Source organism: Engraulis encrasicolus, unplaced genomic scaffold (genome assembly GCF_034702125.1).
Source record: "Engraulis encrasicolus isolate BLACKSEA-1 unplaced genomic scaffold, IST_EnEncr_1.0 scaffold_163_np1212, whole genome shotgun sequence".
NCBI lineage: Eukaryota > Metazoa > Chordata > Actinopteri > Clupeiformes > Engraulidae > Engraulis > Engraulis encrasicolus.
The window spans coordinates 1-72,089 of record NW_026945164.1 but is presented as its reverse complement, the minus strand read 5'-3'; the positions used below and the strand labels follow the sequence as shown (position 1 = coordinate 72,089).

The 72,089-nt window shown below is 42.6% G+C and overlaps 3 protein-coding genes across 4 annotated transcripts; 1 reads left to right on the top strand and 2 right to left on the bottom strand.

The window, feature by feature from the left end:
* Positions 1–17,265: 17,265 nt before the first annotated feature.
* LOC134442451 (microfibril-associated glycoprotein 4-like) lies at positions 17,266–55,671 on the bottom strand. Its single transcript, XM_063192620.1, has 5 exons — positions 55,602–55,671; positions 29,512–29,733; positions 28,943–29,039; positions 17,739–17,906; positions 17,266–17,519 (listed from the first exon to the last, which is right to left on the bottom strand). Exons 2-5 carry the CDS (start codon positions 29,692–29,694, stop codon positions 17,266–17,268), a joined length of 702 nt encoding a protein of 233 aa, XP_063048690.1. The 5' UTR covers positions 29,695–29,733; positions 55,602–55,671.
* LOC134442450 (uncharacterized) lies at positions 22,097–25,221 on the top strand. Of its 2 annotated transcripts, XM_063192619.1 has the most exons (3): positions 22,097–22,662; positions 24,749–24,873; positions 24,984–25,221. In XM_063192619.1, the coding sequence occupies exons 1-3, from the start codon at positions 22,144–22,146 to the stop codon at positions 24,994–24,996; spliced, it is 657 nt and encodes a 218-aa protein (XP_063048689.1). In that variant the 5' UTR covers positions 22,097–22,143; the 3' UTR covers positions 24,997–25,221. The 2 variants fall into 2 exon arrangements, with proteins under 2 accessions (XP_063048689.1, XP_063048688.1); XM_063192618.1 differs by having other exon boundaries at positions 24,749–25,221.
* On the bottom strand, positions 37,772–44,187 carry LOC134442449 (rho GTPase-activating protein gacV-like). The gene is made up of 4 exons (XM_063192617.1): positions 44,148–44,187; positions 43,084–43,387; positions 39,327–39,333; positions 37,772–37,777 (listed from the first exon to the last, which is right to left on the bottom strand). The coding sequence occupies exons 1-4, from the start codon at positions 44,164–44,166 to the stop codon at positions 37,772–37,774; spliced, it is 336 nt and encodes a 111-aa protein (XP_063048687.1). The 5' UTR covers positions 44,167–44,187.
* Positions 55,672–72,089: the final 16,418 nt, after the last annotated feature.

The following is a 72,089-nucleotide window of genomic DNA, read 5'->3' as shown; positions in this document are numbered from 1 at the left end:
ATGAGTTTTATCAAATGCCTGTTACAGTACAAATGCATTATTTATAATAGAGAAGAAGAAAAGGTTTTTTTTTGCCTGGGGCCATCAGATTGATTAGAACCAGCCCTGGGAACAAGAGGAATTTGAATTGCATCTGTTGGTTGTACCGAACCACCATGATGGGCAAAGTGGATTAGTTTATTACAATCTAGGACTGTGTATTTCAGTTAACCTTGTTTTACCTGTCCAATTCAATAATGTGATATATTCAGCTGTCTTTATCCAAAGCAGCCTACAGTTATTTACAAGGTGATGGTTACAATCCTAGGACAGTGTGTGTGTGTGTGTGTGTGTGTGTGTGTGTGTGTGTGTGTGTGTGTGTGTGTGTGTGTGTGTGTGCGTGTGTGTGTGTATGTGTGTGTGTTTGCCTATGCCCCTAGGTTGTTGCGAGGCTCAGTCTATTAAAGTTGATTTACAGACTCTGTGAGATGGTACAAAATATGAGGAAGGAAGAAATAATCTGCATTAGAAAAACCCCACACTTGAAATGGTAATGAGAGGTATGTACATGTGTGGGAGTCTCCTTCTCACTGTGTGTGTGTGTGTGTGTGTGTGTGTGTGTGTGTGTGTGTGTGTGTGTGTGTGTGTGTGTGTGTGTGTGTGTGTGTGTGTGTGTGTGTGTGTGTGTGTGTGTGCGTGTGTGCGTGTGTGCCAGTATGTTATCTTGCCCCACTGATTTTTTTTTATAAATTTTGATTGACAGACTCTATGAGGAGTATGAGGAAGAAATAATCCTCAATATTCTTCAGTGGAAATCCCCTCGCTTTAAATGACAACAGAGCTGTCAAAAGTAAAAGTTAAAGTAGATTCATGGTGTGAGTACAACACTAGTATACAGGGGCGGAGTGGGAGGACTTTTCCCACAGGGACAATTTTCCCCTTGGCAGCCCTTTTTAAAAAAAAAACAAAGCGAACAACATGGTTTCCTAACCAAAAAGACAAAAACCACGAAATCTGCAGTCGTACTACATGTGGACATTAGTGTTGTCAAAATATTAACCTGAAGTGGAGAACTTTCAGGGATTACAGTATACCCACTAAAAATTGATTGATCCATTATTTAGAATAGCACAAATATACAGTACACCTACATAAAAAAATGCTCAAATATACAGTATACCCACTTCAAAAAGTAAACTACACCACTGCAACCATCATCACCGTCCAAAGCATTCATCGAACCAGTTGCAGGTTAGGCTACATCACGCTACTGTTCCAGGCAAATGTGCACTCCACTGTCATTTTGACAGTTTGTAGGCCTATTGAAATATAGTTTAAGGAAGACAGGATGAGCACAGGCACAAAGTTTTGAGTGTGGGGATTTTTAGAAGAGTAGGCTAGCTTACACAAACCCACCATGCAGCAAATAAGCCAAACCTTGCTACTTCAAAGCACAACCACAAGTCAACAAAATGTATAACGAAACGGTGTAGGCCTACCTTTAAACGCTGTCTTCGTCGCAGCAAATGTCTTTGTTTCTTGCAATCACTCCACTTTAATCCACAGTTTAGCCTAGTCACCCAGCACTGGTCACATCAGAATCTTGTGTGGTAATTATTTTGTTGCATTTCTTCACACAATACATAGGCTACATCCTAAATGTGCCACATGTAAACATATGTATGATAATAATATTTTTTAGACTATAAGGAGATATACCGGTAGTTCTAAACTAGAGGTCTGCGCGGGACAGATTTTCCAGTCCCGCGCCCGCCCGCTCCCGCAGTGTTCAGTCCCGCTCCCGCAAAGAATTATGATTTTCAGTCCCGCTCCCGTCCGCACCTGTAGTAGTTTGTCCCGCTCCCGCCCGCGATCCCCACATGATTCCGACGTTGGCCTACTGCTCAAGGCAATTTGTGTCATTAGTTTGAGAAATTAAACACGCTGTGCTTAGCTGAGCACATTACTGGCCGATTCTTAACCGTATAGTGCATGACGCACGTTAGGTGGCACGAGCTGCAATAGGCTACAGCTCCATCATAGCAATACCCAACTAACCTACCAAAATCTACTGACGATATCAAGAATAATACATTGTGCATAATCTTATATGCCACTCATCATCACGTTCACATATGAAATAAAAATATAATACATTAAAATTAATCATTTTAAACACCGTATGATGGAGCCCCACCCCACGAGTGCATTTGACCATAATAGCAATCGACAGCTCACGTTACAATTGATTTAAATGCAAACAAGTGAAATGGAAAAAATATTAGCCTGCCTTTTCTGAATCCAGAATATTGAAAATGTAACATGTAATCCTAATAAGTATTGTTATTTAAGTGGGCTAGCCATGGCCTGTCCCCCGTGGTGCATCTCCTGAATAAAAGGAGCGATGGATTGCGCTACTGAACCTTTTCCGTCGTTTTAAGCGGTATGAGAAAGTGGTTGTTGCCTTTGCTACTGTTTATAATAATAACAATATGATATAATTGAATAATAATACTAGTAGCAGTAGTAGTAGTAGCCTACTAGTAATATTAATTATAATGATGAGATAACCATTTGAAGGAGAAAACAGTAGACAAGTATTTAAGTCCAAGTGGAAATTTTATATTTATTTTTCAGCAAAATATTTGGCTAACCCAGCATTATGTCATAACAAAACACGGTCCTGAATGCCGTTGACGGACGCTCCTCATATAACAAAAAAAATCAACAGTTGGCTACATAGCCATCACCATTTGAACATCTGCATATTTCGAAACTAGTTGGGCTTGAGCCCCCAGCACGCGCGACTTTGTATGAGGAAAAAGAGAACATTGCCTAAAACGTGGGCAGCCTTGCATGTCAAATAGAAAACTAGAATATTACTAGAAATACTAGTAATATTAATGATAATGATGAGATAACCATTTGAAGGAGAAAACAGTAGACAAGCATTTAAGTCCAAGTGGAAATTTTATATTTATTGTTCAGCAAAACATTTGGCTAACCCAGCATTATGTTACAAAAAAACACAGTCCCTGAATGGCGTTGACGGATGCTCATCATATAACAATAGCAAAAAATCAACAGTTGACTACATAGCAGTCACTATTTAAAACATCTGCACATTTCGAAACTAGTTGGGCGTGAATCTCCAGCACGCACGGTTTTGTATGAATAAGAAAAAAACGGAAAGTGACCTTTTTAGGTGGAGGTGGCTCCGCACTTTCATCAGCTTGGACATCAAACCCCAAGTCTGCGCTCATCTCTTTGACAGCTTCCATCACGGGCTGTCTTTCACTTGCATCGATCATCCTAAAGCCGGGCATAAACTGTGCGATATTTTCACTCGTGGGTCTTAAGCTTCTGCTCACAATGCACGATGGAATTTCACTGTTTAAAAGTTCACAACTCACGACTCACGTCCTCACACTACACGAGCCGACAGTCGGATGCGAGCGAAATGCTTCCACTGTACGACGCGACAGGCATGTTTCCCCGGTCTGCAGAGGAGGGAATATGCGCACCTGAGGTGGAGATGAGGTCGCGCTCAACAGCGAATCGCACGGCCCTATTAATTTGTGCATGTGAAGTGTCAAATCGGGTCGTAGCACTGGTTTAACTGTGCGATTTACGCACGAGCCACGACCAGAATTTCCAACCGTTTTGATTTTCTGGCGACCCTGCGATTGTACGATCGTGAGGCGAAATCGCTTGTCGTTACCACATGTACACTGCACGATGCGAGACTCACGATTGACCTGCGATTGAGTAAGAAATCGGCCCGACTCTCAAAAAGTCGTGCGAGTGCCAAATCGGGGCAGAATCGGGGCAAAAGTCGCACAGTGTAAGCCCAGCTTTAGATGACGCCGCTTTGGAGTAAGGAAAGTCGCTACTTTATAGAGCATGTCAATTCCGTTTGGGACAAGGTGACTTGGAGACAGCAGATGCGATGGCACTGAGTAGGGCGTCAGCCTTGGACACTTCACAGTGGTCCCTTAACTTCACGGACCATGGCAGAACAAACGCAGCACTTAATGCCGTATTGTCAGACTCCAGGTCGTTCGTTGAATGGTTTGAGAAATGCCACCAGGGATGTAAGGGTCTGTTGATTAATGCAGCTTATTTTGTCGTATTGGTTATTTTTGAGTAGAACTGCTGTGACCTCGCCATACTGCTGTGAGATAGAATCCAGCATATCCACAGTTGAATTCCATTTCGTATCCACTGACTGTATGAGCGACTTTGTCAGCTTGACTTGCAACCCCGAGTGTTTAAAATAGCTGACGAGCTTCTTCGCGTTGCTGATCAGCTGACTTGCATCAGGGACTTCACTCATCACAGCAGGGGACAGTGCATGCGAGAGGACTGAATTCAGTACATGGGCACTGCAGCTTAGCCTTTTGAATCCTCGTAAGGAGGCCACCATATTCGCACCTCTGTCTGTCACGAACACAATCTTTCCTCCCAAGACTGTGCAGTCAATTCCAAAGGCTCTTAAATTCAGGAATAAAAGAGAACAGATATTTTCTCCCGTCTTGGAGGTTCCCACATCAAACGGAGCAGAAAATAACACCCTGGACTGTAGTTTGTAGTCTGAATTGATGTAATGCAGAGTGGCCGAGAGGAAAGATGTTTTTGTATAGGCTACGTTTCAGTCCAAACATTTGAACAGTTGAAACAGCACACCCGTATTTCCCAATGGTCTCTTTTATGTCATCTACGACAGCTCTCCTAAATTTGAGTGCCCTTTCTTCAACATGGCGTGACACAGTGGTTGGATGGGGCAATATGTCTCGCACGTCAAATTTGCCTATGCTGGCTGATGTGTCAACTAAAGCTGGGCTTACACTGTGCGACTTTTGCCCCGATTTTGCCCCGATTTGGCACTCACACAACTTTTTGAGAGTCAGGCCGATTTCTTGCTCAATCGCAGGTCAATCGTGAGTCTCGCATCGTGCAGTGTACATGGGGTAACGACAAGCGATTTCGCCTCACGATTGTGCAATCGCAGGGTCGCACGAAAATCAAAACGGTTTGAAATTCTGGTCGTGGCTCGTGGGTAAATCGCACAGTTAAAGCAGTGCTACGACCCAATTTGACACTTCACATGCACAAATGAATAGGGCCGTGCGATTCGCTGTTGAGCGCGACCTCATCTCCACTTCAGGTGCGCATGTTCCCTCCTCTGCAGACCGGGGAAACATGCCTGTCGCGTCGTACGGTGGAAGCATTTCGCTCGCATCCGACTGTCGGCTCGTGTAGTGTAAGGACGTGAGTCGTGAGCTGTGAACTGTAAACAGTGAAATTCCATCGTGCAGTGTGAGCAGAAGCATAAGACCCACGAGTGAAAATATCGCACAGTGTATGCCCGGCTTAAGTGTTGCGCTAACTTAACTAGTCCACGACCAGCGATGCTGTCATATGGACGGAGGTCCGCGGCAACGAAATCAACGCATTTCTCCACCGTCTTTTCCTTCAAAGCCTCTGACACTTTTGCTTTGTTCCCTCTGAATTCCAACAATTGTTGTCCTTTTAAAACATTACAGACATGACGATTCAGGCCCGATGTACCTGATTTGTGCCCGCTGTATGTGAGAACCTTTTTGCACAACAGGCAAAGGGCAGCTGATTTCCTTCTGTGTCATACAGGAGTGAGAATGACTTCCAAATATCTGATTTCAAAACTTTTGATTTTTTCACTGTGAATGTTCCTCTCTTTAGACCAGCACTTACTTCTGAAGCATTATGTGTTGTTTCACTAGAGGAGCTCTGCTCTTCTGCCATGATCGGAGAGCAGAGCGGAAGAGCCAGAACACGGAAGAGCAGAACAGAATCGGATATGCGAGATTACACATCCGCAAATATATTCCAAAATGTTTTTATTAATAGAAAGGCTACTAAACACAATATCCAGCACATTGTTATATATATAAATGATAGACATAGGAGTGATTCTCTAATTCGCCTACACTTTTAAGTCCGTGGATTTTATTTGGCAATTCCACTAACTATTAACTGCATCCAATGATGTTTTGGACATTAGAAAACATTTATCTTTCATATAATACAGAAAGTGTAGATATAGCATTATTTCCCTCAGCAAGAATGAATATTTAATACTGGTTTTGGGCGTTTTCATGCCGTCCTGTTTTCCAAATGTCAGATTCAGTCTTCATATTAGCATGTAAAGAAACTTGTTTTGCCCAAGACGATTGCAAATGTTGATTCACAGTAATCATCACAATATCACAAAACTGTCAGAAAGACCACTGTCCTTTCCATTATACATGAAATTTGCCATTTTGTGTGTGTCCACGAAAACTGTGTTAACCGTGTCACGGTCTGAAACCTCCTCCATAAATCAGTAATGGTTTGGTCTTAGGCCATACGAATAACATCACGTGATGTCATAACCTCTTTGGCAGGATACGGGAAGACTTTTTGGTAAATTTTGAGCTCCATCCTTCCATAATTTGATCCATTCTTTTTCATGTTCTCATAGCGGGAAAATTGCCTGTCAACTGTGTTATCAACATATTCATAAGAATCTGAATTAGAAATCACATGTAGAAAAACACAGATAAAGCATACAGATACATGAATTGATTAAAGTGTTGTGGTGGAACTTCTGAGGTCCTCAGTTAGCACAACACCATAAAAATGGCTGAAATGTCAACGTGTTACCGTCAATGGTGTTACAATTAAGTATGACAGTCAGGGTTGCCAGATGAGGCTGATGATTTCCAGCCCAAAAAATAATCAAAATCCGCCCTAAAAACCCGCCCAATTCTATTGATTTATATGGCAGTTTATCTGATAGATGCCATTTTTACCCGCACACGGCCATCCTAAGCAGCCCAATTGGGCGGGAACCAGCTCAATCTGGCAACACTGATGACAGTTGAGGAGGAGTATGTTTTTGCCAATTTATATCCAAATTGACAGACAAACAAACAAAATAATTTGTGTTCTAGGGAGATGGGTTTGTCTGCTCTGTTTTTTCTCCTAAAAAAGTGCCGACTTGTTCCCCTGCACTGTTGACCGTAACACATTGAGTAACACGGTTGACTGTTTTGAAAGTGTTTTTGCGCTATTGATCCCTTATGTGTTGGAAAAATCCTATGAACATACACTAGGGATTATCTCTGGAGAAGGAAGTCTTGTGTAAGGAGGGTGACTATATTCAAATCAGACGTTACAGGGATTTATGATGAAAAATGTGTCAGTCTGTATCACAGTGACTCATAAAATCCTACTTATGAAGCTCAACAATCACATTTTCTATATCAGTTGCACAGATTAATGACAACATTACTGCTAAGGGACATAAGCACTTTCAAACATATATTGTTTCAACTCTGTAGTATTTTTATATATGTTTGAAATGACATAGTATTTGTCCGTAACACTGTTGACAAAATAATTAAGCAAATGTTCGCTTTCATTAGAGTATTTATCAAATGATTTAAGATTAAGCTTGGCAATTTGTTTGTTTGGAAACTTAAATATATACACTATGTAAACATCTAGGTCATTTAGTTGAAAAAAAATACTGATAATTGACATTTTGCTTTTGCCAAAAGTGTAGGGGAATCATAGAATCACTCATAGACTGATAATTTATGACTTTATTTTACATTTTAAAACACGTTTTTAGTTCGCGGGACTGCCGCTTATCACCGCTCCCGCCCACACCCGCACTGTGCGCTCTCCCTGCAGCCCGCACCCGCAATGAGCTTTCAAAATTTGTCCCGCGCCGCACTGCTTTGCTTTGGGTCCCTCGAGTGCAGGTCTCTATTCTAAACAAAACCCACTGCTTCTGTTAGCAGCAGTTCTCTTCCTTACCACTTGGTGGAGTCTGTTCGTAACCCAAGTCAACAGAGCAAGTGAATCTGGACAGGCAGATTGTAATCTGTAACAGTCATGTGGAAATTGGAAGATTGATAAACCTTAACTTATTAATATTTCCATCCTTTGGTAACCAATCTAAATATCACAGGTTCTTCAAATACTGAAAACGAAACTAAGATATAGTAAACTTCCGTGATCTACGGTGTATGAAAATTATCAGTAGAGAAGGGGTGTGGCCAATTTACTGTTTGACACCATCAGTGAGGTATTGCCGTCTAGTACACGGAATAAATACTCGCTAGTAAGTAGGTATGGATTAAAATGATTTTTAAAGTAGAAAGTCTTCGCTACATTGTATACTTTCAAGACTTCAGGACCAGCTGAGAAATCTAAGTGGCCTCAATATTTAATTTCACGGCCGTGGCCCACAGGGACACTAGCACATGATATTCCATAACTGTAACCACAATTGACAAATAATAATAATAACAATAATAATAATAATAATAATAATAATAACAATACCTTCGTTTTATATAGCACCTTTCAAAACCCAAGGTCAAAGTGTGTGTGTGTGTGTGTGTGTGTGTGTGTGTGTGTGTGTGTGTGTGTGTGTGTGTGTGTGTGTGTGTGTGTGTGTGTGTGTGTGTGTGTGTGTGTGTATGCACATGCATGCCTTTACATCTTTGTGTGTGGTGTGTGTGTGTGTGTGTGTGTGTGTGTGTGTGTGTGTGTGTGTGTGTGTGTGTGGATGGGTGTGGGTGTGTGCATTTGTGCACGACCTTTCTCATCTAAAGAAGAAAGCATTCTCTTCCTCCTGGAATGAGGCTTCATATTGACCTTTTTGCTTTTGATTGACAGCTTCATGACTCAATAATGACCCACTTGGCATGTTGATTTTGAAAAGTGCATGATATATGAGCTGAACAGGAACTCAATATAGGCTATAACATGAACTTAAGGAAATCTCCCTTGTGGAACAAGTTCTACCTGCAGAATCACAGGTATGTGTGTGTGTGTGTGCGTGTGTGCGTGTGTGCGTGTGTGTGTGTGTGTCTGTGTGTGTGTGTGTGTGTGTGCACGTGTGCGTGTGTGTGTGCGCGCGTGTGTGTGTGTGTATTTAGTCAGCCAGATCTCTTCAGTATCCAGCATAATTTGGAGCCTCTTCATTCATTGAGTGTCATGGCACATTCAGGCCATCTGAGAACCATCCTGGCCGTCTGAGAACGATTCTGGTGCCAAATTTTGTCTACTCACCATGTGTGTGTGTGTGTGTGTGTGTGTGTGTGTGTGCACGCGTGCGTGCGTGAGCATATGCATGCCTGTGCATCTTTGTGTGTGTGTGTGTGTGTGTGTGTGTGTGTGAGTGTGTGTGCACACGCGTGTGCGTGTTTTTGTGCACGCATGTGTGTGTGTGTATTTAGTCAGCCAGATCTGTTCAGTATCCAGCATAATTTGGAGCCTCTTCATTCACTGAGTGTCATGGCACATTCAGGCCGTCTGAGAACCATTCAGGCCGTCTGAGAACCATTCTGGTGCCACAGATTTTGTCTACGCACCATGTGTGTGTGTGTGTGTGTGTGTGTGTGTGTATGTGTGTGTGTGTGTGTGCACGCCTGCATGCGTGCGTGAGCACATGCGTGTCTGTGCATCTTTGTTTATGTGTGTGTGTGTGTGTGTGTGTGTGTGTGAGTGTGTGTGCACACGCGTGTGCGTGTTTTTGTGCACGCATGTGTGTGTATTTAGTCAGCCAGATCTGTTCAGTATCCAGCATAATTTGGAGCCTCTTCATTCATTGAGTGTCATGGCGCATTCAGGCCATCTGAGAACCATTCAGGCCATCTGAGAACCATTCTGGCCGTCTGAGAACCATTCAGGCCGTCTGAGAACCATTCAGGCCGTCTGAGAACCATTCAGGCCGTCTGAGAACCATTCTGGTGCCACAGATGTCTACGCACCGTGTGTGTGTGTGTGTGTGTGCGCATGCATGCGTGTGCACATGCGTTCCTGTGCATCTTTGTGTGTGTGTGTGTGTGTGTGTGTGTGTGTGTGTGTGTGTGTGTGTGTGTGTGTGTGTGTGTGTGTGTGCCTCTGCATTTCATGAGTGTGTGTGTGTGTGTGTGTGTGTGTGTGTGTGTGTATGTGTGTGTGCACATGCGTTCCTGTGCATCTTTATGTGTGTGTGTGTGTGTGTGTGTGTGTGTGTGTGTGTGTGTGTGTGTGCCTCTGCATCTTTGTGTGTGTGTGTGTGTGTGTGTGTGTGTGTGTGTGTGTGTGTGTGTGTGTGTGTGTGTGTGTGTGTGTGTGTGTGTGTGTGCACGTGCGTGCCTCTGCATCTTTGTGTGTGTGTGTGTGTGTGTGTGTGTGTGTGTGTGTGTGTGTGTGTGTGTGTGTGTGTATGTGTATGTGTGTGTGCACGTGCGTGCCTCTGCATCTTTGTGTGTGTGTGTGTGTGTGTGTGTGTGTGTGTGTGTGCCAGTATGTTATCTTGCACCACTGTTTTTTTTTTTAATATCGAGTGACTCTACTCAAATTGACAGATTCTATGAGGAGTATGAGGAACAAATCATCCTCAATATTCTACAGTGGAAATCCCCTCACTTTAAATGACAACAGAGGTGTCAAAAGTAAAAGTGAAAGTAGATTCATGGTGTGCATGAAAAACATTGCTATTAACGTCTTCCCAATGCATGGTCATTGTGAAATGATAATCAGGCTAAGGTAAGATGGCCTTGAAGGACTTTTTTTTTTTAAGAAACACAGATGGTTTGTTCCATTTAACTCTTGGCATTGTTTGAGGCTATCACATTCTCAACATTGCCCCTTGCAGCCAGTCATGTCAATAATGAACCGTGACCATACGTCTGTGTGCCTTGTGGCAGGTTTACTACTATGAGTAAAATTGACATTAAAATTCACATGACAAACATATCCCAGGCCGTATCCTTATCGTGTCTATTCATGGGACAGAGAGAAACGTACATATGATTCCTTCGTGAAGAATATGGCAATGAAGCCACAAGTGATGAGATTCCAATGAAACTCAATGTTGTGACTTCTGGAACAATGTCAACTTTCTATTGACCCATTGATGTCATCACTGACTGCGTGTGCATTGTTCACTCAAACACACCGGAGAGGTTTTAAGGGTATTACGAGAGACCCCACTCTTCTGGGTGGTACTGCACTCTAGGTGCGCCAACGGAGGAGCGCAGACACCATTCAGAATCATAGACCCTTTTACTGGTTGTAAACAGATATGACGTAATTTAGCTGCGCTCGAATTGTTGGAGCAGAATCAACCATTCACCGTTCACTTGTACAGAAACTTGACAGGACAGGTGTTTTTTCCTAAATAAGATAACGGATGGTCTCGCTAACTTCAGATATGCAGTGGGCACCACAGACATGGAGATTCCTGATGATGTCCTCAGTCCTGTCAGTAGTTTAATGTAACAACAAACATCTCCTATGGTTCTGGAACACCCTCTTCCCTCTCAAAATAGCATAACAAGTGTACTTTTCAGAATCTATATTTTGTATCAACGTATACGCTTCAGGACGGCAGGTTTTCTCTCTTTAGGGACTGCAGCACTGTCTGTTCGTGTGTGTGTGTTCACATTCAGTTTTACATACAGCCTCTCCACTTTCTATCTTACCCTTGCCTGCAGTTCACCTAGGGGCCGATGTCAGCCCATTCAACACGAATGCAGTCTGCACTCCTCCGTTGGCGCGACCAAAGAAAATGGAATCTTGTACAAGAACGACAACTAGCTGGTGTGGCCAGGAGTGGCACTGCAGCTATGTTATCGCAGCCAAGTAAATAATGAATGGGTGCCAATGGGGCTGTACGCTTCTCTTAGAACTATCTGCCCGTGTGATTTTTTCCCTGGAAACAATGAAGTCGCGTTCGATAGATATGAGTAAGTGAAAGCATTTGCCGACACGTTTGCATCTTGTCAAGTGTTAGATTCGTGAAAATTACCCTTATTTCAACTATAGCAATGACATAACACGTGACAATCGACTTTACGGCACTACGCCATTTGTTTTGTAGTTTTAAGTCTGACTTCAGATGTCGATGTGTTTAAAGTTATGTTAGGATTGTTGCGGACACCTGTTATTTATTGCATTTAAGGTGGTGGAAAAGCGGCATGTGTACATGGGGTAAAGGAAATGACTGCGCTCATCCTTAAGAATTTGGGCACCTTCAATTAACATGTTGGACGGTGGTGGGGGTTGAGGTGTGTGACCGTAGTTGTCTCTGCTAGGAGGATCAGTCAGAGTACGTCTCTCGTCAGCTCTGGTCGTGAATAGTCGCAGAGATTCCTCAGCCAGCAGGTATTAGCCGAATGCTAGCGTGTTGCAGGACAAAACTAACACGTCTTTGGGAGAACAAAGCCATGTCAGGAACCTTTAACTTCACTTCTAATACAACTTCCATGATAAGGTACAGAATGTGCACACATCTTTACAAACCAGAGAACAGAATCGTCACAAATCCCTGCTGAGCCATTTAGCCCAATAGGCTCCCATTCATCTTTTACTTGGCTGCGTGCGCCAACGGGGCTATAATGGGAGCCAATGACAGACGCCTATCTCATAGCTTAGAACATTTCTGGCGCGACCTAGAGTGCAGTACCACCCGAAAGAGTGGAATACCACAGTGGGTTTACATACAGTGTCAAATCTCGCCCTCCAACCCGTGCCTGCAGTTCACCTACAGTAGGGAGCGCTGTCGAGACAGCAGAGCCCATAAGGCTGGCGCTAATAACTGACAATTGTGCTCGCTGTCGGCTGAAACTTGACAATATTACTGTAAGTTCTGAGAAACCAATGTGGATTTAAATGAAATGTACAATAACCTGGGAGTTATGTCCTTCTGATTTCTTACAGCTTTGGCATTTATGAGTCAGGCTCCGCTAGCATCTTGCTAACAAAATTGCTTTACGGTCGTCGTGATCACAGCAATGCAGCCGGACGACCAATCCAAATGCAGTGTGTGAAGCCAATCGGGACGTCATATTGACAATTAAGACGTATTTTACAAAGATCCAGCGAGTTTAAACATTCAAACTAAGTGCTGTTTGAAAGGATAATTTATCCTGCCTTTGGGAAAAATAAAATGAAACGATGATACCAATTCTCTCCCAAAGCAATGGCAGCATCTGTGGTTGAGCTCCATGGGACCCCATTCATTCTAACAGCCTCTGTGCTCCTTGGCACTCATCTGTGCTGTCTGGATGGTGCCACTTGGTGGACAGTACCACTGGGAAAAAGTCGCCAGATTCCTCTCTCGTAGGCCTACTCCCCATAGATCCTCTCTGGGAATACCCTTAAAATATATCTGGTGTGTTTGAGTCAACGATGCGCAGGCATTCAGTAAGGACGTCGATTCTGAACGGGTCAATGTTCAGCGCCCCTAAGTTAACTGCAGGCATGGGTAAAATAGGGAGTGCGGAGGTTGTATGTACAATGCCTGTGAACACACACACACAGACAGTGCCGACCCTAAAGAGAGAAGACCTGCTGACCTGAAGCGTGTACGTTGATAAAAATAGAGATTCCAAAAAGTACACTTTTTATTCTATTTTGAGAGGGAAGAGGCTGTTCCAGAAGCATAGGGTATGTTTTGCTGTTAGAAGAAATGAATCATACAGACTAGACTGAGGACATCATCAGGAATGCCTATCTGAAGTTATTATGACCATCTGTTTTCTTGTGTCAAAAAAAACACCTGGTTCGTTTCTTTACAAATGTGCAGTGCATGGTCCATTCTGCTCCAATGACATGCGCACAGCCAAATTACGTCATAACTGTGTACAAACAGTGGAGGGGTCTATTGGTGGAGAAGAGCAGAAGGCTTTACTCGGGAGAAAAAGAAAGGCTGCAGATTGCCATCTAGTGGAATTAGAGTGAACTTTGTTTGAACTTTATTTGACAGGACAGTTGAGAGAGGGACAGGAAGTGAGACAAAGAGTCAGGGAAGCATGGCAAATGATCCGGGCAGGAATCGAACTCGAGTTGCCAGCGCAGTGGCCCACTGCCCTACCGTTAGGCCATGGAAAGGCCAATAAAATATAATTTAACAATACATCTGTAAGTACTAATAATAACTTAAAACGGGAATAAGGGTGTTTATATGTTTGCTTAGTGTGTAAGACGCGTATTTGCTTGAGAACCAAATGGAGTTCCCTCACCTCTGCAGAAGGCAGTAACACACACATCTTATGCAACTTGCCACTAAACATAAAAAGAAGAAGGAGGGGATCACACCCCGGACCAGGCTTGAGCACACTCCTTTGCATTGGTGTGGCATGGCCTGATTTTTCTTGGTGTGCAATATTGACGTTCTTTACACAGGCAATGGAGAAGTCAAAAATTAAGGTCAAAGTTCTTTATTTGCCTTATAGACCAGATGCAAGGCCTACTATTAATTGAGCCAATACAGAGAATGCATAAAACACAACATAAAATGTACACAAGTAAGATGAAACTACAAGAAACATTATAACAGTGTTCTGTATATAATGGCTGCCGTCTGGCATTGGGGTCATTCCACGCCAAATCACAGAATCACCCCGCAGGACCATATACGCAGATAAAACATTGAGAAAAATCACGCACACATGCAGGCACGCACGCATACACACAATCACTCACAGGAGCAGAAATATAATGAGTTGTACACACAATCACTCACAGCAGCAGAAATATAATGAGTGGACATACAGTAGGCCTACAGGTTATGTAGGGTATGAAGAATGATCCAGCTGAATGTTCTTCAGTGTCCTTGAAATGTTCATGGAGTTTTATTCAAACACAAACAGAGTGCACCCTTCTCAATTAAATAATTTTTCAATGTCATGACCAAATGTTAGTGATACGATAAAATAGGATCAAATTTCAACAGGGTTCACCCCTCTCTCCAGTAAATGTTTCCTTAATTGACATGTACTGTTCCTATACGTGTTCAGGGATGAAAAGACCTTTGGTAGGGTCCACCTGCTTACAGCATCACAATAGGGCAGTATAATCCCCTTTCCCTATCAGCCTACTCTACTATAGGTGCACAACGTTAGGGTCCAAATATTAACAGCATCAAGATAGAGTCACAAAGCAAATGTTGATATCAGTGGACAAATGAATGTGGAAGGGTGTCTGGCCTGATCCAAGAGCCCCATTTTCTGCCATCTGAAGTCTGGACCTTTTTGTCCCTCAGAGCTTCTCTTGTAGGCCATGTCAGACCCATCTGCCCCCATCTCTGGACCTTTTTGTCCCCTCAGGGTTTCTCTTGTTCTATTTCAATGTTGGTGTAGTTACTGTTCTTTGCCTTTGTAGGGCAGTATAGTCTTCTCTTCCTGTAGGCCTACTCTCTCTATTAGGTGCACACGGATGAAAACACTTGGGGGGAATTTCTTGAAACCATAGTAGTTGGTTCCAATGCAATTTCCCATAACTACCCACGTCACTGATTGGTTAATATGCTTTCGAGAAACGTAACTCTGGCTAGGGTCCATTTTCAAGCTTCACATAAAGAAATTATAGCCGGAGACAAGATGAAGTGGTGCTTTGTTTATTTATTGCATGATATCACGTATCAATACAGTCTAGTACATTTCAGAAAAAAAGACCCTCAACATAGGAAAATAGAGTACAATCAAATCAACTCCTAGTGAGCTATGTTCCTTATGGTAATCTATATGCCTATAGCAACCAAGTCACACATTATTTGAGTAACAGCTTAGCCTAGTATTATAAAAAAGTCATTGGGTTTGTTACATTGACTGCACACCTACATATCAATACAGTCAAGTATATTTGTTCAGAAGACCCACAACATATAAGTAAATAGTAAATAGTAATAATACCTCCCAGTGTTTCCCGCGGAATTTTTGTTAGTCAAGTTGGTGGGACGTTAAAAGTATATATTTTTTGGTTAAGCAACTTCAGGAATTACATCCACAATATGAAATCTTTATCTTTTCAGGGGACCTAGTCAAGGTGGTAGTTGTTTCTTGTTAAGGTGGCCACCTTAGGAATCAAGTGCTAGCTAGGGGAAACCCTGCCTCCACTGAACCAAGATCTGCAACCAGTGGTATAAATCTCAAAACTGTTCCGGACGGCTATTGTCTTTATTTGGATGACTAGATTGTCATAGCAAAAATGTGACAGGGCATTTCACAGTTGCAGCAAGCAGTGGTACATCTCACAGTGGTTACTGAAAGCTATTGCCTGAAAAGAGTAGAGTGGATTAGAAAAATGTGAGGTGGCATTTGACAGTGGCAGCATATTGACTAAATGAATAGCCATCCCTAACCAGCTGATGGGGCTGTTTTATTATTTATATAACAAATAGCCTAACTCAAGTGGAACATGTGAAAACAGTGTATCAAGCAGTGGTACATCTCACAGTGGTTACTGAAAGCCATTGCTTGAAATTAGAGTATAGGGTTTTATATCAAAATGTGAGGAATTCTCACAGTGGCCGCATATTGACTGCATAGCCATTACTAACCAAGTGAGGGAGGGCACAGTATTATTATTTATATTCCATATATACCTCAAGTGCAAGACTGAAAGACTGAAAGCTATTGATTGAAAGTTAAGTATAGCCATCAAAGCATTTTGACTACATCATGGTCCCCAATCATTTTCTGCAACAACAAATTTCGATTTTCATGATCTTCATCTAAACGGCATTGTTGTTTTGCTGCTGCTAAATTATCATTTTGATTCATAGCAAAAGTTAATATATGTATTAATCATACAAATGATCCAAATTACTAACCAATTTAAGGAACTGTTTTAGCTGTTAAAATTCCCCACTGTTAAACCTCTGCTACTCCCCTAGGAGTGTGTGTGTGTGTGTGTCCCCTACATGAAGCCATCACTAACCATCACTAACCACTTGCTCTGTACTGCTATGGTATTGTCTACATCAAGTAGATGCTGTACATAGTCTGTCAGGAATGGTACATCTCTAAGCGGTTAATTATGTAATTACATTATCGATAGTAATTCGGTTACTGCTTACTATGGGTGTAAATAACAGCTTCCATGACGAAATGATTCGATATCGATTTCGTAAGGCAATGATTCGATTATTTTCGATACTTAAGAATGCCCCACGATACGATACAATTCGGTTCGACTCGACTCTTTTCCAGTTACTTTCCAATTTTATAATGTTACACAATTAACAGCTATGAAATTGGGCAGGGGCCAGCGATTCCATATTTTCAATACTTCAGAATGCCCCACGATACGATAGGATATGATTCAATCGTCGGCCGTAGGATCGATCCATCAATACAAATCAATTATTATTTACACCCCTGCTTATTGATTACTGTTTTCTGATTACTGTTAGCCATGCAAAAAGGAAAACTTTGAAAGGTGAGAAAAAGGAAGCAAGCGCAAGGCTTCTGATCATTACTCCGGTGGAGTCACTCTCCTAATTTTCATTGTCATGGACTTCAGGGAGATGTATCCACTCTTCCAGTGGTACCAATTGATCCCCTGGTTAGAACTTAGCCCCTTTTGGTGCAAACCAGTAGGGTTGGCATAGTGGCAGTTGTAAAACCAAAAGCCACCCTTATGGGCATCTGCACAGTTGCCCGAGGCTCCGTCTTGGTCTTTGTCGTAGGTTGAGAATCTATAGCCATTCACATAGGCCAGAGAATCACCTGTGAATCACATGAACCAGGTATTATTTCAAACCAGGATTATTTGAAACCAGATGTTATTTCAAACCAGATACTGTATTATTTATGTGTTTTGTTAGGATAGGCTATATTTAGTGGCATTTTAAATTGTATAGGAATTTAACAAGGAAAACATTATACAAATACAAAAACACATACAAACAGTGTGCATTTCTTGGGGAATAAAGTGATTCAACTCACCTGCTCCCCCATCGACATAGTTCCCCAAGCGAAGCTTGTAGCCATCGTCCTCAGACTCCACGGAGAAGGAGGTGTACTGGGCAAAGACACTGCCACCCTGCCAGTCCTCCATGTCCACCCTCAGCTCATACTTTGAAGGCCATGTCAGTCTATACATCGTCTCCAGACCTGCACACACATCAAGTAACAGCACGTCACCATAAACATCATCTCCAGACCTGCACACACATCAAGTAACAACATGTCACCATAAACATCGTCTCCAGACCTGCACAAACATCAAGTAACAGCATGTCATCATAAACATCATCTCCAGACCTGCACACACATCAGGTAACAACATGTCAGCCTAAACACGATCTCTAGGAGTGCACACATATCTGGCACCAACATGTCAGCCTAAACACGATCTCTAGCGGTGCACACACATCAGGTAACAACAGGGGTGGGCGTGTTCTCCATTGACTTGCATTGCCTGAAGTAGCCTACACTACCTACGGAAGTTGGGAAGCTCCAGCTGCCATTTCCCAGTGCTGTCGCAAATTGCCGTGTCCTCTCTAGTGTTATTTTCTACCTCTATGAGCATAGGCTATTAAGTCCAACCATTTCAGAGCACGAGGCACAAACGCACAGGCTCGCCAGATTTCTATAGGCTACACTGTACTGTCATGCGACTCAAAGCGCAAAATAGACATGGCCTACTCCATGCGACAACCTTCACGTGAATGTTAAATGAATATGGATTTATCATCCCACGGCAAAGGTCAATTAAGCACCTACACCAAACGCCTGCAGACGGCAAATGCGACAAGTTAACCATCAAATCTTCAACCTCCGCTGAGAACTATGAATTCATATTGTAAGCAACTGAAACATGCGTGGTGAAAAGCAGCAAGCCAAAATCCGGTTTAACATCAGGGTGGACAATGACAAGAAACCAAAAGCGATAAAAAAATTTAAAAAACGGCGTGCGAGACATTTAAAGCGACCAGATGGGAAGCCCGAGACAATGTTATAGGCATAAGCCACTGAAGTAGTAACTTCTGCTAACAAATTGAAAGCATTGACATGCAGACTAAGCACAGAACATGGTATTGGCCAAACAGCTCTGCGCATCATCACCAGTTGCAGCTGTAAACTGATAGAATGTTTGCAATATTCAAATCAGCGAAAGCTAAAAGCATGGGAAATTGTACAGCCAGCAAAATAAATAAACTGGGGTAGGCTATCCACAAAATTCAGTTTTAACGCCCTAAAGGACGGCACCGCACGGAGAAAACAATCAACCATCCAAATTGAAGTGCGTAAAATTTGAAATCATAGGTGGACTCCCTGTCGGAACGGAGGCAGACTAACGAGGCAACTCAAAGAAAAATGTGCAGCCTACCAGAGATGAAACCCTATCGACAAAGGCGTAAAGAATGCTAAATAACATGTTCAGAACTAAGAAAACAAGCAAACAGCAACACCAACTCCAGCAAAAACCGAGCAGCATACAGTTGAGAGGAAGTGGATAGAATTTAAAAGGTGTGCTGAAGCTGTGTGGCCAATCGCTAGGTAAGAAAGATTATCAGCTGCGGGAATGCACCTGGATCAATTAGGAATGAATTAGATGAAGGGGAGGGCGGCAAGCTTCTTGACTACCATGGCCTGGCCAGAACTGACGTTGGTACTTTAATATAGTTAAGGTTGGTTGAAGGAAATAGAACTGAGACAGAGCTGTGTTTACCAGTATGCACGTTTGTGTATGTACAGTATGTGCATGTGTGTGTATCTGAATGTGTATGTGTATGTGCATGTGTGTATTTTGCTTGTGTTTGTATGCGTATGTAATGTGTGTGTGTTATATGTGCATGTGCAAACGTAAGTCATAGAGCTGAAATGACAACAGACTTACTCTAAGTGCATTATGCACATGCACATCTTCGAGAGTGTGTGTGTGTGTGTGTGTGTGTGTGTGTGTGTGTGTGTGTGTGTGTGTGTGTGTGTGTGTGTGTGTGTGTGTGTGTGTGTGTGTGTGTGTGTGTGTGTGTGCACTGTAAATAGTGAACATGGGCAACCATTGATGTAAGGAGGGATATCTCTTTGAACTGACCTATTATCGCTGTGATTCTGTCGTTTGTTTGGTTTAATGTATTATATTACTTTCATTCAATATAAATCAAGGCATCATTGCTTCAAAGTAATTGGCAGACTTACAATCAAATATCAATTTCCCATTCAAGTGAAAACGTAGTATGTCACGTGATGTCCGTACGTACTGACGTCACGTCACTACCAGACTTGAACTTGATTTTGGATCATGCAACGAAGAGCGCCACGCCAACGCGAAGAAATCGGTAAGAAATGTTCATGACTGATGATTATGTGCATACATTTGTACACCACTCTTGTATAAGGCGACATTATGCTGTATTTTACCACATGATGTCGACGATAAGCCATGCCTGGTGTGCATTATGTCGTCGTTGTTTATTAGCTAGCTCGTTTCAGGTGATATTGGCTTAGCAGACTCCATTTTGAGGCGAGTCTGCTAAGCCTGGAACTCGTCGTACGTGTAATGTGTAGGGTGACCAAACATCGTTTTCTCCCCGAGACGTTTACCTTTTGAAATGCCCGGGTGGAATTTCAGAAGCGCATGGAATGTCCGTTGCATTTATGCCGAATTCCCACTACATTTATGTCGTAGCCAGGCTGTCTAGCTCGGCTACGACGACAGCCACCCACCCTCTCCTCCCGACAGTGAAAGTGCTAGCTAGGTATTGGGACGGGGCCTTGGGCCATGTGATGTACAATTGTGCCACGAACTTATTTAGCACATAATTACTTCTCCACATTGTTTGATCACTCATTGTTTCCCGCTAATGAATAAGCTAAATGTTAGAATTTAAATGATCCAGATAGCCCAGCTAGTAGCCGGAGAAAGGCTTCCTTGTCTGATGTCCTGCTGGGAACCTCGGTTAGCTTCTCTGGAGCTTAGCAAGCCCGCCCCCCTGGCTAACCAAAGCGCTCTCTGGTGATACTCAGACATTTATTCGGTATGAAATAAAAGAGCATTGTAAATACGAGGCACCCCCCGGCGCATTTTTCTTACGTTTTACAGTAAAGGCTACCGTGGATTTGTCGTTTTTTAATGCATACATACGCAGTAAGTTACCAAATATTTGCGAGGAGCCCTACTATTGTGCCCAGGCGGGTATATCACCGGGTGCATTTAGTCAAATAACATTGTCGGTAGTGTAGGAGGAATGGTGTGCATTTACTGTTCATTAGCCCCCGCGTGCCACACACACACACACAGGTTTTTGGTGAAATGTTACATGTCGGTTATGTGGGGAGGAAAGGGATGTTATTACAGTAGTGAAAATGGAGGACTTTAAAAATCTGCACTTAGCCTGACCGTTTCTACAATTGTGGTTTTCATTGACTTAAATCTGTAAACAAAAGGTGAAATGCAGTGTTTCAGTATGTTCCAATTGAGAAAAAAGGTCTTGTTTGTCACTTTGCTCCCATTAACCAGCGTGTCTTTCTTCTAGACCTGAAATCAATTGAAGAAAAAGCAGCAACGATTAATGGGTAAGTGTTCATATTTGAATGCCATTTGATGCAGCTGAGGGAGGTGGGAAAGGAGATTTTTTTGGGGGGGTTGAAAGTGGAGTGGCAGAAGGTGAGTAGAGGAGGGAGATGGATGGAGGGGAAGGAGGACGAAGGCGCAGCATGGGGTAGGGGGGAGGTATGTAGAGGGGATGGAATGAATGTTTTTGGGGGGGGGGGGTGACCTCAAAAGGAGGAGGGGGGGAAATTTCATTCGTTGCTCTTTGATAACTGCTTAAATGATGTGTCCACTTAACATTCAAAGCCAGCTTCACATGAATAATCTTATTCTCTCTCCCTGTCTTTCAGGCTCTTAAGCATGGCTGTGAAGAGGGCTGCAAAGCTGCTGGTTTTTCTTAGTGAAGATGACAAAAGGAAAATGTTACTGCCAAATGGGATTCCAGAGTCCGTGGACCAGCTTGTTGATGATGTGAGGGAAGCTTGTGGATTAAGGGGAAACTTTAGGATCCAGTACCAGGACAAAGACTTTGTATTTGTTAATTTAACATCTACTACCGAACTTGAGGATCTGTGTACAATCAAAGTGATCCCTTTGCCTGATGATGCACCTCCTGAACAGACAGCCGTCAATGTTAGCTGCTGTAGTGATGATGCCGTTTCCGGTTCCATTTCCGGCGATACTGATGACACATTAATTCTCTCGTCACCCACCTCTGGTCATTCTTCAAGGGCAGGGCAATGGCCAAAGGAGTTCCCCGTTCCAAGCTTCTCTTATGACACTGAAGTCCAATTAGAGAGAGGAAACGCTGCCTTTAAGGCAAAGGGAACAAGATTGACTGTCGGTCCGAGGATGAAGTCAGACATTTTGGAAAAGTTGTCTGATCAAATCTATAAGTATAAAGCTTACCCAAACAATGCAGACGTTTGTGAGGTTTCAGAGGCACTGATCAAGAAGCATCCCTGTTTGGCAGAGCCAGGATCCTGGAATGGCTGCTATGGGTGGACACAGAGACTTAAAACCAAGATGGGAAACCTTCGTACCCACCTGAAGGGACTTGGATGCCCTGAGCTAGCAGTCAATTCCCTAAAGACCAAAGCTACAGCTGACGCCTATCCAGCAAAAAATGTGAAGCGACCTAAACGTGGTGAGGCCAACCATGTGCCGTCCTACCCAGTTGGCGAGACTGCAGATAATCTTGAAATGGAGCGACAGGTACTTCTGAAGGAGGTGAAGAAACGGAACAATGAGAAGATCGTACGTGAGAAAATGGCCAAGACATTTGCGCTCCGTCGCCAAGAAATTGTGGAAAAACAGCCCAGGGTGGAAGAACTCCAGGAGCGGTGGCCAGCGATGTTTCAAGAAGATGAGGTAGGCTCACTGTCAAAATCTGTTAACTCTATTCCAGGGTCAAGTCAACAAACAGCCAGCACTGTTTTCCTATGTGTGTATGTGTATGTACATGTAGGAAGAGTTTGCTTCAAAAACACACTAAAAGCCATTTTAATACATTTTTCTATTTTTATTTTTTAAATCCAATTTTATGATGGCATCAGGAAAATTGGAACTGGGATAATGTTGTGTTATTTTTAGAACAAATGTAAACATTATAAAGCAGATCTCTGATATTAACAATGGACAATAAAAACACTTAGGGCCTAATTAGAGATGCACCGAAAAAATTTGTCCGAAAACGCAAAAAATGACACATTCGGTTGGGGCCAAATATCAATTGAGTGGCTGAATCAGAGGCCGAATAGTAGAAAAATTATAATTAAGAATTAAAATGGGTATTACTGAAACTAATTTCACTTGCACTGCAACATTTGAAGATTTCAATTCAAATAAATGTTTATTTTCTTTGAAAAATATGTCTTAAAGGGGTATGCCACTATTTTGGGGCTTAATACAGTTAAAATCGTTGGCTGGGGTTTATAAAGGTGGTAAAGTGTCTTATTTTTCATCTTAACCCTCTGAGGTCTAAGGCCTTTCAGAGGCTTTTAGGCTGCTTGCACCACCCTGACATTTTCAAGTATTTTCAGCTAACAGTAAGCATCTATGCAAAAGTGGAATATATGGTTGTATTGTGAAAAGCCTGACAAGAAATAATCTGAAAAAAAAATTGGATGTCATACAAACATGTTTTATTTAAATTGAGTATAAACACAACTGTACAAAAAAACAGGGTTCAGACGTCTTCAAAAAGTTCAAGAAAACACACAATAAATATATCTAGCCAAGACTTTTGAAGTTTGAATCTTGTAAACAAATGTGTTGGCAGCATAAAAGTGAAAAGGGCATTTAGAAATGTTTTGTTGTTTTCATACAAAATACAAAAAAGAATGACTTTGTCACTGCCACTGCCTGTCTCATTTGAATACTAATGAGATAGGTGTGAAAAACCTCTAATGGCCCACACCCCCCTGTCAATCCCCATGTGCTCTGATAGCCCCAACCCCCCTGTCACTCTACGTCTGCTGTGTTTACCCTACCTGAAAGGGGCGTGTTGTCACCTCTGAATAGCCACTCAAGCACTGGTACTTTACATGTGAATAGCTATAGGTGTGGCTGCTACAGGCAGAGAGTACAGAATATGCAAAGATTTCTTTTCACTTTCTTTAAATTGGGCCAGCTATATAATTTATTTAATATATATATTTGAAATCTGGAAGGTCTGAGGTTTCTAATGGTGTAACTTATGTGTTTCAATGACAAAAACTCACAGAGTTACAGATTTGTTTTTAGAGACATGTCAAATTGCCCTCTCAAGGGCACTTAGACCTCAATGGGTTAAGCGTTGTCTTGCTTTAAGAGAAGTTAAAAGAGGAAATATGTCGCTAAGCTAGTGAAAGTAAATGCATCCGTGTAGCATGCTACAATGCTACACGGATGCATTGACTTTCACTAGCTTAGTGACATGCTCCCTCTTTTAACTTGTCTTAAAGCAAGACAACGGCTTACATGAAAAATAAGACACTTTACCACCTTTATAACCCCCAGCCAACGATTTTAACTGTATTAAGCCCCAAAATAGTGGCATACCCCTTTAACATTTATTGAAGGCTGTCAATTTCAGTGAAAAACCTAACATTTGATACATTTTAATTGAGCTTTGATATTCGGTTTCGGTATTCGGCCTAGCAATTAATTACTGTTCGATTTCGGCCACAAATTTTCATTTCGGTGCATCTCTACACTTAATTTTTGAATATTTGTTTTGGAAACAAACTCTTCATATGTATGTGTATGTGTGTACATTTTTGTGCATGTATGATATATATTTTTTAGCTTTTTATGCCTTAATTTGTGACCGGACAGTGAGCGAGACGGGAAGCAAGTGGGGAGAGAGATGGGGAAGGATCGGCACCAGCCACCACACCGCCCATTGTCCTGATCTTTTTCAACTTTGCCAATTGTATCGCTTAACATGAAATGTGTTGTCTAATCTGTGTTTCAGATCAATGCGGAATTTCTAAGGATCACAACAGTACCACTACAAGCACGGTTCTTTGCTGGTTTGGATGGGGAAAAGGTGGCGCCATCGGGGAGAAAATCAGAGACGTCCTTAAGCCTTTGGATCAGGTATGAATTACAGATGTATTGCATTGGAGCTCCTCTTTTATCAGTTCAGTTCTCTAGTGAGTTGAAAGCTGATCTGTATTTTATCTTTTGATATGGCTTTGTTGCTACAGGGTGTCGACTTGAACAGAAGAAGAGAGTGCATCCTGAAGTCACTTGTGATCTACCTGGGTGAAGAAGTTGGGCATCTGATCAAAGAGTACCAGGTAAGTGACTGCTCTGAGATCAGGGTGTATTCTGGCAGAGTGGGCGTTGTAGACGGGAGGAGAACCAGTCTCATTCTCTGACATAAAATTGGACAAAAGCTCTCCAGTTTGTGACGTCACAAGAGGCTGCGTCCTAGAGGGGCGATTTATTTATTTATTTATTTATTTATTTTTTTCTAGAGGGGCGATATATTCCACGTAAATGGCTCCAACTGCAAGCAGCTTTGGCTCCATCTGGTGGTGAAGTTGGGAACCTCACCCCCCAGCACACCATGCAGCAGCACAGCTGAGGCCGATGAGGGCCTAATGAGCCACAGGGCTTTTTGTGAGCTAGAGCCTCTCAGTATGAGGGTCGCATTGGGGAGAACTCATTGTTGCACGCTCTCTCCCAAGAAGAGCATTCCTTGGGAGGATTGACCTGGGAACATATGTACGGAATACTTACCTTCGGATACTTACCCTTCCACCTGTTGCTCACTGCACTAACAGTAAGGTTGAACATTTCAGTTTCTTTGAAGAGGACACTTTTGAAGAGGATTCATTTGAAGAGGATACTTTGATGAACACTTGCCAGAAATTGTGACTGTGAAAGAGCCAGAGGCCATTGTTTATGTTTGACATTTGAAGAAAAGCCTTATTTGAACATTTCATTCTTGAACAGAACTTTTTGTTAAATCCTCAATTCAACATTAAAATCTTGATTTATTTGAAACCTGTGTCTTTGCACTGATTGAAATGTCCCGCTTTAAGCCAGTCAACCTCTCATGACATCACAAGTTGTACATGACAAACGATTTATACATTTATTTCCAAATTCCAAGTATTTTTAAAAGGACATTGCCAAAAGTACTTGCTCACCTGCCTTAACTCACATGCTGTCCCAGTCCTAACCCATAGGGTTCAATATGATGCCAGTCCACCTTTTGTAGTTATTACAGCTTCAACTCTTTTGTGAAGGTTGTACATATGATTGGTCAGTGTCTTTCAAGGAATGTTGGATCGGAAGTCCTCCGCTCTAGATTGATCCACAAAGGTATTATAGTCAGTTTCGGGTAAGGACTCTGCACAGGACTCTCATCCATTTCATTATGGACCTTGTTTTGTCTGCTGGTGCACAGTCATGTTGAAAGAGGAAGAGGGCCATTTCAAGCTGGTCCCACAAGGTTGAGGGCATGGAATTCCATGCTTCCAACCTTGTGAGAACAGGTTAGAAGGGGCCTCTCCCTCTTCCAACATGACAGTGCACAAGGAAAGGTGCATAAAGAAATTGATAGCAGTCTGGTGTGACTTTTGACTGGCCTCATGAGTCCTTGCCTGAACCTGACAAAACACCTTTGAGAGGATTTAGACCTGGGATTAAGACCCAGTCACTCTCAGCCAAAATCAGTATTAGCACTAATGCCCATTTGTAAAAATGGTTAAAATCCCTAAAATTTCAATCCCCAACCTTGTGCACAGCCTTCACAGAAGAGTTGAAGTTGTAATAGCTGCAAAATGTGGACCAGCATCATATTGAACCCTATGAGTGAGGAGTGGGATGGTTCATAAGTGAGTCAAGGCAGATGAGCAAATACTTTTGGAAATGGTATTTATACAAGAAAATGGTTTCAGCGTTTTCAGTTAAACAAGAAAAAAATTGTGCCCTGAGGAAGGTCTATGACCGACCGACATGTGCAGACATTTTTTTTCTTGTTTAAACAGTCTTGGTTTTGTTTTGCCCCTTCTAATCGTGAGTGCGGTGGGATCTACTTAAATAGTGTTTTCATTTAAGTCAGAAGTGTACAGGTGCTGCCCACAAAATTAAGATGATTTAAGATGTGGCTCATGCATCTATAATGTATGAACGTTTAACATTCTTGATGAAATGGTGGAAATAAAACAACTTTTACATGATATTCTAATTTTGTGGGCAGCAGCTGTATGTGCATTAGAATTTGCCTAGAATCTAAATGCCTTTAAACTTAATCAATTGGGTCAAATTTTGTGGAAATCGTTTTACAATTTACTATGGATATTTATGCAAGCCTTTTATAGACAGTTATCGCTTGGCCATGTGTCTTGGCCTCAGTACAATGAGTAATCCCCCTCTCCCCTTCATGGGGAATTATCTGATTTTAGGTTGTCCAAAAGGAAGAAGCGGAGGCAGAACTTCAAAATGCCGCCATGGCTATCTTTGTTCTCCGTGATGACGATCTTTCCCCTCCACAGGACATCACCCTTGTTATTGATGGTGTTGAAGTACTCAACAACTTGGTCTCCATTACATCGGCTTGTGCCATGCTTTTTGGCCTGACTTACGCAGTCAACCTGAGTTACCCATTGGAACTCAAATATACATTTGAAACATTTCAAAAAATCATCATGGATATTGAAAGTAGGCAAATGTCAAAAAGAGTTCAGAATCTCTCTGCTAAGCTGAAAACTCATTTTGAAAGTGCAAAAATGACCCAAAAAAGGTTAAACAAAAACGCAGTAAGTCGGCGAGTTACTGCTGCACGTTCCAATGGGACTGGTTTGGGAGTAGACAGTAATACAAGCTAAGAACGCAGTAACTCCTGCAATAACTCCATTTTGTGGCAGTAATAAAAGCCAAGAACGCAGTAACTCTATTTTTTGTGGCAGAAAGACACATGTTTTTTGGGGGGTTTTTTGTGTGCATTTAATTTCTATCCTAAAAAAGCATTACCAGGAAGTGTCACCACCAATTTACCGACAACACAGTTGTCGCGCCATATGGAAAACTTTGAAGCCTTTTTTCTCAGTTTGCCGTTTTCAGAGTTACTGCGTTCTAAGATTGTAGGGCAGTATAGGGGCGCCAACGGAGGCGTGCAGGCTCCATTCAGGGCTGTGCTCTTTCGACAGCGACCCCTAGGCGAGCTGCAGGCACGGAGCAACCAGAGTGAGCAGGCTTTATGTATGAGGCTTTGTGCTGTGTGTGTACCTGAGAGTAGCAACCAGCTGATAGCTAAGCTAAGCTAGATTTCGGGCCACCAGACGTTGCTTGTTTTGAAAACAAGCAGAAAAAAATTACTCGACATGTTTTTAGATAAATGGGTCGAAATAAACCTTTGTGGGCAATGCCTTCTTTCGACGTGACGAAACACAGAAAGGCTTTCGTGATTCGCTCGTTTCTCTGCATTATTTATGTAAATTGGGAAACACCGGGAAACACAGCCAGGAGAGTTGACGCACCGCTATGAGAGCCTTGCAAGTGAGTTTAACTTGGGGTGACCGTCCGATCTTCGAAAGGAGTGAGTAAAACTGAGTTTTATCGGAAGTTGGCCTTTAAGGAGTATTCTGGTGTGTGTGTGTGTGTGAGCGTGCGTGCGCTAAACGCACTGCCACTGTCAGATTTTTTTTTTTTCATACAATGTCTTGTTATATATTGCCTACTTTTATTTTTATACGTGGCTTACCTCACCATTTTGAGTGGTTTCTTGTACCGACTATGACTATGCCAATAAAAGAAATGTGAAGTTGGAAATTTGTCTTCATTTCTTTATGTTGGCGTGAAGTAATTTGATTACTTGATTAAGATGCAGTTTCATAAGGTTTTTTCAAAGTGAAAAAATGCATTGTATTCTTAGAAGATAATACTTTGAAGTTATACAAGATTTTGGCTCAAGCCAGGTTGATGATTTAAGTTGATACAAAGCATAAACTGCATATTGCAAGTTGATATTATGAATTCATTGTATTTGAAAAGTTTCCTTGGTTCAAATTCGATCCAAATAGTCACTTTTTACAGTGAAATGGGGATCCTTTAATAAAATAAACAAATAAAATAAATACCCTGCCTGTGTGTGTGTGTGTGTGTGTGTGTGTGTGCGTGCGTGCGTGCGTGTGTGTCTGTTTGTTGTTCCTACCCAGCCAGTACTCTCCGTCCTTGTTCCCGAAGCCTTCCTTGTAAGCATCCCAGGGCCTGTAGAAGCTGACAGTTCCATCCACTCTTTTCAGGATCACCTGAGAGGAAAGGAACAGGCTGAAGATTATCACTTTATTCCAGTAAGACAAGGCCCCTGGTTAACAGAAGGGAGAGAGTCTGTAGGCTACCAATGTCATTTCTGAAGATTAACACTTCATTGCAGTAATCCATGCCCCCATTATGAAACAGCTGCTACTAGAATGGCAATGATGACCAAGTTGTAATGTATTNCTAAAGGCCCTGTGCACTGTCATAGTTGAAGAGTACTATGGATGGTAGTAACAGCGGAAGAGGTGGAACAGCGTGCGTTAAGGGGCTACACTTTTAAAATTGACCGACAAGATCAAGTCTTTAAGTCTTTATTTTCAAGGGATATGTTACAAGGGACACTGTCCACTTGTTTTATGTTATTTACAGAGAGAGAGAGAGAAAGTGTGTGAGAGAGAGAGAGAGAGAGAGAGAGACTATAATGTGTATAAGTGCTGATTGATTCATTAACCAGTTGCCTACCGTCCACTGTCCCTCGTGGCTCTCGTGAGAGTCGTCGTCTGTGCAGCCCATGTCACAGTACACAGACACCGGCTGGTCAGCTGTTGTTGGGTAGATGGTGTACACGCCGTTGTGCTTGGAGCCATTCTGGTAAACGTCCTGACAGTCGAAGGGTAGCGGGCTGTGAACCAACGGGTGGGACATCGCCACCAGGGGGAGTAGTAGAGTCAACAGACAGACGCGCTGTGGAGAAGACTTAGACACTTAGACATCCAACAGGGCTGTGGGGAAGACAAGTCCTAAACTTAGACACTTGGGGCGGAATTCTCCCACCCGCTTAAGTCAAAAAAAAGCGCGCAACAGCGCCTCCGAGATTACTCAAGCCCGTGAGTAAACGGGGCTTACGCGCGATTTCATCACTTGCGCACTTTGGGTGGGGCCAGGTCAAAATCAGGGAGTTCCCCATGTTAATCAATCCTAAGCGGATTCTCCCGTCCACTTAAGCGTGTTTGCCTTTACGCTCATCAAAGGGCTGTAGTAAGGTCAAGCGCCACTATGAGGTAAAATGTAATATTGCATTTGATGCTCGCTTGGCTCGCATTTTGAACATGTTACACGGTATGCTTTGTTGATGTTCCTTACCGTCCGCGTGAGTCCAAATCGAAATTCATTCACAGTTCCACATAAACGTCCTACATTAATTGTGACGAAATATGACCAGCTGCCCAGAGCATGTTCTCATATCGGTGAACTTACAAACAAAAGCAGGTAATTAATTAATCAGTGGGGATCACCATGTTGTCTCCACGGACGGTAACCAAAACCAAAAACACCTAGTTGCACCATGCACAAGTAGGCTAAATTGACAAGGCACGTCAAACTAAAGACCGCTGTTCCAGTCGTCCTAACAGACACCCAAAGTATGCCTATTCAAAAACAACCTTCACCATTTTTACTATGTTGTAGCCACAACGTTAAGTAAAGGGTTTTTATTTCAACTCCTCCACTTTTGCGATTTATTGGAAGTCGTGCATATGTGCATGTAACCTATTAAACTTTCTGAACTGATGCCCGACATACAAAACCACCACATACTGATCAGAGCATGGCAACCCGACCGAAGCCCGACGGGCCGGGTCGGAACCCGACGGGCTGGGCCGGACTCGGACAAAAAAAATAGAATATCTGTCGGACTCGGGTCGGGCTCGGGCTTGAACCAAACAGACATTGTGAAAATTGTAAGCAATCAGAGGAAACGTTTCAGTTCATGCAAACGGCAGTTTTGTGATTAAAAAATAAGTAATTGAATATGCATAAATGAAAATGTTGGTAGGCTACTCGTGCGAGTGATTATTATTGGCTGTATGCACGCGCCAGTTACCAGTGGCAACATGGACGCTCACTCCCAGTCAGCCGAGCAGGAATGCCGAGTCAACTTGCTTTCTTAATAAGCGCCAAATACAGTTGTCAGTGAACGCGTGGTCTTTTGTTGTAGGCCTAGTGTAGGCCATGTTTTAGCATGCCTTCGGTGCTGTCTTAAATGTTAAACATAAAATGACGAAGTTTGTCACTGCATTGCTCGCCAAGGATTACATTTCCAGCAAGGGGTACCAAGGAGCATAATATGGATTAAAGAAGACGCACACGCTACATGTAGTTGCCTAAGGTAGGGGCGAAGAGGTTTCCTGTTACTACTTTGTCCGCTGTGACATTTCATGTCCTTCACGTAGGTTCTTAATTCTTGTCACTTTTACTGTAGCCTACAGTTGTAACTATGCGCGTGCAACCTTTCCTGATTTTATATTGACCGCATGGACATCAGGGGAAATGACATTCTCTTGGAGGGCCGAACAGGCTACTGTTCTTCGGGGTGAACTTATAGCCCATCCTTCTTAACGACAAGGAGTGGCATCTTCACCGGCTCGCGGGGATTTATTTTCACTAACAGTAACGTAACAAATGCGTCCATAGCCGCGCCGACTGCATCCAAACCGTATTCGTTAGTTTTCGCCTTTCTTATCCTCTCACGCCCCTCCCATGCATTTGATCACAGCACCCAACATCTCTGGTCTAACCGAAAGAAACATAAGGTGCGCTGTCACATGTATGCGTGTGTTTATACTTACTATGCGTGCGTAACTAAATTAGGCTACAGCAAATTGCCTCATCCTAGTTGCCTATCCTGGCTATTTATCACGTGCTATTTTGAGTATGAAGGAGGCCACATAGAAAATATTGCTTGCGCACAGGTTCTGTTGTTATTACAGTGGTCTCGGGCTTCGGACGGGTTCGGACACAAACATTTTAATTAGTCTCGGGCTCGGGTCGGGGTTGATCACTTTTCTGTCGGCTGAGGGCCGGGCTCGGACAGAAAAAAACGGCCCGAGCCACGCTCTAATACAGTGATGTAGGCTACAGGTTGTCCTATCTGTTTTTGTAAGGCAGAAAATATTTCCTGAATGTCATTGCAGCTAAACATAAAAGGTAGGCCTACATATCAGAGCATGTCTTTGGCATTTCGCTGCAGGGAAGACAAGTCCTAAACTTAGACACTGAGAGCGGAATTCTCCCACCCGCTTAAGTAAAAAAAAGCGCGCAACAGCGCCTCCGAGGTTACTCAAGCCCGTGAGTAAACGGGGCTTACGCGCGATTTCATCACTTGCGCACTTTGGGTGGGGCCAGGTCAAAATCAGGGAGTTCCCCATGTTAATCAATCCTAAGCGGATTCTCCCGTCCACTTAAGCGTGTTTGCCTTTACGCGCATCAAAGGGCTGTAGTAAGGTCAAGCGCCACTATGAGGTAAAATGTAATATTGCATTTGATGCTCGCTTGGCTCGCATTTTGAACATGTTACACGGTATGCTTTGTTGATGTTCCTTACCGTCCGCGTGAGTCCAAATCAAAATTCATTCACAGTTCCACATAAACGTCCTACATTAACTCATTGGCTGCCTTGGCCGTCGAATGACGTCATTTCGAATAGTGACGCCCCCTGCCTTCGACGTCGTTCGCCGATAATTGCGTTAGGACGGTCTGACCTATCTTCTGTATAAATTTGAAGCCTCTAGGCATTTTCTAACTGTTCCTGTAGGTGGCAGAAGTGTCCTTAGGAACAGTCAAGGCAGGGCTTTAGTTCAGACCAGGAGGAAATGTCAAGAGGGTCATTTCACGTGAAATCAGACGCTTTGGGACCCGACCGATCCGGATTTCAATCATACTTGGTGTGCCTTTTTAGTAGCAAGGTAGCACCCCAGAACTGCATTGGTTTGAATCTGACACTAATATTAAGGGAGAAACAGACTAGGAAAGGTTCACATTTTAGGGTAGGACACTATACATTCAGCCTTGAATATATCAGTCAGTGTTAGTCACAAAAAGATGCCTGTGGTATTGTTTGAAAGCTCTTTTCTGGCTCTACATATTACACAATCAGCTTGGAATACAACAACTCTCAGAATAGTTTTCAGCATTCAGAGAAGGCAGAGTTGAAAGAGTGAGCTCAGTAAAGGAATGTGTTACATTTTCAAGCATCAAAGGGTATGTTGTAGCTGTATATGATGGCAACTGGTGGCTAGCATGTGTTGAGGAATGTATGCCGAGCACTGGAGAGGTGAAACTGAACTTCCTGCATCGACATGGACCATCTCCATCCTTTACTTTTCCCTTCAGACCAGATAGACTTGTTATGGATCATCAGGATGTGCTACTGGTAGTGGAACCTGTAACTGCAACGGGACGTACTTATACATTATCTACAAAAGACACAGCTGCTGCTTCAAATGCACTGGTAGAGTACAAAATGAGAGAGTGTAGCCATTGATTATCTCTTTAAAGTACGGTAAAGGGAAGATGACACAGGTACACAGAGAAGGAATGTTCAAACATTCACATATCATCATTTGGTGTGTATAAATGGACATCTGCCTTAATTTCTGAAACCTGGGACCATGGAAACTGACCATTTTTGTTTTGCTTTTGTTTTGTCATGTGATGCTACTATGGTATTACCATATTATTAGTAAGTGGTCTGTATGATGCCATATTTGTGAGTCAAATTCTCTCTGAAATGAATAAAGAACCGAACACCAGCATTTGAGGTGTTGCTAATGACATTGCCGGCTACGTTTGGACAAGGAACTGGCCATTTTAAAATATAGTTTTTTTAGATATTCAATTTTTAATTTTTCAATTTATCATAATTCATATTCTGAGAGTTGTTGTATTCCAAGTTGATTGTGTAATATGTAGAGCCAGAAAAGAGCTTTCAAATAACACCACAGGCATCTTTTTGTGACTAACACTGACTGATATATTTAAGGCTGAATGTATAGTGTCCTACCCTCACATGTGAACCTTTCCTAGTCTGTTTCTCCCTTAATATTAGTGTCAGATTCAAACCAATGCAGTTCTGGGGTGCTACCTTGCTACTAAAAAGGCACACCAAGTATGATTGAAATCCGGGTCGGTCGGGTCCCAAAGTGTCTGATTTCACGTGAAATGACCCAAGACAAAAAAAACCCTTTTTTACTATTATAATCTCAAAAGTAGCATAGCAAAATCATTTTTGAAAGTAAAGCACCTGTGACAGTAGTCTACTTTCTTGCCCTCTGATTTTAACACAGGTAGGCTACTGATTTTAGTGTCAGAGCCTGACCAAAAAACCCCTTCCTCTCATGACCAAAATACAACCCCCTGTTGCTATCTAGCTAGAAGGCATTGTAGCTAGCTTGCCCAAAATACACCATGAGATGATCTGTGTGGCAACCTTTCATTTTGGATAATGTGAACAGCCTACACAACATCAGGATGATGCTTACAAAATATCATCTAACAGGAGAATGCACGGGACTAGTGGTGATGTTGGGAATGCTTGGCTATACAGCACGAAATCGCTAACAACTTACAACTAAGCCTAAATAAAGGAGCCTTGGTAAGTCAACTATTTTTAACTCATTCTACAGTTATTTTTTATGGATCTGTATAGTATGATCAGCTTACTGTATCATCAAAAAAGACAGGGGGGTTGCAGATTCTTGGAACAGAGTAGCCTTTGTGTCTGGTCAGATGCAGTCAGCTCACATGAGAAAGCATTGTAGCAACCCAATGTAAGTAGGCTGCCGGATGTGAGAGCCCGGATATCCGCCCGAGTATTTACGTCTATTTTACCTCAGCTACTCGACTTCGCTCGTGTATTTACGACAGTTTAACCTCAGCCACTTTATTTCGGTCCGATTTGAGTCTGGCTGAAGATGGAAGGTGCCGTGCGTAAAGAGCCCACAGCACATCGCCATTTCGGCGACACCAGAGTTCCTTGATCTCCCAATCAAAAGAATTGGCCCGGTGACCAATAACATCAAAATAATAATAAAAAAAATAATAATAAAATGAAATTATAACTTAAAACCGAATTGATTTGGGTGTGAGAATTAAACTGTCTCAACCGGGCACCTCCATCAAAAGATAACGGCGTTACTTTCTCGTCTGCATTCTTTTGTTTTTATTATCCAGGAGGACTGGGCTGAAAACTGCAGCAGTCACCTTGCACAGTTCTAGCTGCTCTGAAGCATGTGCGTGTCTAAGCAAATCATCCTGCCCATTCGCAATGTTAAATAAAAAAGTTTTGCACAAGACTATAGCCTAAAATAGATGCACTGTCACAGACACTGGAATAGCCCGTTTCGGAAGGCATTAAAGTCACGAGTTTACCCAGTCTAAATGTAGCTAGCACTCGGGAAGGAGTTTTAGCCTACTCCTTACATTAGTGAAACATAACATCAGGATATCCTACAAGTTAAAAGAATATCTGGGCATAGCCTTCTCTCTGAGTTAGAAAACAGCAGCTATGCCGCATATTGTGTAGTTATTATTTGGTGGTGCAAAAACAACACGCGAAACCATGCCGCATATTGTGCCATTATTATTGGTGATGCCGAAACAACAAAGCCAGATTGGTGACTAGTAGGCTACATTTAGACATAGCCTACTCATTTGATTGTGCCATGTACATTAAAAGTGTCAGTGCATAATTAAACTGGGCGCTGAATATAAATATTGGAGCCATTCTCCCTCCGTGTCTAGATTCAGTCAGAGGCGCGCGCGCACGCTCTTATTTCTGTATTATATGAAAATATCCTAAAACGGTCACAACATCAGAGAGGACGTTCGTGGTGGAGGATACTTGCGGCGGGGGCCGAGACCGAGTTGTTACGGGACACTCTTAATATTATTGAAGGGACAGACCATGCTCGATACTTTACCCGGTCTAAATGTAGCACTCGAAAAGTTATGCCGCATATTGTGCAGATTATTTGGTGATGCCAACAACACGTGAAACTAGGCACATTGGAGACTAGAGCCTATAATTTAGACATAGCCTATTCATTTGATTGTGCTACGTAAACTTAAAAGTGTCAGTACAGAATCAAACGGGACGCTGAAATATTGGAGCCAGTAACTTCGTGTCCGGTGGATATTGTGCAGTATGTGCGCGCGCACAACTAATTTCTCTCCCATCTCTTTGCTCATCAAGCCTCCGATCTCCAAAAAGACACGGGCACTCAGGATAACTGTTTACACGAGCTGTTTAAATAGGCCTAATGTGATGCACGTTCTTCATGACATGGCATGGTTTGGCCACCCTAAATTCAACATGACTGCATTCGCACATATCGTTTAAACATCCATGATGGAATTGTCACTCTTAATGTGCAAGTATTGGATATGAAAAAAAGATCCTAAAACGGTCACAACACCAGAGGACCCGTGGTGGTGTGGTGGATATTTGCGGCGGGGGCCGAGGCCGAGTTGTTACGGTAGGCTACAATCATATTATAGAATGGACAGTCAGGCGACACAGCGCGACTCACATCGGGTAGTTGTGGTACCGCAAAGCATTCCTGATGGTGGAAATGAATGCAAATGCATGCAAATACTCGGGCGGATATCCGGGCACTCACATCCGGCAGCCTACTTACATTGGGTTGCTACAAGCATTGCACTTAGCCTCAGACCAGCTAGCCTTCACCACTCCAATCGGCTTGTGAAATGTTGGATATGTGATCAGTACTTTATCAAAAGAAAATTCATTGAACAATATATGACAAGATCACTATAGCAGAACCATGATGACAGTAATCATCAATCTGCAAATTGTCCGCTCTGCCAAAGAAGCTGCAGTAAGCTACGCTAAGCGGAGCTGCCTGCCTGCCTGCCTGCCTGACTACCTCCTCCACAAGACACAACACGGTACTATTTCTGGAGGAAATAAACCAGCTGTGATTCGTTCTCCAACGAGGGGAGAGAGAGAGCACAGAGGGAGAGGGAGAGGGAGGGAGTTCCCGGAGTTAGGGGCACCTGCTGTCATGATCCATTCTGCGCACCAGCAACTAAACCAAAACACCCTTCTTTTCGAGTCCACCCCCGTTATATTTCAGTATATTAGGTTGAATACAAACGATCTTTTGTTCAGGCTACAGATGACAGAAGACTCTGTAATAGCATCTGATAGGTTTGGAGTTGTTAGGACGATGCCATTATGGGCAAAAACGTTTGCAGTTATAGTTCTACTTCAAATGGCGTTTTCTCAGCTTTTTGGCTAGAAAGCAGCATTTTGACGAATTCCACTTAATTTGAACAGATGATTATGAAAGAACGGAAAGGGGTAGAGATGATCTGATGACAGATGAGCGTCTAATCTTTGTTTTGATAGGCATGGTGTTGACATAGACAATTTTCTGTGAGCCTCCAAAAAACGCCCAAAATGCTGAAAAATCTCTGGCACTCCGAGGTACTCTTTTATGAAAATGGCTGGCAGCCAATGAGTTAATTGTGACGAAATATGACCAGCTGCCCAGAGCATGTTCTCATAGCGGTGAACTTACAAACAAAAGCAGGTAATTAATTAATCAGTGAGGATCACCATGTTGTCTCCACGGACGGTAACCAAAACCAAAAACACCTAGTTGCACCATGCACAAGTAGGCTAAATTGACAAGGCACGTCAGACTAAAGACCGCTGTTCCAGTCGTCCTAACAGACACCCAAAGTATGCCTATTCAAAAACAACCTTCACCATTTTTACTATGTTGTAGCCACAACGTTAAGTAAAGGGTTTTTATTTCAACTCCTCCACTTTTGTGATTTATTGGAACTCGTGCATATGTGCATGTAACCTATTAAACTTTCTGAACTGATGTCCGACATACAAAACCATCACATACTGAGGTAGGCTACAGGTTGTCCTATCTGTTTTTGTAAGGCAGAAAATATTTCCTGAATGTCATTACAGCTAAACGTAAAAAGGTAGGATTACACATCAGAGCATGTCTTTGGCATTTCGCTTCTGGTCTCTATTACACCCCATCAGCTGCGCGTTTAAGTCCTGGCTTGGCATTGCATGCCCATGTCCAATTAATTTCCATGTCTGCGACAAAATATAAAGTCTCCGTTTTTTCATGACGATCGATTTCCTTGTTCATTCTTCAGCATGCATGTAGCCTAAGTGTAATATGCTGACGGACAACTGAGATCCACATATTTCCAATTATTTTAACGTTGCTGTACAGAGAAGCGGAGAAACACTTTTAAAAGTCAGCAAATAGGCCTACTATGTGTTTGTTTAACTGTGGGAATGATCAGCATTTTAAATGACTTTTTGATTTCTGGAATTGTCCAGGCAACACGCCAAACTTCATTTTTAACAAAATGTTTAATCATGTTTATTATTTCAATCAACCTGTTGCGCACCAAAACGCTCAGCTGAGTTCCCGCCGAAGGGACACATCGCATTCCCATCTCATTATCTCACCTCCAATACTTGCCTTGTGTTTGTGAAAAGGAGCGGAGGTTAGATTTTGAAACGCTTTTGCAAGAGGACTTTTGGCACGTGGTTTTAAATTCAAAGTTAAAGTTCAGTGTTGGATCTCAATGGACTGCCGAGGTTTTCACATGGTTGATCTGAAAATCCATGCTCCATAGTTTCTTTGTAGCCACAACTGATGAACTTGGCGGAGACTCATCCCCCCATTTAGCATATATCACGCCTATGCAGTGGCGGTTTTAGAAAATTTGCCCTGGGGTGGCAGAGGGGGGGCGATAGGTCCAGAGGGGGGGCGGAGGTGCGGGGAGCAATTTATGGGAAAAAAAATAGTTTTAACTCCCATAGTCAGATAACAATTGTTTGTAACACCAAGGAAAACTGATTACAATACCTCATCAGTGTCATCTATAATTCCATAAGAATTCCTTCAGAATGTGAATGATCAACATCCATTCAGATGCCACATATATGGTCATTAAAGGGACACTGTGCAGGAAATGGTCAAAAAAGGTACTGCAACTATGCTGATTATTGAAACTGGGCTGCCTATTGCCAAATTTGATCTTTACATGAAAGTTTACTAAGTATTAAACAAATACTTTCTAGTATGGTCCAAGTACAGTCATTTTTGCAGCAAAAAATAGCCATTTCTGGAAATTCAATATAGCGGACCATGGAGAAAGATCCCTCTTTTCATGTATGAAAAATGCAATTTTCTCAGTCATAATGAATACTTAGAATTTGATGTTGGTGGTATGTAATAATGAAAAAGGTAACATTTGTGAATGGGCTGCATGACTCCTGGAAATAAACAACAAAAAATCTCACACAGTGTCCCTTTAAGGTGAGTGGTAAAATTACTGGTGCCAAACATAAAATCATGTCTGCACTGTAGGAGCCATTTCTTTATTTTCCATTGAGTTTATTTACCTGCCATGTCTAACCATGCCTTTTGTATATTGGTGGTTTTGAATTGGGCTCCCAGCCACTTTCTCACATACTCTCCCAGTTTACTCACCTTTGACCTGTAGAGGGCACAGGTGAGTAAACTGGGAGAGCACCTGAGGAAATGGCTGACTGGCCCAAACCTGAATTTAATGCTCAGTTTGAAAAGGCTAAATGAGCCTTGTACAATTTGTATATGTAACCAGACAAAAAAACATTTTGAAAAGCCAACCTTAGTCTTAGTTCTTCTTGGATTTTGGCCATGCATATCAGTCAACACCAAACGTGACAAAACATGGATTTTAATCGAATAGTCACTTCACACTGACTGTATGTAGAAAAGATTAATACAAGTGATTTATGTCAGCTAGTCCTGCACTAGCATCCTAATGTTAGTACTACTACATGCAACTATTTTGAAAGGTCTGCATACAATTTTTTACAAGTTCATCTTATTCTAGGTAATGAAGCCAGTCTTGAAGAAAAAAAATGCATTTTAACCATAACACTTTATTTTTGGCAGAAGATTGGAATTGACAACAGTAACAGAACCACACACACACACACACACACACACACACACACACACACACACACACACACACACACACACACACACACACACACACACACACACACACACACACACACACACACTTTAATGTTCACATATGAAAATACAGAAAAGTCATGTGTAACACTCGTACTACTGAATAGTATCATCAGTCATACAACAAGAATACTGAAAAACATCCATATCAACGTTAATCCATGAACTACAATGTCTGTCTAAATAGGAACACATTGCCTCTCCCCCCTCCTTTCTATGTCAAGCACACACACATGGCCCACTCATTCTATTCAAAATTTATTTCAGGGGGAAAAAAACATCTTAGGGCCAAACTCTTCAGTTCAGTTCTATTCTGTCCAGACAAAAATACTTAATTAAGATAATCAAAAAATCTGAACATTGATTATTAGCATCAGTCATACAACAAGAATACTGAAAAACATCCATATCAACGTTAATCCATGAACTACAATGTCTGTCTAAATAGGAACACATTGCCTCTCCCCCCTCCTTTCTATGTCAAGCACACACACATGGCCCACTCATTCTATTCAAAATTTATTTCAGAAACAAAAAATATCTTAGGGCCATTGTCTTCAGTTCAGTTCAGTTCTATTCTGTTCAGACAAAAATACTTAAGAACATCAAAAAGTCTGAACATTGATTATAATCCACCTGTCAAAATAAGTATCACACAGGAGGCTTCATCCATCAAGTGCTTAACACAATTTCAGTCGGCCGTTTTTGTGCTTTGCAGCAAAGCGCTGTACAAAGACATTTAGGTCAAGGGCTTTAGCTCTCTCTTTTTCGATACTCAGTACAGCTAAATTTGACAACCGTTCAGCACTGATTGTTGACCGTAGGTGGTCTTTAACCAGTTTCAGGACTGAAAAGCTGCGTTCGCATCCGGCGGTGCTCACTGGGAGAACAGCTGCTATTATACACAACCGGTACAGCTCACACATAACTTCTTTAAATGGCTCCAAACATTTTATTAAATCACTGACTGAAGAGGGACTGTTTTCTTTTCCTTCATATTTTGCAAGAAGTCGTTTTGCTTGCTTAATTTCATTGGCCAAGTCTTCCGTGTTTGAACTATACTCTCCACCTAAAAGAATAATTAGGTCCTCCCTCAAAAATGAATCACTGTTAGGATTAAGGCCCTGAATCCCCTTCATTATATTGATGTTGGCCTTGGAGAAGCGCTTCTCCATCTCACTAATTAATTGATCAATGATTGGAAGATATATTTGTCGTCTAAAGGCATCTTTGCCATCTACCTCACCTCTCTGTCCAAGTGTGGAGGTCACGATGCTGTCATTGAGTGTTTTTGCCTGTTTTTTGACCCTTTTCAACCTAACAGCCACTGGGATGCTGCACCTTTCACATGTTTGCTTGACTGTCTCCCACATTTCATCAAACCGCCTGTGGTTGCTGCGATATTCATCCAAAGTCTGCCCAAGACATTCCACCATATGTACAGCCTTCAATTAATCAGTGTTTGGTGACTGAAGGAGATCACTGACATATTTTGTCTCACCCAACACTGTTCTAAAGACTGTCATTAGTCCAATGAAGTTTAGATCAATCTGATGAAGCAGACCCTTTGCCTTAACAGCTCTCTCCGTGTCGGACTCATTGGCCACATCATCCAAAACTGCCAATACAGCTGTCAAACGATCCATTATGTTTCGGCATGCTGTATAGCGGCACGCCCACCTGGTGTCGCTAAGGCTAGGCAGCTCCCTAGGTGGACCTTGAAACATTTCTGCTTGTTTTTGCAGCCACCTCTCATGGACATACGAGCCAGACATAAACACATACAAATGCTGAAGCAAGGAGAAAAATTATCCAGCTTCTGGGAGATTTTTGACGCAATCCACCAACACCAGGTCTAGACAAAGTGCATTGCAATGCACATGGAATGCATGCTTTGCCTCCTTCTTAATCCTTGTCTGGACTTCCGAGCAACTCCCGCTCATCACTGATGCGCCATTGTACCCCTGACCGACAAGGTTTTCCCTGTACTCAAGGCCAAATTTTGTCAAACACACTATGATCATGTTGGCTAAGCTCCCTACATCTAAGTGTTTTGCTTCCGAAAACCCTAAAAAACCTCTCACGGACCACACCATCATAATAACGCCGCAGGACAATGGACATTTGCTCCTTTGTACTTATGTCTTTTGTCTCATCTGCCATAACTGAGAAATACTTACTGGCTTTAACCTCATCCATAATTTCATCCAGTACCATTTCTGCTAAGTTGTCCAGGATCTCATTTTGAATCACTTTGGAGGTGTATGTTACATTTCTAGGTCCCTTGTTTAACCTTTTTTAAACAAAGGGGTCGTGCTTGCTCACTAGATTTAAAATTTGGCGAAAATGTTCCTGTTTTTTTGATGTCTCTGATTCATTATGACCACGTAGGGCAATGTTTTGCGTTGCTGTGAGGAGCAGGACTTCAGCTAGAGTTTTTAAGTAATGCTTATTTTCTTCAATTTGATCTTTATTTGTTTTGCTCATCATCCCCAGGACTGATGTTTTGTTTTTTGTCATTTTTTGGTGTTCCCCCCATGCCATCATTGCATTTCCATGTGCCTCTGACTTGCTGTGCAAAGTAAACACCCCATCTTTGTTAGTGGCCTTTTTCCAGTTGGAGTAACCCCCTTTCGATGTAAAAACAGTGCCCTGCCCTTTCGAAAAGCTAAAATGCCTACAAGCAAAACAATATGCTGCATTTTGTGCTTGTGAATATTCAAGCCATGTGTGTTCAGCATACCAGTCCTTGTGAAAAGATCACTGTGCACAGCCTTGCATGGTCTTCGGAAAGGCTTTCAGGTGTGGCTGGGTTGGGCCTTCCAACTTTGACTTTGAGACAGTAAAGAGAGAAAGGGGGTCAGATATGGATGAGCATAGTACTGATTCAAAACTCAACACACTAGGACAGTGAAATATAGCTTGGGAAACACTGACACATACAATACCTAAGAGGCTAATGTATATTTAATCAATGGACCAGTTCAATATGCAACTTCAATGTGCAAAATAAATCGTAAAGCCTATATTGCTATTGCTCATGCCATGTTATCAAAAGGCGAAACATACAAATAGGCTCATGAGCGTCATGATCTCTCAACCCACCCCCCAACCACCCCAAACCACTAGTTCTAACTTAAAGGTTGAGCAACACTGCTCTGACATACCATGAGCTCCAGGTGGAACCTCGCGTTCCTCCTCTCCCTCATGCTCCTGATGCTGCTCCTCCTCTCCCTCATGCTGCTCACACTCCTCTCCCTCATGCTCCTGCTCACACTCCTCTGTCTCATCCTGATGCTGCTCCTCCTCTCCCTCATGCTCCTGCTGCTGCTCACACTCCTCTGTCTCATCCTGTTGCTGCTCACACTCCTCTCCCTCCTGCTCCTGCTCCTCTCTCTCATGCTCCTGCACTTGCTCACAATCCTCTCCTTCTGGTGTATCCTCTGTCTGCTCTAACACTGTCTGCTGCCTCTTCACTTTTTTGGGTGGGTTAAAAAACCCCAAAATACTCTGCTGTCTCTTACCTGGATAAGAAATTAACATGAACATGAGTAGATTTATATTAATGTAAAATTAATGTAGATGTAACTATGGTCTGTACATTTAATTTTACATTCACACACATCTCTACAAGTTACTCGCTCAGGGAAAGATGTAAATAGAATGTGTATGTGTGTTCCAGCCAGCGATTCAGCGAAGCAAGAAGTCTGGACAGGCTGAATACAAGTGTTGCATGTGGCGATTTTTTTTTAGTTATGCGAGTGAAGTGCGCAGCCAAATGAAGTGCCGCCGCGTTCGGATTATTGGCACTTTATCGCTTTTGCATACAGTTAAACCCGCTGCTGTCATTTCAACCTGCGTGCAGCCTGCCCACTCTGTCACATTGCCCCTTTCCCCCAATCACCACCAGTCAACTAGAGACCTCTAGTAACGGTGAAATAGGTACACATGCACGGACGAGCGTGCTGTTTCCAGTCGCTAATGAGCAATGTTTACTATGGTACTGACGTTGGGTTCTGATGAACAGCAACATCGCACATGCTAACACATTTTAAAATGAATCTACTACAACTACTCCAGAGCCAAGACAAAGCTGCTAGCGCTAGTTTTGGAACTGGTTGTTAGCTATGTGACAGGAACACGAATAGCGCGCCATCCTAGCTGTGGTGGATTACCAGTATGCTAAAACCAAAATAAATAATACATTGGATTCCAAAATTGTGACTCGTACAGGGCTATATTGGCTTAATTTACATGCAAAGGGTTTCAATGATTTTGACCAACCTCTTCCTCCCTTGTTCATTGCTTTCGCGCAACTGCAAAAGTCCCAGCTCACTCTTCATAAATTAGAAACTGGTGGGTGGTGGTGGTGGTGTGGCGACCGTGGAGGAGGCAGCGAGGGAGGTGTTTCTCACGACTGGCAGAAAGGGCAAAACCATTTCGAAATTCCAGTGGGGGTGTGGTCGAAGGACGTTTTAAAAAGTAGTCTTCTTGGATGGGTCAAAGAGAATAAAGTAAGCGCATTTATGTGAATAAACTATGTTTGAAAAATAGAGCTGATACTTAAATTGGAAATAAAATGGGGTGGCAGCTGGGGAGGCAAAACATATACCTGGGGAGGCAAGTGCCACCCCGTGCCACCCCGTAAAACCGCCCCTGCGCCTATGTTGGGCCACGTGCTGTTTGTTAAGCGCGAGGGGTGTGGCGACGTTCCAGAGGGTAGAATACGCGCAAGATAAGACCGCGTAAAATGTGCGCAAGTAAAACCGACTTAAGTGGAGACGGGAGAATTCCGCCCTAAGACATCCAGACGAGCTGTGGGGAAGGCAATTCCTACGCTTAGACATCCAACAGGGCTGCAGCGAAGACAATTCCTGGACAGACACACTATTAGACATCCAGCAGGGCTGTGGGGAACACAATTTCTAAAGTTAGACATCCAGCAGGGGGACTAGTAGAGACGACAGACAGATGCGAGAGGAAGACAATTCTTAGACAATTTATATAGACTATTATATGTTTAAAATGTGTACCTGCATCTCACAAATATAACTCATTTCAATAATTAACTCAATAAATAACTCATAGGTCTACATACAGATGTTGCCACTTTAATCTGCTCACGTCATTACCGTACCGTGGTCATTACACCCTGTGGCCATTTGGAATGCGGGGGCAGTATAGCACTGCTTTTGCAGAGCAGTGTCTGCCTGTGTTTGTGCGTCTGTTTGTGCTTCCGTGCTTGTCCCTCCCCCAGTTTTAGTAGTAGTAGAAATACAGTCAGCAAATTGCATGTTTTATTTAGCATTGGGCATTTGATAGGGCATTTGATAATAACACAAGTGTGAGCCCTAAACAAGACCACCACGTGAATTTAAACTCGACTTTTTTTCTGTCTTGCATTCACCGTCTCCCAATCCGCCCCTAATTTATTTCGGCACTATTCAAGTCAGGAACGGGTAGCCTATCCTCAGGATACAGAGTTTGCATGCCTACAATTTGAACCGGTAAAGACAATTAAAACCGAGTCAATCAGACAGGAACACCATTGTAATTAAGTGTGTCCCGTAACGCCAGCATGAGAGAGATCTCTGTCTCATTTGTGCGATGAGCACAAAAACACAAATTGAACCACTCGTATAGAACCTATATGTATGTGAGTCGAACAGACATGAACAACATTGTAATGAAGTAGTGCCTCGTAACGTCAGCATGAGAGAGGTGATTTTACATTTGACGACGACATTCTGTCTTTAAAACTGGCGTATTGGCCGCCTCCCCTATTGCAGACTATTACCTGATCTACAATGTCGCTACCACAAAAAAAACAAGGTAGCACAACTTAATACTATTACTAGCCTATATATCTAGTAAATAGTAGGTTGAAGACGGGGTATTATTGGTGCACTGCTTTTTTTGCGAAGCAGTGTAGCTCATTGTACGTTGGTTGATCCCTCCCTCAGTTTTAGTAGGCTACAAGTGGAAAGAGTCCGCCAATTGCGCGTTGCTAGTAACATTGGGCATTTGATAATAACACAAGCGTGAGCCCTAAACAAGACCGCGAGTCAACAGTGTTTTGTTTTTATTATTCTGTCCTGCATTCACCGTCTCAATTCCGCCCCTAACTTATAAGTGTTACCGTTAATTATTACTGCACTAGCCTATTCAAGTCAGGAACGGATATCCTCAGGATACGGACTAATAGGTTGAAGACGGGTTTTTATATTGGTGCTTGTGAACATTTCATCCTTTCAATGCGCTGTTGTGCGCGATCAACGGGATTCCGGTTAACTGGGGATGGCGGCAACACGTGACAAGACATCTGTCTATTACACCAGGTGAGGCCAATCATCTGTGATTAGGACTGCAAATTCAGTTGATTCGGTGGAGATTCAAACCAACAATATGACTGGAGAACTATGACTCCTTCGGAGGCTGGATAACCTGTCACGCCACGACATGTCACAGAAGGCTGTGCACTGCCCTGCACTGCTGTAACCCACCCCCTCCCCCACAGACAAACATTCATGTTCTGAAAAGTTCAACACGTTCTGAAAAGTTTAGCCGCTTTGCATTAAGTTTTTGAGCAGACACTTGTCCACGGTGACGCAACGTCGAAAGAGAAAAGCAGAGACTGTTCACAAATAACTGAATAAAGATTCCATTTTTAAAAAACTGCATTTGTATGAAAATGTGCTTGGTGACCACACTGCCTATCCAGATGCACGTATGGGCAACAATGAGAAAGAGAGGGAGAGACGGAGAGAGAGAGCGATTAGCGGCGTATCTGTGTGTGTGTGTGCGTGCGTGCGTGCGTGCGTGCGTGCACGTGTGTAGTAGTAGTACTTTATTGTCCCCATGGGGCTTTTTTTTTTGCAGTACAGACGCTGGCACATGAGACACAGACAGGTATAGCAAAGACCACAAACAGACAACAAAAAGAAAACAGACAGGAAAGACGTGTGTGTGTGTGTGTGTGTGTGTGTGTGTGTGTGTGTGTGTGTGTGTCGGGGAACATTTGAAGTGAAAAAACAACCCTCCCCCACTTCAGCATCAGATGTTGGTGGTCTACCACAAGTCAATCCTTGTTTACCTGACTATCTTGTAGTAGCCTATTCATGAAGTTCACAAAGTCATACCCTAATATCATTAGGCCTATATATAGGCTAAGATATCAAAAATCCCTCCGCATTTCTGCATTACCTGAGTTCATGCAGGCTAAAACAACTTTATTTAGGCCTGACTTATTTAGCTTACTTTATTAGCCTTATTTATTATCGTATATAGGCTTAAACGTATTTTACTAAATATCGAAAGAAGGAAAAGAAAAGACAGACAAGTTGAGGCTTAGGCTACTGATCGTAGCCTATTACAGAAAATCCATCATGCGCTTTATGAACACACTTGCCTGAGGGCAAACATCTTGTTGGCGTGATTGAGATAACCAGGCTATGCCAGGAATTCAACTACCTGGGCACACACTAAAATACTGATAGGCTACAATTGTTTGGGTCTTCGGAGCGCAGGGTTTCTTGGGTCCGGGGGGATGGGTAGTGATGTCTTTCCCCCGACCCCTGCATCCACGCACGCGGACACACGGGGTCGGGACATTCAGGGTACCACCACAATACGATGAGCACAAAAATGACTGAGTGCGCGCCTTTCAATGGGCGGCTAAATATGCCTGTTGCATAGCGTAATTATTCACACATCACGTCAAGTCACAAATTAGTAGTCTCTTGCAGTTGACCTATGCCAAATTAAACTGTAAGGCTGCACCAATTCAAACAGGTAGAGAAGTCGGGTTAGCCTATAGCCAAAGTCTATAAAATGTAGCCTTTTTTTGTAATTTCCAATTATCTAGGCTATGTTTACGATAACGATTTGTTGCGCTACGACGGTGCTCAAGACAAGTTGGATCATAGTCATCTCAAGTGCTCCCGTTAAAAAATGGTTGGGGTGTTACACCGGGAAGACCGCCGTCTTCTCTTTGCTGCCCTTATAGCCTACTAAATAGCCTATTGCCTCCACATTTACGTTTCTCTTAAACACTCCGTCACCCTGCGACAAAACACAATGCTTAATGAAATAGCCTAGATGCGTCCTGGTCAGATTAGGCCTATATGAACATGTGTGTGTGTGTGTGTGTGTGTGTGTGTGTGTATGTGTGAGAGAGAGAGAGCGAGAGAGAGAGAGAGAAAGAGAGAGTGCGGCAGAGAGAAGGAAAGAAAGAGACAGAGAGAGAGAGAGAGAGAGAGGCGGGGGGCGTAGGTAATGGAGAAGAGGCACCAGGAGCCGGCAGGGTAGGGATGATGGGGCTGATAGCGACAGCCACACGGGTGAAAAAAGCGATTCACTCGCAAACAGAATTACAGGCAAGAGAGAGAATCACTTGAGAACGAACAAATGCGGATAAGATGAAAAGCCTCCCTGGCTGCGCAGACATTGTTTATTTAAAAAATGTTTGGCATAGGCCTACAGTTTTTGAGCATAATTTAGTGGTATCTGGGCTACACTCGGTGCATTGATTAGTCATGTATAGGCTTATAGCAAACGGCAAAAATTCAGGTGGGGACGTGCATCTGTTCTGTTGGTTATGGCTACGAGAGTTCTAAATGTGTTCCCTCGCAGAACACTACAGTTAAGGCCGTGGCAAAAGGCTACTCTTATTAAAAAAGAATGCAAACGAAAATATGTCGTAACCTACCACACATACATAGATAGGCCCATGTCTTAATGTTGACTAATAGGCCTAGGCTAATTAATTGGCACACGCTTATGAAGTTGCCCCTCCTTGCTTGATATGCGCGGATAAGATGGAAAGCCCTGGCTGCGCAGACATTGTTTAATGGTTGAAAAAAAATAATTTCATAACGTTTTTGAGCATAATTGAGTGGCATATACTACACGGTGCATTGATTAGTCATAGCAAACAGCAAAAATGCAGGTGAGGACATGACATCTGTTCTGTTGGTTATGGCAGAGTTCCACATGTGTGCGCCTGTCCTTCCCTCTCAGAACCCGACAATAGCTTACACTTAATTTTGAGCACGAAAACAGAAATATCAGTCGCTTGCTAATTTTTGCCAATGTGACAACATTAAATTCATTAGGGAAGTGTAGGTTAGGTTATCACCTCAGCTGTTGGCGATGTGAGATAAATAGCCAACGCTCAAACGCTTAAACACGGCGCTGTAGGTTACTGCGGTGAGGTTTAGGCTATTGCACTCTCCGTAATTTTTACCAAACGAAAAAAGTATCTTCATCCAGAAAACAAGTCTTAAGTTGCAATATTAGACGTTTCAAATCTTGCGATGCGAGAATCGGTAGGGGCTTCTGGCTACACTCAATTTAGGTCTACACATTTTGTCAGAGCTTGCACATTAGCCTAATGGCCATTCATCCGATCATCATTTTAAAAAAAATCATTAGGCTATTTTTTCTTTTCATGACTCTTCCTACTTCCTGGAGGTGTTGTCTCTCACAATTTAATTAGGCATGTTGTTATCCGCTGAATCGGTGCGTGCTGGTGAATATGAGCATATATTAATATGCCGTCAGCATCGTCCAAAATATTCCATTATGGTAATAAATGTTGCCTACACATTTGCGCTTCTTCACCACTCTGTGCTATGGTTATCTGATATAAACGAGAGAGAGTGAGAGATCATATATATACATTATGCATGGCCGGATTAACCATATGGGCACACGGCACAGTGCCCAGGGCATCAAGCATTCCCAGCCGGTGGGGGGCATCACAGGAGAAGAAACTTTTTTTTTCATTAATGTTTGTAGACTTAAAATTGTTAAACATGACACTGTTATATACCGTATTCATATAAAATTCACTATTAAAACATAATGTCATAAGAGCAACGATATCATCATTCTGAGCAATAGTGTCCTGTGACAATCATCCCCCCTCCCTCAACCTGTCAGTTGAGCCGTTCCACCTGTCGTGAAATGTATCATGTTTTTAAAAAGCCCGCGGTTGTAGAAAAGAAAAATGGACAGACATCAGTTGAGTGGTTGTGTGAAGAGAAAAGTTTAACAAGAGAAAGACCCCAGGCGTTTAGCCTTGTGACTAGACTTGTGTAGATAGGCTAATTGGAGTGCGAGGCTGAGGATTTCATGCACTGGATGATGGAGAGGAAGAGATCAGGAAGGAACTCCTTGTGGACGTGCTGTTGGGTGTTTTTGGTGTGCTCAGAAACTGTAAGTCTTGGATATTTCTTGGTTGTGTGTCACCTGTTTACTATTAGGTTGTAGAAGGTTATGATTAATGTCCAGAGATTTCGCCGACGTTTCGTTTAAATGCGTCTTAATGCGCTTGCCGCGCTATAATCGCATGTTAACTTAGCCTACAATTGATGAATTCCTGCCGTGTGAGAGCGTCTAATCAGCAGGTTGGTGTCTATTACCGTAGTGTGTGTAGGCTATACCACGTATGAGTAGGCTACATGGTGTCTCTATTTAGTGATTTCATGTAGGTCTACAGTGTCTAGTTAGCTATTTCCCATGTGTTAGTGTAGCCCATGATTAGTTATGATTTGCCGTTATGTTGCATGCAGTCATAGCCTACGTTTCTAAGGGGCAGTGTTGTTGGGTTTTTTGTTGTTAAATTTTTAGAAACCACAACTTAAGTCACAATTACAACCTCCTTCATCACAATTACAAGTAGTTTACAGCTGTGAAGCTCATAGAACACAACCTCCCAATTGTGAACTCCACAAACTTCAATATTGTGGACTTGTAGGCCTATCATGCCAGAGTAGGCCTATTTTAGATGCCCCACAGTGATTCCTACACATTTCTAAGGATCAATCAAAACATTTTGAATAGCCTACACATTTGAATATGCTGGATCCTGTTCAAATGGATACACTTGAATATGGAAATAATTGAGTATGGCTGCATTTAAGATTTTTATTGAGACACTCATGTAGGCCTATTGCATATCGCATAGCCTATTTTGAATAAGACATTTCAATATGCGAGGAAGAAAGACACTGTTTATGTGTACTTTTGCTTATGCTTAGGCCTACATGCTATGGGTTACTGAAGGCACGGGCAAGGTGTGTGTGTGCGTGTGCGTCTGTGCGGGCGCACGTGAGTGGGTGGTTTTTTTTGTGGGGGGGGGCACTTGAGGTTTAGTGCCCAGGGGCATCACATTACCTTAATCTGGCCCTGGATTATGGGTTTTTGGGTCCTTATTGGTCTCTCATTACAAACCTGAACATGCACTACCACGTGGTAAAGCGTATAGCGAGTGCTCCCAAGTGCCACCTGGCGGTTGTTTGGGTACACTGCAGCTAGGCCCGGCAGGTGACACGGTACATGACGTGGCATTGTCACGACAAAGGGTGTGCATTGTAGGGGGACCATCTGTATATTATTTTACATTCATCATCCCATCTAATAAAGGATGACCTTGACTCAAAAATGTGTTTTCCAGCTTTTACTGGTATACTGTACAGTGTCGTGCGTATATTTTTGCCCCCCTACTGATTTTTTACTGTTTTGCACATTTGTCACAATTAACATTTCAACAATCAGATCAACACACAAATGTAAACTGTAAGGGCCTCAACTTGCTAGCCCATTTGTCTTCATCTGCTGGACATTTTTTGATACTTATCTGCCTTTTGCTTACCTGAACTCTGCCATTGTCTGTGATGCCATTCACCTCTGTTCGTTTGACCTTGTTGTCTCTCTGCCCCTCTATTGGTTCTGTTCCGCATTCCTACTTTATTTAAAACCCTGATTTTGTGTGTTCTTTCTCCGATTGTCTTGCCGTGACCTGCCACGTTTTGTAAGTCTTGCGGTTTCCTCTTTGAAAGCCTTGTGCTGTTTTTGTATGTACTTTTGGATAAGAAGATTTTTGTTGGCCATTTGATGATGAGATAGAATACTTTTTGTTGCACTGTTGATGACAAAGCCAGAAGATTTTTGTCGGACTTTTCATGCATAGCTAAGAAGATTTTTTGTTGGACTTCATGCATGGCTAAGACTTTTTTTGTTGGAATTTTGATGCACCATTGACTGGCCTTTTTGTTGAAGATTTTTTCCCTGGTGCTTAAATGTTGGACTTTGCGTTTTTGCCCTGTCAAAACGATGTGTTTTTGTTAGTGGTGGGCCGTTATCGGCGTTAACGTGCTGCGATAATGTGAGACTCTTGTCGCCCGATAAAGAAAATATCGCACGTTAATCTATTCTCAAAATATAGATTTGGAATTTGGGTATGCACGTCACCATAGCGTTTAATTGACAGACGCTTTCAGACTGCGCTCCAGTCGTTTCTCCTCACCTGCTGCTTCAGCAGACCTACTAAATATGAAGTGTTTGCATGCTGAAAACATTAATCCCTCTGCCGTGGTAGGTGTTGTTTGAAAGCTTTTTCATAAGTGGTAGACTAAAGAGACGTTATTGTTTAAGGTGAACATAGAGAGACATTATTGTGTGTGAGTAGGCTACCAGCCCGACATAGCCTACATTTCCTCACGCATTGCATGGAACACATAGCCTAAACAACTTCCAGAAATCTTGCCTGTGCCATAATTGCAAAACATTCCGTGTGATATGCATTTTGAAGATTGTCAAACTGAAACTGTCAATATCTACTCTCACTGAATGTTTGTGTTGCAATCGCGCACATTTGCGACTCAGTGAGATATTCTCATGTCAAACGGTAATAATCCTCGCGGTTGTCGCGCTTGATTTTTTTTTTTGCCAACTGAATTCATTTCAAGTTGTAACTCCTCTGGCGTTCTGACTCTGAAAACAATTGTCAGGTTTACTAGGCCAAATCGGCGTGTGCCAGTGCTGCAGGTTCTAGATCTGCTGAGGGCTGCTGTGCCCAGAACTACTGTGCGCAGAGCTCCTCCCTCTCTCAAAGGAGCCGCCGCCCTTTTAAACAGTCAGTGGCAGATTATCTCTCTCTCTCTATCTCTCTCTCTCCATTAAAAATGCTTAATTGTTGAGGTAATGTTGTTTAAATAGCCTAAATGTTTGATAGATTTATCTGTATTTGCCTCTACAATGTATAGCGCTGTTCATTTTGAAATTTCAGCATCTTATAACTGTAAATGCTTCCTAATATATTGGACACACTTTACACATATTGCAGTGATTTTTTTCATCACCAAGTATCAACATAACCATTTTTTGAAGATGAGATGCATTTTGGAAAAAAAAGATGAGCTCTGGTCTAATGCGCCATCTGTCTTAAGAAACCCGAAGGTTTTTTTCGGCATTATTTTGCTAGCGTGCCTATTCTGAATGAGCCATTTTGATATAGATTAATCTAGATTAATCTAGATTAATTTCATAATTACAGTGAGATTAATCTAGATTAAAAAAATTAATCTATGCCCACCCCTAGTTTTTTTACATTGCTTGAACATCTTTTTCCTGTGACAAAATAAATCAGCACTCTTCCATTGTTTTGTCTGCTTTTGGGTCCCTTTTTAGTATCCCTGACAGTACAATCGGAGCATCATGGACCCAGCAGACCGACCCGCCCAAGAGCAAGCATCCCCCAGCTTCCTTCGCTCAGCCTTGGAACTACAGGGGACTGTCCTTGGGAGGCACCAGAACCTGCTAGAGTCCATGGCTAAGAATATGGAGAGCATGAGAGAAAACCTAGCCGACCTGGCGGCCCAGATCCAGCACCTCCACCTTTCTCTGACAACTTACCCGACCCCGCCTACCACAGCTGAAGCTACACCTGCCACCCAAGCTGAACCAGCCTCCGTGACACGGCCAACCCTTCATGCTCATGAACCACGCTTGCCCCTCCAGAACGGTACTCAGGTGAGCCTGGCACTCCCAGCACCCAGCACTCCCAGCACCCAAGCTGAACCAGCCTCCGTGACACGGCCAACCCTTCATGCCCATGAACCACGCTTGCCCCCTCCAGAACGGTACTCAGGTGAGCCTGGCACTTGCCGTGCATTCCTCACCCAGTGTGATTTAGTCTTCCAGCTCCAGCCTGCAACCTTCACGTCGGATCCAGCCAAGGTGGCCTATGTCATAACACAGCTTTCTGGCAAAGCCAAGGAGTGGGGAACATTGGTCTGGGAGACCAGAAAACTATTCTGTTTGATCTACAAAGACTTTGTGGAGGAGATGAAAAAGGTGTTTGACAGGTCGAAACACGGGAGAGAGGCTGCCAGAGAGATGTTGGTCATCCGTCAGGGCCGTAGATCTGTTTCCGTCTTTGCTATCCAGTTTCGCACCCTGGCCACCTCCAGTGGCTGGAATACCGATGCCCAGTACGATGCCTTCCTCAATGGCCTACCTGAGGAGGTAAAGGACCAACTCATTACCCAAGAGCCTCCCGAATCCTTTGATGACCTGGTGGACCATGCCATCCGCATTGACAACCGCCTGAGACCACGCCAAGGAGGGGGATTTTTCACAAGGCCCCTGAGTGTACCCAGCGACACCAACACCCCCTTCCAATCAACACCAGGCCTGCAATCAGCTCCACCTCCTGCACCAAGAGATTTCGAACCCATGCAGGTCGATCGAACCCGGCTGTCACCAGCAGAGAGACAAAGAAGAATTCAGACCGGTTCCTGCCTCTACTGTGGCCACTTGGGCCATCTTGCTGCTGTCTGTCCTCTAAAAGCCAACTCTCACCAGTAAAGCGAGGAGTACTGGTGAGCGTGACCCCAGTCGACCCATCCCCTTCAATTCCTTGCAACCTGTTCCCTGCAATTCTTGAATGGGGTCGGCAACGTCAAACCTTCCAGGTGCTGATTGACTCAGGTGCCGATGAGAGATTTATTGACTCTTCCCTAGCATCCCAGCTGGCCATATCGATATCTCCCCTTCAATCACCCCTGAATGGAGCATCTCTGGGGAAGGTTACTCACACCACCATTCCAGTTAGCCTCACCCTGTCCGGCAACCACTGGGAGCTGATCACCCTCTGCCTAATTCATTCCCCTCAACCTCCCCTCATCCTGGGAAATCCCTGGCTGTCCAAGCACAATCCTCTCATCGACTGGTCCAACAACAAGATCCTTGGATGGAACCACTCCTGCCACTCTCAGTGCCTTCGCTCTGCAACCCCTTCAGAGCCTCCTAGTCCTGAACCCCCGGAGGAATTCCCTGACCTGTCGGATATCCCTCTCGATTACCTGGACCTGAAAACTGTCTTTAGCAAGTCCCGAGCCACATCGTTACCCCCACACAGACCCTATGGCTGTGCCATTGACCTTTTGCCTGGCATATCTCCCCCTAGAGGCGGCATATATTCTCTCTCTAAGCCCGAGACAGAGGCAATGAACAAGTATATCTCAGAATCCCTTGCCACAGGCATCATTCGCCCCTCTTCCTCACCTGCAGGCACCGTTTTTTTCTTTGTCGGCAAGAAAGACGGCTCACTTCGACCCTGCATCGACTATCGGGCACTGAATGAGATTACTATCCGAAACCGCTATCCCCTTCCCCTTATGTCTTCAGCCTTTGAAATGCTACAAGGTGCTACAGTGTTCAGCAAGTTGGATCTCCGCAATGCCTACCACTTGGTCCGGATTAAGGAGGGAGACGAGTGGAAGACCGCCTTCAACACCCACTCTGGCCATTATGAATATCTCGTTCTCCCATTCGGCCTAACTAATGCACCTGCCGTTTTCCAAGCCCTTGTCAACGATGTCCTTAGGGACAGGCTGAACAAGTTTGTTTTTGTTTTTTTGAACGACATCCTTATTTTTTCGAAGTCCTTACCTGAACACATTAGCCATGTCGGAACAGTCCTCCAACGCCTTCTGGAGAATCGCCTCTACATGAAGGCAGAGAAGAGTGAGTTCCACCGAGACACCATCTCCTTCCTGGGCTTTGTGGTCTCTGCTGGAACCCTACAAATGGATCCAAGCAAGGTGTGTGCTGTGGCAGAGTGGCCAAAACCATCAACACGCAAGGAGCTACAGCGGTTCCTTGGCTTTGCCAATTTTTACAGCCGCTTCATTCGGAACTATAGCACTATTGCTGCCCCCCTGACCTCCCTAACATCTTTTGCTGTAGCATTCCACTGGTCCCCATCTGCCAATGAGGCCTTCCAGACCCTGAAGACCCGCTTCGCCTCTTCCCCATCCTCATACAACCTGACCCGGACAGACAATTCATCGTGGAGGTGGATGCCTCGGATATGGGTGCGGTCTCCCAGCGGTCTACGAAAGACCAGAAGATACACCCTTGTGCCTTTTACTCCCACCGGCTCTCTCCCAGTGAGCGCAACTACGATGTCGGTGACCGGGAGCTCTTGGCAGTGAAACTGGCCTTAGAAGAGTGGAGGCATTGGTTGGAGGGGAGCACACAGCCATTCCTGGTCTGGACAGACCATAAAAAATCTGGAATACTTAGGCTCTGCCAAACGCCTGAATCCCAGTCAAGCCCGCTGCTCCCTCTTCTTTTCAAGATTTAATTTCACCCTCTCCTATTGTCCTGGGTCAAAGAACGGAAAGCCTGACGCCCTTTCCCGTGCATTTATCAGTTCGGACAGTGCCTCTTCCCCCACTACCATTCTTCCAAAACGCTGCCTTGTTGGCTCTGCCATTCTGGACATTGAGACCCTCGTACGGAGTGCTCATCACTCTGAACCCTCCCCTAGTCATTGTCCAGCCAACTGTTTGTATGTTCCAGTCTCTGTACGTCCACAGCTGATGCAATGGGGTCACTACTCCCGTCTGTCCTGCCACCCTGGAGCCGGCCGAACCGAATCCTTCATCAGCCGACGATTCTAGTGGCCGTCAATGGGGAGAGTGATCCCCAAATTCGTCTCCGACTGTCCAGTCTGCATCCAGAACAAGAGGTCAACTGAACGTCCATCAGGTCTGTTACAGCCTTTTCAGAATGGCAGACTTTCATACATTTTTCTCAATACTGTAAGACCATAATTATCAATAAAGATAACTTATTGTCAGTGAAATCTCCTATCTACAGACGTGAGTACAAAGGTTGGCAACAGAAAGATGTACATTTCCTATAGACAATATCCTAAGGATTGTTGTCAGAAAATGATTGAATTACACATACACAGTTGACTGCTGAAAAAAGGCTATTGATCTGCCAAACTTTTCACATTAGATTTCTGACCAAAAGTGTTTCAGGCCTACATTTTTGCATAAAGCAAGGTTGAGTGTGCGTGCGTGTGTGCGCGCGTGCGTGTGCGTGCGTATCCCCCGCTCATCTTTCCCCTGCTCTACAGTGCCTTTCCCACACACACTATTCTGCCCCCCAACCCCCTCACTCATCCCCCCCACACACTATTCTGCCCCCCAACCCCTCACTCACCCCCCACTATTCTGCCCACCACCCTCAACCCCCCTGACTCATTCTTCCCTCACTCGCCCCCCCCCCACCCAATGTGAAAGGTTTGGCCAAAGTCAAACCACCCCCCCCCACACACACACACACATCATTCTGCCCCCCCGAAACCCCCACACACTATTCTGCCCCCCCCCCCCCACCTCCTAATTCAACCCCGACTCTTTCCCCCCCAATCACACACACACCCGGTCTACTGTGTCAGTGTATGTAAAGAAGCCCACGGGCCACACACACTTCAGAAAAACGCACTCAGGCACACGTACACACACGCACACACAGTTTGGCAGGACAATATGCCTTTTTTTCAGCAGTGCACTGTGTTTGTGAGATTCAATGATTTGACACCATTCCTTTGGATATTTCAAAGTGGCAAGACACATGGGGTGGACAAAATAACTGAGACACCGATCATTTTAGTGTTGGAAGTTTAATGGCTCAAGTGGACCAGCCTGTTGGTCAATCTTCGGGTCATTCCAGCTGGAATCAGCAAATGGTCCCCACTCGACCCCCTCGGATTTGGTTGAAAAAAAATATGTGATGGCTTAAACATCCAATAGAACATATCCACCATTGCAGATTTCAGCTGTGCATACTTTTTCCACAAAAAATCTGTAAATAAGGACACCCCCTCCCCCTGATTTGGCGTCACTGCCTGAGTGACCATGTTCAAACTTAATTATCTCCAAAACTATTTATGGTAGGTCCATTATTTTTTCAGGGCTAAGAGTCATGGACCCGATGAGCATACATTACAATTTGCAGCACTGTATGTCAAATTACACCTTAATACTGGCCCTCTACTTTTCTTTGAAATTAAAATTGCAAGGGTTTTCAGTTATCAGATGTCCATAAAAACCTCAAATTTCAACATTAGAGGTTCATCCTTGGTACATGGTCAGATATGTGCCATGACTTTCACATCACATCATATTTGATATAAGGGTCCAATGGTTGTTGAGATGCAGAGGTCCAGAAATGGGCAAAAACTAATTTATACCATTATTTGGAGCAATATTCCCAATCTATGACACCAGTTGTGAACTTGCTGTTTGGTGTCTCTGAAAGATAATATTATTATTCATAACATATCTAAAATTTGGGATGGTGTTTTGCCCCATTATTTTTATAATGAATTTTAAAAACTCATTCCTGTGTGACATGCAGGTGTACCTTAGAAGCCCTGTTACCTTAGAAAAAAATGGGTTTACTACACCTAAAATGAATAGCCAAGTCAGTGTACACTAAAACCTATAATCTCTGATACCAAATAGGTGATTTTATACTTGTTCAGCTCATTATTTCAGTATTTCTGACTTAACCCTCAATTCCATCCTAAGAAGGTGGCCAATCCCCTTAATTTTTGTGTTCCATTTTCACACAAAGATGGCGGCTCATGGAGGCAATGGCATAGTTCCAAAATAGTTCCAGGAAGTCAGCATCATGGGAAGGAAACAATACACCATTGTTTGGAGCAATATTTCCAATATATGACAACGGTTGTGAACTTGCTGTTTGTTGTTTCTGGAAGAGGATATTCTTATTAACAACATATCTAAAAATTGGGATGGTGTTTTGCCCCTTTATTTGTATAATGCCTTTTCAAATCTCAATGCAGTGTGGCATGCATCCCTCAAATCCATCCAAAGTGGCGTCATGAAAAAAACAAAACCATTTTTTAGAGCAATACCTCCAAAGTATGACACCAGCTGTGAACTTGTTTTTTGTTGTGTCTGGAAGAGGATATTTTTTTATTAACAACATAGCAAAAAAATAGAATGGTGTTTTGCCTCATTTCTTTTAATGATCGTAAAGCGCATTGCGGTGTGACATAAGCCTGTGATCAAATAGTGCAGAGGGAAGCGGAAGTGGTGAATTGTTCTGGGCCAAGGACATGGAGGAATCAAGATTGGGTACTCATTACATTGCCCAGGCAAAGCTGTTCAGCTCAGTATTTCTGATTTTTTTCAGGGATTCTGGCCTCATCTTTTTAAGTGTACTATCGGCCAGATGATCAAGTGACTACGCAACATGTTCTCACTGGCGCTACGTTAGCAATAAATTCAAGATGGTTGAGAGAAGTACCATTTTGAGAGAAGTCATAAAAAAACAACCTCTGGAAATAAAACAAGGTGTTGATATGATTTCCTTGATGCAACCTTGACTTCCTTAATGGTGATTTAATATTTGAAAAAAAAATGAAATGTATTAAACAAGTCAGGAACTTTCAATGCTCTGGCCTGTGACAAATTATTTTATACACACTTAACTTTCAATCACCAGCTGTATCTTATGAGTTGACTTTATAAGGTAGCTTGCCATTGTCATTGATGATGCATTAGGTATCTGCACTCGTATTGTTGTGTGCAACCATCCGTCATTGGCAATTCAATGAGGAACATCTAAATGAAACTTTGAGTAAAACTTTATTGTCATTGTACAGGTACAACGAAATTGGTACCCTGAAGGGCAATGACAACACAGTTATTGGTTTCAGTAAGGATACCACCACCATGCTCAGGGCACTTCGGTCAGGGGAGGATGATGCGGGGCGGGAAGTTCTACAATCAGGATACCTCTTTACAAACTGTCTCCTCCTACCTGGGCTAAGATTCTCGAAACCTTCGTTGCTAACTAACTTAGCAACTAACGACCCAGCTGCGACAAAATTGTTTCTGGAACACTTCGTTCGGACTTACAAAGTCCCAATGTTTACAAGTAATGTAGTTAGTCGTTCGTCCGATGTTGGTGCGAACGACGCAGGTGTTGCTGCAAAACGAAGTAGGGGTTATTCGTTAGTACTACTGTCGGAATTGGAAGGAATAGCGTGGGTAGCTAGTTCACCTTTGTTTTGGGAAGCACGTCACTCTTGCTCGTGGTTTGGGGCGGGTTCAGGCAGAGTTCAAGCAACATCGATCGATTACTGCCACCAAGTGCACAAGCCTCCGACCCATACTACACCAAATGTCTAGTCATGTTACGAGGGCTGAAAAAAAAACCCACCAACACAATATTCAAATAGGCCTAGGGGATAAAAATATTGTCCAAATATAGTAGGAAATTATATGTTTCACTATCGTGCTTCACGAGTTCCGATCAATCAAAGCTGCGCCAAAAAAAAGAACCGTTTGATTACCATCGGGATTTGAACCCACACCAAAAGCAGCATCTCGCATGAATGCAGATTATTTAATTGCTCACATATCTCCACACATAACAAAGCCAATAGCACATTTTGATTAAACTCCAACAAGCATAGGCTACATGGAAATACATGTAGCCTATAAGTTGCCATTGCGAAATGCGCTGTTCACTAGGCCTATTATTTTTAAAAGGCACCAGTGTGCGGTGGTTCTTGTAGGCCTATTCCTTGCATTGTAGGCTATGCCTTAGTCCACAAGCATTCCAAACTACATCGTAAGCTACAACAAGTTCAAAAATGGACATTATGCAACTGCCCTAGTATGTTGAAATAGTGCGTAATGGAAAGGCACTCGGAAAGGCGAGCGTGATGACAAAAATAGGACACTTCTTCGCGTTACTAGGTCTTATGTCATAGTATTCATATTCTTCTTTTCATTTCAATTCTACTTGTAATACAAGTCTGTCACAAGCAGCCGGCCAATAGGCTACTGTTAAAGCAAATGTTGTTTCAGCAGTGAGCACACTCCAAATAGCGCCATGGCCCATGGCGCACGAAGTGCAGTGCAGTCAGGGGGATCAGAAAACAACACAGCGCATCGTGTCATTCTTTCTCTATCTGTGTGAATTGGGCCGTCGTTCTGTGTTTTTGTAAAATACAGGTGAAAAGCAATTAGACTTGGCCTTAATGTGACTGCGTGTGTGGCTGCGAGGCAAAGACTCTCGGAGCTCCACAAGCGCGCCCAACAGCACGCGTGGATCGGCTAGCCTACTTAACGCACACACACAGAGGTTGGATAAACAGTTGCGCAGAGGAATAGGCACCTGCGCTTAATGTAGGCCTATCTTACTGAGGGAATCGAAATCTTGTAACACTGAAAATGCCTTCGCGCTTACCATTCACCGCCCATTGCTCTTCATTGATGGTGATGTGTAGACCGACATTTGGTTACTGCATTTAATGGGGTGGATTTTGGGGATATGATTGTGTTAACAGGTCTTTTCCGACGTTGAAGGACTTTGAATGTGCCATGTTTACAGACATTAACGGCCCCTTCCATAGGTCCCTTCCTGCGCGTCTTTATGTACAAAGGCAATAATGGCAGTTCCACCCGCTTACCTTGCGCGTAAAGATGCGTGCAGACTGGAAAATTAAATAAACATTCTGATATGTTTTATTAATTCTCAAGCGTAATTTCAGTTATCATTTCAAGCAGCATTTAACTGCAATCTGCCTGGCCATGACCTGTTGAAAGTGTTGCGTTGCCCATGAGCGTGAGAATGACTTCGCTTGCCGTTCTGGAAAAAAAAAATGTGATGGGTGGTTATTATATAGCCTAGGGCTATATTCACCGGGGATTGAACTCACGCCTCCGACAAGGAAAGGGCAAACGTGTATAGAATTCCGACATTCTAACCACTCACCCACCAACCCAGCTTCCATATTAGTGGTAGGCTATAGCATATAATATTAAACATTTGGCTTATACAAAACCTAAGTAAAAAATAATACATGGTGGATTGTAATGTCGCATTTGGTAACTGCAGTTGAAGAGGGGTGAAGTCGGGGACATGATTGTGTTGACAAAGATTTGTGAACTTTGATAGATGTATAGCCTGAATTTGACAGGCACTGTGTGGTACAGCGTGACTGCTTTGCGACAAATGCACCCGAGCTGAGGCGAGACACTCCGAGCATTTCCGAAAACTTCATCGTGCGTCTGAACTTACTTGGTTGGAATTTCATCGCACTTACTTCGTACCTACATCGGACCACGTTGGTCTGAGGGTTTCGAGAAATCATAGTTGTTGGTTAGTTGTTGTGTCGGACTTCGTTCGTACTTACTTGGTCCGAAGGCTAATTTTGGTCGGATTCGAGAAATCCACCCCTGTATGTGTCATCTCTAATCAACTTTTACTTTCCTATGCGACCATAAAACAGTCCCACCCCCGCCAACAGTCACCACGACAGAGGTACCCTGACTGTAGAACTGTGCCCCGCCCCCAATCCACCACCATATCTGAACGCTTTTGCATGCTGCAAAGCTTCCTTTCAGCTTCCATCATCTCACCTGGATCAATGTGATGATGAACTTTACAAGTAATGAACATTGTCTACAAGTATCCAAACCATGATTATTGTAATCATTGCTGCTAACCTGCAATCCACTTGTCAGCATTGCAGTGGTATGATATTATAATGATGCAAGCAGCTAAATTAGATCGCAACAATGTGATAAGAACCTCATGGTTGTCTGGTGCCAATATAAACTTCTGTGCCTTCAATGTTCACCTGATATTGAATACTGCATGCAAGCGAACTCTTCTAACTAAAACTCCAGGACCATGCTGTCAAAATAGTCTGAGGGAATCTCTAGCCAGTATGATTTAAGTTATTTTGCAATGCAGCTGATAACTTAACGAGTAAGACACACGCTTCATAGCAAATATAAAGTTGCAGGTGCTGATTGAACGACTAGTTAGGATGGGAGTCCTTGTTGCAAACAAGAGTGCTACAATTCTTTACTCCTCTCCTATTTCATCACTTTATTCCAAGACTACTACTACCGCTACCACCACTACTACTACTACTACTACTACTAAAATGATGACGATGATGATGATTATTATGATTTTACAATTAAAATAATTAATGTCTATCAAAGCCATGTGCAATGTGCTATTCTTGCTGTGTGGCATCAATCAATTCATTTACAAGTGTTATGGTTTCCCTAGAATTTGCTTTGTCATTCACAGGGTAGCCATCTTGTTTTCACTATTAAGGTGACATCAGAGCCATGGATTTGAGAGTTGCGACAAGTCGGTTGGTGACATGGTCCTCATAGCTTCAAGTAATTGTAGCCAATTGAGATTTTGAAGTCCGTTATAAAAAGAATGAGGCAAAACACCATCCCAATTTTTTTTATATGTCCTCTTTCCGAAACACCAAACAGAAAGTTCCTAACTAGTGTCATAGATTGGAAATATTGCTCCAAACATTGGTGCAAATTATTTTTTTCCCATCTTTGGACCTCTGTATCTCAACAACCATTGGAGCCTTTTGTTAGATATACTATGATGTGAAAGTCATGGTACATATCAGACCATTTACCAAGGATGATCCATGTAGAACTTTGAGGTTTTTACAGACATTTGGAAACCCTAGAACATATGATATCTACAAAAAGTAGAGGCACATTATTACGGTGTGATTTGACTTACAGTGCTGCAAATTGCAATATATGATATTCAGGTCTGGGACTCTTAGCACTGAAAATATAATGAATCTGACACAAATAGTTCTGGAGATAATTGAGTCTGAACATGGTCACTCATGCAATGTCGCTAAAACAAGCGTATGGGGTGTACTTATTACAGATTTTTTGTGCCAAAAGTATCCAGAGCTGAGTACTGATGTTGTGGATATGTTGTAATGGATGTTTAAGCCATCACATACATTTTTTTCAGGCAAATCCGAGGGGGTCGAGTGGGAGATTTTTCAGAAATTTGCTGATTCCAGCTGGAATGACCCCTTCATTAATGGCACATTGCACCAGTAAAGTGAAGTGTGAAGGTTCAATGAGCACAGTTTTGCTCAACATTTTGCAATGCACACAACATTATGGGTGACATGTCAGAGTTCAAAAAGGAGAAATTCTGTGTAACTGTTGCATCTTTGACCGAGACAGCAAGTCTCGGAGCCACAGTATCTTTGCATCTTTGACCGAGACAGCAAGTCTCGGAGCCACAGTATCTTTGCATCTTTGACCGAGACAGCAAGTCTCGGAGCCACAGTATCTTTGCATCTTTGACCGAGACAGCAAGTCTCGGAGCCACAGTATCTTTGCATCTTTGACCGAGACAGCAAGTCTCGGAGCCACAGTATCTTTGCATCTTTGACCGAGACAGCAAGTCTCTGAGCCTTAGTATCTTTGCATCTTTGACCGATAAAGCAAGTCTCGGCGCCACAGTATCCAAAGTAATGTCTGCATACCACCAATAAGGATGAACCACATCCAACAGGATTAACTGTGGATGCAAGAGGAACTAAATGACACTAAAATGACAGGTGTCTCAGTTATTTTGTCCACCCCCTGTATATATATTCATGCCTTTTTCTAGACAACCTTTATACTCACATCTGTAAGGAGACAATTTAACTGAAAAATAGGTCATCTTTATTGATAATTATGGCCTTACAGTATTGAGAAAATGTGTCAAAGTCTGCCATTCTGAAAAACAGAGAACATTTTGAATTTTGGAGCACCTAGAAGGCCCCAAGTTTTCATCTTTTTCAATAGGCCTTCTGGTCTGTAATCCACTGTGAAAACCCTGACAGGACAATAGGCCTAATTTTAGCAGCCATAGACTCTGTATGTGCATTTCAATCATTATTTTCAGCACTTTCCTTTGGATATTGCAAGGTGGCCAACTTTATTTTCATTTCTTTTAGTTTAGTCAACCTTTGTAAACATGTATGTAAGGAAATAGGACAGAATAGTGCTGAAAGTAGTTCATCGTTCATGAATATCACCTTATAGTACAATATAATAATGCATGAAAACAAGTCATTTTGGAAAATGGCGGACATATTCAATTCTGAGCAAAAATTGACGTGGCCCCATGTTTCAATTTCTTGCAATAGGGCTTCTGGTCAGTAATCCACAGAGAAAAGTGCGTTGGGACAAAAGCCTAATTTTCCCAGCTGATGACCTGTTCCTTTCTGAACTCTTGGATCCACCCTCACTGTCTTCTTGGGGTATTTCTAGAGTGACCACAACATCATGCTTTCTCCATTTGTGGATAATGGTTCTCACCTTGGTTTGCAGATGCCCCAATGCTTTACAAATTACTTTGTACAGTCTGAGACATGTCCAAACAGGTCCTATTAAAATTAGCTCTTGATTTGAAAGGCCTGGTAGCAGCCAGACTTGTGCTCTAGGCATGCTTGCTGTAGGATACCTAGTGTGCACGATTCTTTCGTGAAAGCATTAACATGCATATTTAATGTGAATTTCGCACACGTTGGCCAAATGCGTGCGTTAGGTGCGATATCTTCAAACTTGCTGGGGGCGATCGTAAGAAAGACTGCACGGTTCCATGCGTGTGCTTCTGATGAAAATGATAATGGCACCAACTTTTAAGAGCGTCTCATTGAGTTTGTCTGAAATTACAAACATTTGCGATCATACTTCCTTATTGCACTTTGAAAAAGGAGCGTGCAAATATAGAAGCAGTAGCCGCATTGTTTTCTTGCCCAAGGAGCCCCTCTTTTTGTTTTTTGTTTTCCTTGCCGTCTGTGTTCCCAATTTCCGTATCGCAATGCTGCGTGCTCTCTGGCCCCTGGATGATACCGCCAGTATTTTGCGTGGTATTTTATATTACATTGATCAGATAAGCTTGTCCTAGATATACATTTAGACTATGACCTATTTATTGATAGGTTTTTTTCATTGCACAATAGGAAAAATAGCAAACTCTGGTTGAGGTGTCAAAATGCGCCCTCTACCATCCCTTTTTACTTGTCTTGCAAGCCCATGTGAAAAAAAATCTAGAACTGTAAAGCAAAATAAATTTGAAACAATACACTGATACTGTATAAAGTGCACTTACTGTCTTGTGAAATTATAGGGAAATATTGTAATTTTGCGTGGAGCGTAATTATGAAGGCCACATGAGGCAAAGAGTAATATAATGCAGTACAGTGCCTACTGTTGTATTGTATGCCTGTTTTCTCTATCCCTTATACTGCCTTTGATTAGAGAGAGTCAATATTTACCTGCGAGCAATTTACCAATTCAGATCACATTTATAGACAAAATTCCAATGGAAATGATGCAGTGCTTATCACATTATGACAGCTTGGTAAATCATTTTGCATGTCAAGACTTAAACTGTGACCTAGGGCCTAAATGTTTTGGGGGGTGCGATAGTTTCATGCATTCAGTGACAAAGCTTTTTGAGTGATATGACAAAAGCAATTGATAATTTACGAAAAAGCTGAGAATTGTACACAACCATTGCATGGTGGACGAAAGCATTTGCTAAATGCTGAAAACTATGAGAAACGTATTTTACCATGTGCACAGGTAACGGCAGGAAGTCACAAAACAAGAAGTTTTGAGAATGATTATTCTGTTGTGAGAAATGTACAAAACCAATTGAGAAAAACTGTAATGGCATTATTCTCTTAACAAATGATATCACTGAAACACTGCATTTTATGTTTGCTTGGGACATCCTCGTTTAATGATTTTGTCTGGTGACCTGAAAGTGTTAATTGTGCCAAATGTGCAAACAAAGTCAAAAATCAGAAGGGGGCAAAAACAAACGCACAGTACCATAGATAGCAATATCAGTCAATTTTGAAAAAGAAATGCTGTGATCAAGAACAATGGGAAGGAGTAATGGAACGCATGCCAAAGCTCATGAAAGATGTGACTACAAATCAGGTTTATTCCACCAAATATTGATTTCTGAACTCTTTAATAATACATTATTATAATGTTGTTTATTAAGTTAATATCAACTTGTTTTCTTTGCCTTTTTGGATATTGGAAACATTGTATCGTATGTGTTATTTTGACCATTTGAGATTTTCTGCGATTAAATGATCTAAATGACAATATTTTCTTTCAGATTTCGGAGGAAATGTTGTCGGTAGTTTATAGAGTGAAATGACAATGTTTGTTTTACTCAATCCCTTACCTATCGATAACAAAATAAAAGACACTGAACATTTTGAAGTGGTCTCTCAATTTTTTCACTGGCTGTATGTCCAATTACTGTCTTTATAAGTGGCTTATAGTGTTCGGGGTCTATAGGGCATTATTACAATGTCAACTAATTAAGGTCTTATTGTCAGCAATACAAGAAATTTGTGAATACACAACTGAAAAAAGTAGTGTAAAAAGTTTTTTTGCTTAGCACATGCCTGACGGTAAAAGGTACTGGTACAAATATTTAGGCCTGAGTATCACTGGCTAGCATGTGGATCTCAAAATTAGGTGTTACCATAAACAAAAATGAGTAGGGCCTACATGCACAATAAAAAATCCATAAGGGACTCTTCGTCATTTTTCGGGAAGATTTTCACCCTTGATTTTCAAATTTTGCATGACCCTCCCCTAGCAACCCTCCCTATGACATCGTCAAAAAATGCATTACCCATTATAAAGTGTTACCAACATGTGTTGTTTACTTTGCTCAACACGTCTTATAAGGCACTGATACCAATATTTAGCTAACATGTGAATCCTAAAATAAAGTGTTACCATGAATACAATAAATAGGGCCTACATAAACAATACAACGACCATAAATACAGTATGACATGAGGCTCACCACCATGGCTGAGGAGAACAACTCCTCTGTAAGGACGAGGAAGGTCTTCACTTTTGCCTTGCTGCTGCTGCTGAGGCACAATGAAACAACCTTGAGATGCTGTCCTTAAATACACATGGAGAAGGAAATACACAGGATAAATATCACATGTACAGGTGGCCAACATTTTTTCTGAGATTTTTAGATTAGATTAGATTAGATTAAACTTTATTCATCCCCAAGGGGAAATTCTTTTTCCGGGTTGCTCTGTAGATTAAGAAGAGGAGATACACATACACAGTAAAAAATTACAAGGATTTCAGAGTAATTTACTGTGAAATCTCACAGTTAATTACTCTGATGTTCTGGTACACTATGCTACTGTGATGGTCACACGGCACACAGCAAATTACTCTGAAATCATTGTATCACTTGCCATTTCTCACCTAACTTGCATATCACAGTATTTTACTGTGATCTTCAAAGATTACCAAAGTGCCAAAGTGATGAACTAGGAAACATCACAGTAAACTACTGTGTGGGTGGAGTATCTATTGAATTATTAGTGCTTCGGGGCACAACTTCAGTCATAGACAGTTTGGGCTCTTCATTACAATCACACCTTTCATTGACATTTTCAGCAAATTATTTCATGCTTAATGTGTTGAGGTATACATGTGTACCCATCCTTAGTAGTCTACTTTTTCCCAATCTCTGTAGAGTAACAGAAGAATGAGCTAATATATTTTGGGAGATATACATGACCATCTTCATGACGGTGGGAATATGGTCATTTTTCTTGTGTACCACCTTAAATAGTAAAACCCCTACAATAAACACAGAGTATAACAAGGAGTAATATTTTGACGCAAAACTCTCCATAAGTGCATTGCATGATGGGACACGATCTGAAGACAGCCAGTATGTCCTAAGCCCCTCCCCCTCAGGTTGTACATATTGACATGAGGAAGTGAGAAAAAAGGAGATGACCAAGCATGGGAAGACATGTAGCAAACAAGAAGTTGATGACTAACTAGTTTGCTGTAAATGTCGATGAACTGTCTGAAGGCTCAGGGCAGCTATGTGGCAGCCTTGGCCTAATGGTTAGGGAGGAGGCCTACAGTTCAGAGAGTTGCAGGTTCAAATAAAGCGTCAGCCTTCAAACCAACTGACATGCCTTCCCATTAAACTTTCGCCCACTTCAAGTGTGTAACAATATCTTATTGTGGGTTCAGTAGAAAATACTGTGATGTGTTACTGTGGAATTCAAAGAGACTTTTCGTCATATCACAGTTAGTGTTTCCTGGCTCCAGGCCATGATTGATTGAGTGTGCTATGTGGCAGCCATGGCCTAATGGTTAGGGAGGAGGCCTACAGTTCAGAGAGTTGCAGGTTCAAATCCCTCTTAACCCTACATTGCCCTAGGGACAGCAACCAATGTTGTGTATTTGTATATCACTTTGGGTAAAGGCGTCAGCCTTCAACCCAATTGACATGCCTTTCCATTGAACTTTCTCCCACTTCAAGTGTGTAACAATATCTTACTGTGGGTTCAGTAGAAAATACTGTGAACTCACAATGAGTTACTGGCTAATAATTGCATTCATTTCACAGTAACATACTGTGACATCCTGCCACAATTTGTTACTGTGAAATCCAAAGAGACTTTTCGTCATATCACAGTTAACTACTGTGCTGTTAGAACAGGTGTTTCCTGGCTCTAGGCCATGATTGATTGGGTGCACTATGTGGCAGCCTTGGCCTAATGGTTAGGGAGGTGGACTTAAGATCAGAGAGTTGCAGGTTCAAATCCCTCCTAACCCTACATAGCCCTATGGACATTAACCAATGTTGCATATCGTCGGCTTGCTACCAACACCGCCCAAGTCTGAATTTTGGGTTTTCGGTAGGGATGGGCATAATTAACCGATTAACCGATGATTGATCATTAAACATTTAGTCGAAGAAATTAATTTTCGCCGACGAACCGTTAAACAAAAACAAAAACTTGAATGTAGGTTGTTCTGCCTTCCATTTAATTCCATGCCTGAGTTTAGTTTCTCTCACGTGAATCCTATTGCGAATACCGCCACCTAGTGGACTTTCTTGCGGTACTGCGCCTTAAGCGCAACTCTACTTCCTGGTTAGTTGCAGCCAGTTTTTTCAAGTGTTTTCTGCCGTAAAGCCACCGGACTTCATCTCTCCCGCAATTAATATCTTTTCACACTTGAGCCTTGGACAATATAAGTCTGTAAGTGATCATTTTGTGTTGGATATTGTTTGTAACGAAATTGCATTGCTATTTTGAGGTAAATTTCGATCTATTTGGCTCTAGAAATTATGTTTTCTTTGCCTGGAAATGTTGGCTAATCTCATTCTGCTTTCGGTTAGAAAATGACAAAGTGTACTGTAATTACTGCAATGTGAATTACAAAAACAGTTAATCGACAACGTCCATGATGTATCACTTGAACACCGCGCATCCAAGCCTTGTAAGGCGGTGATTCATCTCAACATAGGGTGCATCCCAATATGTGACCTTGCCTCCTCCACTTGCCTCCTCCACTTGCTTCTCGTCATGATGACATCACTGACAACAGCATTATATTTCAATATCTTGCAAAAGCTCAATTGTAAAGTCTTTTTCTCATTTGCAATTGGGACGGTGAATGAAAAACAGTCCCTCAAAAGTTGTTGTGGCTAGGCTGACAGCTGGGAAACTTTATCGTTTTCTCCACGGAGGAGGATCCAGGAGGCGGGACAAGGAGACAAGCACAAGTGGAGGAGGCAAGGACACATATTGGGATGCACCCATAGCCTTGCCTCGATGTCTGCACTGTTATGTGCCTTCGTTGTTGGCTCGCAACTTGAAGCCTCCCTCGTTTGCGCATTTCAGGTTTAACTTTTCTTGTTTATCACTTGACACTTGTGTTGTTAATAAAAACAAATCCTCAAAGAAAAACGTGATGTTTTTGATGTATTTTTGTTATACAAGTGTATATGGCATGGTGGGCCTAAATGTGTGCTGTTTTTAATATAAAAATGTTAATGGTTAACCGATTATTAATCATTAATTCTCCCGACGATCGACGAAGAAATTTTCACCGTATGCCCATCCCTAGTTTTCGGAAAACAGGGAAAAACTAAATTTCCTAGGGGGCGCCAAACACCAGGTACGGTTCTAGGAAATCTGACACCCTGGGCAAAGAGCAATTGCAGAACTTTACTACCCTACCACTTGCCTCATCCTGTCATCGTCATTGGTCCATAACAAACAATACCTGTCTAAGATGTTAATTTATTTTCTTTATTTATTTTGAGTGAAGCGGCAAGTTAAACATGAAACGCCTTCTAAGGAAAACAAAACACTTTAAAATAAATAATTTCATGCAGCTCAACAAGAACAATGCACTGCACATTATTTTGATAGTTATACTATTTCTTTATTTTTATTCCAAACTTTAATCCTGGAAATGGTGAATGACTGAAATACTTTTGTAAACATTGTAATAGTATAGCATGCTGGTATATCTCATATCTACCAACAGATGTTCACAGTTTCTTTTCACATGCTGCTACTTTCAGTCATGTTAGTTTTCAATGATAATATTATTTACAATGAAGCACTCTGTGAGGTACAGTCATTGTGCCAGAGCAATTGCCATTATGGTAATACACTCATTGCCGATGCCAGGACAGATCCAGCTTGCCTCACAGAGAAAGCATTGCAGTGGCGTCCAATCTCCATGTTGAGGGTCCATCAGTCATGGAGGAGGATGAAGGGGTGGGGCACTTCTTTGGTCCTTGTACCTCCTCACGAACTGTCTCCTCCTTGTTTATCATCTTTGGTTAACTTCTGCTCTTCTCCATGCTCATAGAACTGCCCCACCCCCCCAACCTTGCCCATGACCGAGGTAACCTGGTCATAGAACTGTGCCCCGCCCACTTCAACACCATGACCGTGGCATTCAGAACATGGTATAGAACCACTACTGGATTCTTTACACTATGAAGTCTGACATTTTACTGAGAGTGCAATAATATATTGAACAGATGCAAACAATCCAATACTGTGCAAAGTCTACACACCAAAACTTTTGATAAATATAAGAATTAACAGGTTGTCATTGGAGATTATAGTCATAGCAGTCTTCTACAAATCTGTGGTAACATAAAATAAAGCACCTGATTAATGATTGCTCAATTCGTTTAATATAGCTCAATTTGAAAGCTACAACCATTGTGTGGTAATAAGTTTATCTCAGACAGTGATGTCTAAGGATGACGTTTTGAAACATGGGCATTGTCTTTGAAGAGAGACAGAGAGAAAAAAAAACTCTTAACAGATGTAAATAAACTGCTTCTTGTATCAAAAAGGCTAAGTCAAATTCCCCAAGTCATTCACATTGGCAGAACAATTGTGCA

Bases quoted from the DNA above. Each gene is read 5' to 3' on its own strand.
- LOC134442450 (XM_063192618.1), top strand. From the start codon at position 22,144: ATGAAGTCAGACATTTTGGAAAAGTTGTCTGATCAAATCTATAAGTAT. The intron at 22,663-24,748 runs GTAGGCTCACTG...TCTGTGTTTCAG, and splicing joins CGATGTTTCAAGAAGATGAG to ATCAATGCGGAATTTCTAAG.
- LOC134442451 (XM_063192620.1), bottom strand. From the start codon at position 29,694: ATGTCCCACCCGTTGGTTCACAGCCCGCTACCCTTCGACTGTCAGGAC. The intron at 29,040-29,511 runs GTAGGCAACTGG...CTTTCCTCTCAG, and splicing joins GCCACGAGGGACAGTGGACG to GTGATCCTGAAAAGAGTGGA. The intron at 17,520-17,738 runs GTGAGTTGAATC...TGTGATTCACAG, and splicing joins CTATGTCGATGGGGGAGCAG to GTGATTCTCTGGCCTATGTG.